This window comes from Mastigoproctus giganteus, chromosome 12 (assembly GCF_048544385.1).
Source record: "Mastigoproctus giganteus isolate SK-2022 chromosome 12, ASM4854438v1, whole genome shotgun sequence".
Taxonomy (NCBI): domain Eukaryota; kingdom Metazoa; phylum Arthropoda; class Arachnida; order Uropygi; family Thelyphonidae; genus Mastigoproctus; species Mastigoproctus giganteus.
The window spans coordinates 22,679,245-22,751,333 of NC_143586.1; the positions used below are offsets into that span (position 1 = coordinate 22,679,245).

At 35.6% G+C, this 72,089-nt stretch overlaps 1 protein-coding gene across 1 annotated transcript; it reads left to right on the forward strand.

Annotated features, from left to right (window-relative positions):
- Positions 1-681: 681 nt before the first annotated feature.
- Positions 682-58,177, forward strand: LOC150076775 (kelch-like protein 24). The gene is made up of 12 exons (XM_090386116.1): positions 682-921; positions 1,126-1,248; positions 6,374-6,675; positions 20,011-20,182; positions 22,013-22,199; positions 23,346-23,492; positions 25,162-25,293; positions 29,391-29,567; positions 38,988-39,134; positions 49,347-49,512; positions 55,525-55,627; positions 57,879-58,177. Exons 1-12 carry the CDS (start codon positions 736-738, stop codon positions 57,912-57,914), a joined length of 1,878 nt encoding a protein of 625 aa, XP_090242242.1. The 5' UTR covers positions 682-735; the 3' UTR covers positions 57,915-58,177.
- Positions 58,178-72,089: the final 13,912 nt, after the last annotated feature.

The window sequence follows — 72,089 nt, forward strand, 5'->3', positions numbered from 1 at the left end:
ATAACATAGTTCATTACTTAGTCAACACTTGATAGCTAATTTAATTTATTAATTAATTAAGCTCTACCTCACAGTTCATAAAAGCCTTGCATATTTGGATTGACAAGAATGTCTAGAGAGCATTCTAGAAAGTCTTGAGCAACAGATACAAGGCTTTCTTGCTACCTATAAGTCATTTCCTGGATGGTGTCCATCATCCTTACACAGTAATTACAGAATCCCATTACTTTATACTTTGCAGTAATTCAGATTATATCACATGTACTCAGCTTAATTACCTTTCTTCTTCTGGAATGAAAGAGAAAAGGAAAGGTTAGCATCTGTCTAAATGCACATTCAGTGATGGCTCTGTCTTTCATACCAATCAAGTAACAAGTATAAAAATAGGAAATGACTTTACAATCACGTTGTTCATAATATATCAGCTGTCAGAACTTTATTCAATTATAATGAAGCTTTTAAAATGTTAAAAAATTCTTATTTATTTGGGTTAATTTTAAAATTCTGTTTATTTTTAGCTGTACTTTGCCGGTGTTGATGCAGTTTGCAACCAAATAGTATAAAAACTGCTTGCTCATTTCTAAAGATGGAGAAGAGAGAAGGAAAGCTACTATGGATAACAGTTAAATATAATTTAAATATTAATGTAAGGATAAAATAAAACACAAAACCACATTTCATCTGGGATAATATCTTCCTTTAAACAGGAAAAAAAAAGCCAAAACTGGATTCAGTATGTATGCCATACCTCTAAATCTTACAGGATCACAACTTAATACAGAAGAAACAAATCAACAGGAAATGCCATCAGACAAAACATCACAACAAAGAAGAGGAAGCCAGGAGTCATATTCGGGATCAAGCTTTAGTACACTGGAACAAGATGAATATCACTTTTTAGAACATTCTCATCCATTAGAGGTTAGAATTTCATTAGTATTATTTTGTCATATTTTTTCATAAATAATTTTTCTGTTAATTTAATTTAAAACTGAAAATTATAGATTAAAAATGATTATTCTATTTCTGTAATTTTTTAGCACTGCAAATTGCATGTCAAAACAGCATATAAAATTGATTTGTTATTGAACTTTTTTTTTTTTTGCTTTGCTTTGCTTTTTTAAGGTTCTGACAAAATTAAATGCACTCCGGCTGGCTTGTACATTTTGTGATGTCACACTATGTGTGGAAGCCGAGGAGTTTCCTTGCCATAAGGTGGTTCTTGCATCATTTAGTCCTTATTTTAGGGTAAGTTAAACTTTTGAAGTATGCTTTACTTACTGGGTTATGATTTTAATAATACAGTAAGCTCCTGAGTATCATGGGTTGTTTGGAAATAAATTTTCTTGGATAATCAAAACTCAAGTGAGCCACAAAATGAAAGAAAAATTTGTAAATATAGCAAAAACATAAATTAATTTACATGCATAGTCATACTTATAAAGGTATTACAGCTTAGGAAGATTTGGCATAAAATTTAACATAAACACAATTTTTTTTGAAAAAGATAAACAGTGAAGTTTACTTTTTTCCCTTGGTTTGCTTTCCAGCAAATGGTACTGCCTATATTTCAAAGTATCATCTTGTTAGCGAAAGCAGTCACTCAAATTTAAAAAATATTAAATAAAAAACCTGAGAAGAATATTAAAACTGAAATATTGCTAAAGTATGATTAGCTAGACTGAGCTAGTAGGGAGAAAGCAAAAGTGGAGATAAGGTTTCTGAAAGATTCCTTGTTATACATTGCAAAATGTAAATAAACAATACCTCTAACAGATTCCACATTTTACTTTATGTATCCAACTTCTTTTGGTCGTGGTTAATCCCAACTCAGATAATCAAGTGCTGTATCTGAATTATCATTGTTTATTGGAAAGCAATTACTTTTAAAACGTGGTTAAAGCATTTCTCACGAAAAAACAAAATTATTTACCGATTTTAATTATGTTATATAATATTAATTATGATTTTTAAGAGTGATTTTAAACTGAACACTGCTTCTAAAATCAGTGTTCAGTTTAAAGGCAGAGGGAAGGTTCACTTGAGGAAGTATGCAGTACAAATTCACCACATTGAATCCAATATCCCCATTGCTTTCTTGGTGTTCACTAAAATACATGCACACATGCACGCTCACCTGCACGCTCACCTGCACGCACATACCCCATCTGTAATGGACTATGCCACATAGCTCACAGTATAAAAAGCTGAAAAGCTTTGTACACTAGAGCATTTGTACTTTATCACTGACTTGCACAGTCGTGTAAGTCAGTGATAAAGTAGCAGTTAAGATATCACAGAGTTTCAAAAGGGCATGATTGTGGGAGCTTGTGTGTTTGGGTGTTTCCTTATCAGAAATGGCACATGTTGTCAGTTGCTCACAGCTCATTATGGTTAAGGTGTATAAAGAATGGTGTCAAATGGGTTAAACCACCAACAGAACTGTAAAGGATTATGCAAGGTGGATGTTTGAGGTGAGTAAAGGGTGCAGTGCATTATATGGGCTCAACAGCAAGTCCCTAAGCAACAGGGACTTGCTGGGATACTATTCTTGCATTTCCCATATTGTATTGATATTGCAATACAATATGGGGAATGCAAGAATAGTATCCCAAATGATGGTGCATTGCACACTCAATCATATGGGGTTTGGCAGCAGAAAACCCAAGAGACTCTCTCTCCTCACCACTGATCATCGCATGCTGTTGTGTCAACGGCATGCTGGTTGAACTGGAAACAAGTGTGCTGGTTATGTGAGTCCAAATACCTGGTGCAACATGCCAACAGATGCCTTCATGTGTGGCACAAGCAACACAGGTCCATGGACTCATTGTGCATGGTGCACACTATCCAGGCAAATGGTGGTTGCTTAATATGGGGCATGTTTTGCTGGCATGCACTAGAACCCCTGCATGTGGAACAACTCACTGATGAGGTCTGCCGGTAGCTCTTAAGAGACTATGTGCACCTTGCCGTGTTGTATTTTTTCCCTGACAGAAATGGGATCTTCCAAGATGATATTGCTCTGTATCATTGGGCCTGCATTGTGCATGAGTGGTTCAAGGAACATAGTGAAGATATCACCATTCTTGATTGGCCTGCAAATTTGTCTGACTTCAATCCAGTTGAACATCTGTGGGATGTTTTTTTTAGCATTAGCAATGGCAGAGGCATGTGATGCAAAAAAGCAAGCTTGTATAGCATCAGCCAAAAAAAAAAAAAAAAACCCTTCCCGTTTCACCCATCCATTCATCTCTTCAGTCTTGAATTTATTTAAGCTCTTAACTTCCACAACAGATGGAAGTTTGTTCCAGCAATCAGCCACCTGCTGGCTAAAGGCAAATTTCTGCACATCTGTTCTACAACTGTCTTTCCTCAGTTTGAATTTATGCCCCCTCAGGCATGGAATCTGAGCAAGAGGAAGTATCCCATCAGCATTGAGCTTGTCAAACCAACTAATACAGAAAACAACGATCAGATCACATTGCAGGTGCTTAGTCTCCAGATGCTGCAATTTACAGAACTTAGCCTTTCTTGGTAACATCAACACTTTGTTCCCTCACTTCTTGCCCCTCTCTGTACTCATTCCAGCAGCTCTACATCTTTCCTAAAATGAGGCCTCCGGACCTATATGCAATATTCAAGGTGTGGCCTGACCATTGCCTTATACAAGGGGATAATCACCTCCTTATCCCTGCTAGCAAAATTCCTATATATCATTGACAAGACCCCCATGACTAGACCTCTTGCCACCTGTATGCACTGCTCAGTATCGTATCCGACTGCACGATTACCCCAGGTCTTTTTCATTCTCCACTTCCCTGAGTGTAATACCACATTGGTATGTTACTCTAGGTTTACTGCTACCCATATGCAATACTTTGCATTTGTCAATGTTAAACTTCAGTTGCCACCTCTCAACCCATCTGGCTCAAGTTCTCAATTTTACTAGATCCTGTTGCAGTAGGGTACCATCCCTACTGTCATTAACAACCCTACCAACCTTCATATCGTCTGCAAACTTGGACAGTGCCTCCATAGCCAGGTGGGAAGGAGAAGCATGTGCGTAGCACACGCTTCTTGATTAGACCGAAGTTCGAGCCCGTAACCACCAAATACAGAGGATGCGGAAAGGTCAGGGAATGACCACCGCATATCCCTGGAGCAATATGGCCATAGTTGCTAATGCTCCTAAAAACCAAACAACAACAACAAACTTGGACATTAAGCCTGATATACCTTCATCAATATCATTGATAAATACAGACAACAATGGGCCCAACACCAAACCCTGGGGGACTCCACTGATAATATTAGTCCACGAAGAGCGGTGTCCATTGACACTGCTCTTCTCCCACTCAGCCATCCCTTTATCCACAGCAGCAACCTGCCTTTAATGCCATACTGCTCCAACAACTTGTACAGTAGTCTTCCTTGTGCAACAGTTTTATAACAGGAAGTGAGGCATATGAACAAGCAGCCATTAACTATTCCAACACTGTTGAAAGACTTGCAGGCAGTGTGGCAGTAGATCTCTATGGATGCCTTGACATCTAGTGGAGTCAGTGCCTAGGCAAATAGCTGTTATCGGTGCAAACAGTGGCCTCAACGTGATATTAAGCAGGTGGTCCTAATTCAATGATCACTCAGTGTATATATGCACATTTTATATATGCCAGGAAATGTCATGTGTTTGTGTTTTCTTAAGTATGTAATTTGTCTCACTTGTAAATGCATGCAAAGAAGATTACTCCAAATTTAAGCAAAATAATTATCTTTATTGTTTCTTCCTGTCTTGCAGCACTTACTTTTTTACACTAGGATGAACTTTAAGAATGCTAGTGTAAGAAATTAATCCATGTAGTTATAAAGTTTGATAAGCAGTTAAGAAATATCAATAATGTACACATGCAAGATAAAGCAAAAACAGTAGGTATAGTAACGCAACAGATAGATTAATAGATTTTGCTCACACTAGGCACAAATAGTATTGTACCAGTCTGTTACAATACCATCATATAATTCTTGTTATTGTCATAAAACCAACTGAAATTACACAGCCAGTAATTTACATATATACAGGATTTCCATAAAAGAATGCCAGTATTTGAAATTTAAATATTTATGTTACCCTATGACATATATTTATCTAAACAAGAAATTTTCTCCGTTCAGTTTTATGTGCCTGTGCACAAATTTTATGGCTATGTGTTGTGTTGAAGTTAGTTTCAATATGGAAACAGTTCAACATAAAGCACAGTTTGTTTTATGATGAGCTAAATTAAATTATGATTCAAGTATGCACAACTTTAGATATACATATCAGGCTAATAAACTGGATGATAATAAGGTAATAAGGTGCATCAGAAAAAATTGCTATGCAAGTCCCATCATCTGTTAATGGTATACATCATATCAAAGACAATCTTGCTTTCAATTTTTTACATTGGTGTATGAAGATAGATCTATCTATCTGATCAAAGTTGTATTTTATGATGAGGCAGTATTGCATGTCATTGAGCACAAATAGGTATAATTGTTAGATTTGGGTTCTAGTCCACCCAGAAAATACCTAAAACATTAAAAAGACGTGGTGTACACTCATAAGCACTGAAGAGATAGTCATTTTTTTTTCACAGAATGAACAGTGAACATTGATGTGTATTTTTTTACATGATAGAAAATTATGCTTACAATAAATATTCCTTTTGACAACAAGCACATAGCAAATTAGTAGAATTTTTTTTAAAATTAGCAAAATAAAGTCTGTTCGTGTAGAAAAGAGGAAGAGAAGAAAAAATTCCAAAAAGCCATGAAATGGTATGTTTCTTTGCAGGTTTAGGGTTTCCAGAAAAGAAAAACTAGAGTGAATGGAAGAAAATTTTTCAGAAGTCAAAACTCTGTAATGTCTGTGAGACAATGTCTTCCCGACTGGCTGAAGCTGTCTCAAACTAAAATAAAATTTGTAGAGAGTAATTGAATAAAATAGTTGCCTATTTTATGAATAAATGAAATATCCTGAAAAAGAGTAGAAGAGGAATTTGGCTACCAGTGACCCATCTTTTCGAGCGGAAGCTACAAGGCACCCTAGTGGGTGAAGGACAGTGTTTCGATAACCTTTCAACCCAGAAGAACCTGAATTGAATGGCACTAGCCCTGATATTACATAACCAAAACACTACATTCATCCATTCATATTCTTAGAAATAGGTATATTTCTAAAGGATAGTTTTTAATTTCTCAAATATCCCTGATTGGATGAATATGGATGAGTGGAATAAGTTATGTTGCAGATCAAATTGAATTTTATTAATTTCATATTAAATTAAATTTCAAATTAAAATATATATGTATATACTTTTTGTCTTTTTAGGCTATGTTTGCAGGGGAGATGGCAGAAAGCCAGCAGAATAAGGTAGTTCTGAATGGAGTAGAAGCACCAACATTAAAACTGCTAGTTGATTATGCATATACTGCACAGGTTTCTATCACAAAAACAAACGTTCAGGCCTTATTGTCTGCATCTAACTTATTAGAAGTTCTTCCTGTTCGAGATGCTTGTTGCCAATATCTTGAAAAGCATATGGATGAATCAAATTGCTTAGGCATTCACTGCTTTGCAGAAACTCATGCATGTAGTAGTCTTCAACAGAAAGCAAAGGAATTCACTCTGAAGTAAGATCTATTGTTTACTTTATGCTTCTGATGAAACTAACATTTTAAGTTAGAAATAACAAAAAAAGGTGGTTTTATACTGTTTCAAAATTTATGCCAAATTTATATGATTACACATAAATTTATTAAATTTAATTTAATTTTGCCATTTTAATTTCTTTTAAACATTGTATTTTTATGATTCCCCCACTGTAACACAAAAATTCACTGACAAATGTTTCTAGAAATTTTTTATTTTTTTCATTGTAGATGCTAATTAAATAAACAGAAAAGACATTCTGAAAGCAAAATGACAAGCAATGCTCATATTGCTTTGTGGCATCACAATAGTTGTCCAATAAATGACAATCTCACTGGTTGTCACAGCCAGTGAGATAAATGACAATAGCAGAACAGTTCTGTCATTGTAATCCAGAAACTTAAAAGGCAATCTTTCAAAATGTAGTCAGACTGTTCACTAGTTTAAAACTACATTCATAGTTCTTGACGAAGTGGTTTGACTGAAATGAGTTACATATGAACAGTGTACAGTTAATTTTTTTGTCATAATGGTAGCTAGCCCTACAAGGTGTGTGTGCTCATGATGATATCCCTGTATTTGTTATCTACTGAAAATTTGAATCAAATGAATGTTATTTGCTTTCAGAACTTTCAAATTACTGTAGACTTCTAAATAGTATTAGTATTTGCCATATAGTACAAGGAGGTCCTAGGGCTTCTGCTGCACCAGCTCAATAAAATAAAATTAAAAAAAAAAAAAAAAATATATATATATATATATATACATAAAATCCTTTTTAAAATATTCCACTCATCATGTAGGTACTGATCCTGCTCAACTTTAACTTAAATTTTCCGAAACTGTCAGCCTCGACTACTACCTCACCTAATTCCAGTGATTTACAACTTGTCTTTAAAAACTTCTTAAAATCTAGTTTTTATCATTTTCCTATAAATTGAATTTGCCCCATTTCCTATTTATGATTATAAATGATGCTAGTTATGACATCATTTATAATCATAAATAGTTATAGTTTTTATAACCATAAAAATTTCATCTTGATTCATTTTCATATCCTCTCTGAGCCTAACTGTTGGTAACTCATAATATATGAAAGAAACAGATAAATTAATAATAAACAGCAGTTAACATTTAGCTGATGGACTGATTCTACTGCTATTTGAAATTGTTAGCTATTGTGGGAAATTTTGGTTCAAGAGTACTTACGTATATTTGAAGAAATTCGAGTTCCTGGGAATGGGTAAGTTTTTGAAAAATTTTGCCATATTATTGCTGTAATTAGTATATGTCATATTCTATAAATAACTTTATAAAACTGTTGGTAACTCATAATATATGAAAGAACCCCCCACTTATCAGTGATTTTGTGTGAATATTGTACAGTAGACTGTAGAAATAACGATACCCCAAATAACAGCACATTCGAAATAACGGCACATTGAGATCGGTGCCAAAAAAAGAAAACAGCAAGTCACTTGATTACTGTATTTGTTTAAGTTCGCCATTTTGAAAGTGAATTCTGTACTGATATCACAATTTATACTCTGTTTTACATTTATTTTAAACTAAAAACTCCTCACAATGGCTCACAATGTTAATAAACCTCATGCAGAGAAGAAAAGAAGAATAATTAAGAATGTTAAAGCTTAGTGACAAACTTGATATAAAAATAGAAAATAGAATGGGCGTAAGTAGGAGTGTATTAATAGCAGAGTATAATATTGGATTGTCAACATGTTTATGTTTTTTATGTGCAGTTAATAAAATTGCATTCTTAACCTCTCTATTTCTTTTTTAGCCTCATTATTTTTGCATTAAATATATTTAAAATAAAACTTTCTAGATAATGGAAAAATCGAAATAATAGCATCTTGAATCCCTGAAGGTGCCGTTGTTCTGAAAGTCTACTGTATCTTGTAACTTTGTACTGTCTTAATTGTGGTAAATAGGTATCTCAATAGTTTGAATCATGTAAATTGGTGTTAATGTATAATTTTATTAGCTATTATAATTTACTTATAACTTTACAAGCATAGCAGTATAACGTAAACTCAATATTATTTAGTAATGTTAACTTTATAGCATAATTCTTATTATTGCTGCATAACCAGTGCACAGTGTTATTATTGCATTTAAGTATGCTACTTTAGTGTAGTATTCTCAATTAAATTGAATTTGAACAGAAATCATGCCTCAGACCAGAGCAGGTAGGAATGCTGTGGCTCAGGGAAGAACTGAGGGTGGCAGTTAGCCTCCAAATCACATTTTCACAAAATGTACCACTTGTTTTATGTTTGTGGAAATATCTGGAACAGGATATGTACAGCTAAGGGAGATATCTTTGTGTGTGTTTGTTGTAGAGAGTGTGAGGATGTCAGACATCAACTCAGCATTCTGATGCACGTTTATGAGAGCTTGAAGAACAGGGTGGATGCAGATGCCCTGAAGGAATTAAGTTGGGGGGCGATCAAGCTCTCAACTGCCCACCTCAATGCACTTGTGCATCAGGGAACACAGCAGCAACCCCCAAGGCAGCATGCACTGGCCCCACAGAAGGTAGCTATTTTTGGTGACTCTATTGTCAGGGCAATGGGAAATGTATTGTGCAAAAAGGATAGGTGGGAATAGGATCAGTGTGTGTCTGCCAGGGGCAAAAATACAAATGGACACATTGTCGTACTGTTAAATACAAATGGACACAAACGGTGATACTGTTGTACATATTGGCATTAATGACATTAAGAGTAGGAAATCTGAGTACTTACTTAACAAGTATAGGGCAATGTTGAGAAAAAGTCGTAAGTTAGGGTTAAATTTGAAAGTGTCTGCAATTTTGCCCAAACAATGAGAGGAGAGAGTACATGAGTGCCTTGCTAATCAACTTTGCCCTGGGGAGATTGTGCAGGGCTCATGTGACAGAATTTTTCTCAGTATGGTCTGTGCATTTTAACAGGAAAAACCTCGTCTACAGGGATGGGATACACTTAAATAGAAAGGTTGCAAAGATATTTACTAACTATCAAGGCAGCGTTAGGTGAGTCGGAAAACTGTTAGCCTGGGGGATGCATAGATTAATAGATTTAATAGATTAATAATAGCTGCAGGCAGAAGTGAAAGTGATTCTTAAATTGCTTCTATTGGAAATGCAGGAAACCCACAAAGCAAGGTACTTGGGATTTCAAGGTCTACTATGGTTCATCATGTAATAAGGAAGTACTTGGGGTGTTGTACTTCCTTATTAAACTTAACTAAATTAACTAAACTTAAGGTGTATGTACACCAGTACTAAGAGCATGGGAGATAAATTTGAAGTTCTGGGCAAGCCATCAATTGCAGACAGTCCATCAAATGGTCCTTGAGGTTGTCACAGACATTCTCTCAGATATGCCAGACAAGCTGTACTTGCTACCTGGGAGTCTAAAATGCTGATGAAACTGATATTCGGGCGACACTCAAATCAAATGGACTCAATTTTGGTGAAGTCCAGATGGTCTGTGACAGCCAGATCCTCTGCTTGCACCTTCACAATGGTGGGACTGTTAGTAATCCTGGGTATAACCTTCATGCACAAGTACATGGTGGGTGACCACCCAGGTGTGAACCAACGTAAGCAGGGGTCGAGATGTGGTGCCCACACAACATGGAGGAATGCCGCCCCCCCTATGTTACCAGGCAGTACTAGGTGGTTGATGACTCTCATCAAATGGTGCAATACCACCACTTTGCTTATTGCAGGCTTGAAGTGATGGAAGCCATGTTTAGTCTCCAGAGCTAAGTTCCGGGCAACCCTTCCCATCTCTTTTATCATGCAGTACGACTGATGACTTTTGAGGTCATGATGAACATAGTGGTGAGATCCAATATTCCTTACATTTCAAGGGTACAGCTCTAAAACAGTGTTCGCAGGACAGCCGCTAGTTAGTACACCGGACCGAACCTATTGGTAAATCTCTAGGAGGCTTCCGGATCAGCTAGTGTATAATCTTGCTACCTGTACTCTACCAGATAGTGACTGGAGGGAGTCTGAGTAGTGTGTATGCGGGGAGCATTGTCGAGGCCCCATTATCTCAAGGATCTGGGTATATTCTTACCATGTGTACGCCATATCCAAAAATTTCATTACTTCATTATGCCATGTCCCACCCACTTTTTCTTACTCTTGAATACACCATAAATTGTCAAACTAATAGAGCAAGCTTATCTGAGAAAAGATCTAAACCTCCCAAGCACTTCCTAATTCATTTCACAAATATACCTGGTCTCAATTCTAATCTCAACGATGTCCATTTCCACTTGCAGTCTGCCAAACCTCATATACTTTTTCTGACGGAATCTCAGTTATCGGTTGATTCAACTACTGCTCATCTCAGATGCCCAAATTATTCTCTGTATGATTCCTTTCACCTGAAAGGTGGTACTTGTGCATATGTCCGTTCTGATATTCCCTGTCAGAGACTTGGCAATTTGGAATCTCCTCTCTTTGATCTTCTCTGGCTTAAAATCTCTCTACCTCATTGTATCAAATTCATCTGTTGTCTCTACTGTTCTGCCAACTCCACTAATCACTTGGAGCTCTTTGACTTCCTCTCTTTGCAACTTGACTTTCTCCAGTCCAACTTTCCTAACAGTGAGGTAATTTTCCTTGGTGATTTTAATGTTCACAACTCCAGCTGGCTTCCGTTTTCTAATCACACTGACCCAGCTGGTTGCGATGCTGAGGCTTTTGCAATTACTAATGACCTTGCACAGATTGTTCATTTACCTACAAGAATACCAGATAATCCTAATCATACAGCCAACATGCTTGATATTTTTCTCACAAACAACCCTTCTAAGTACACGGTCGAAGTGAGAGGTTCTTTAGGCACTTCAGATCACAACTTAGTAATTGTCTCTTCTCCAATGAAGCTTTTATATCATGGCTATTCCCAACCTCGTGTTGTTTGGCATTACAAGAAGGCAAAATAGGATGACCTGCGGGATTTCTTTTCTTCTTTTCCTTGGTCGGATTACTGTTTCAAAACTTCTGATGTCAACGTTTGCTCAGATCGTGTCATTGAAATTATTCTTGCAGGAATGGAATCCTTTATCCCACACTCCACTTTAAAATCTCTTCCTTTATCTAAACCTTAGTTTTCCAATAAATGTGCTATGGCTGTTCAAGGGAAGAATGTTGCATATTGTAATTGGCTTGTTTCTAATTCTTCAGTTTCATTTTCTGCTTACACCAAAGCTCGCAACAATTGTAAAGCAATTATTAATCAGTCCAAACTAGAGTTTGAACAGGATAACAGTAGAAAACTTGCTTCCTGCCCTAATGTTAGCCAAGCATTCTGGTCTCTTGCCAAAGCTATTGGCCTCAACTTTTGCCCATTTCTGCTCTCACCTCTGTCCAAACCAGATGGTTCTGTTGTCACTTCTGCCAAGGATAAAGCTGACCTGCTAGCATCCCATTTTTCATCCAACTCGTATATTAATTATCTTGGTAAAACACTTCCCACCATTCCCAACACGCTCCATTCAATGACTCCTGTGGTCTTCCATCAAAAGGATGTCAGAAGGATTTTGACGAATCTTATCTCCAGGTCCCTATGGTATTTCTCCACTTGTTCTCAAAACCTGTGCTCCAGAACTTACTCCTATTCTTTGCCGCCTTTTTTCACTTTCCTATTCCAAAGGTGTTTTTCCTTCTGCTTGGAAATTTGCTCATATCCAGCCAGTTCCTAAAAAGGGTGACAATTCCCTCCCATCCAATTATTGTCCCCTTGCAATTACTTCTACTCTTTCTAAAGTAACGGAGAATCAATTAACCGTCAACTCTTAAACTACTTAGAAACCTTCCGTCTGATCAACGATTACCAGTATGGATTCAGTCAGTGTCGATCCACTGGTGATATTCTGGCTTATGTTACCCATTTATGGACTAATTCAATGGAAAGGTTCGGTGAAACACAAGTAGTTGCTCTTGACACCTCAAAGGCTTTCAATCATGTTTAGCATAAAGGCCTTCTAAACAAGCTTCCATCTTATGGTTTACCAACTGTTTTTTGTAATTGGTTATCCAGGTTTCTCTCTGATCGCTTACTGAGGGTGATGGTAGGTGGCTCTCTATTTTCTAGCTTCTCCACTAATGCCGGTGTCCTCCAAGGCTCAGTTCTTTCCCCCACTCTTTTCCTCTTGTATATTAATGACTTTCTTCCATTGACTGGAAATCCTATCCATAGTTTTGCTGATGATAGCACATTGCATTCCACTTTCCATTTTGAGAAACCTTGCCCTGCTCAATCAGCTTCAACTTCTCGAAAATCTGCTACCAATTCCTTAAATGCCGATCTTCAGGTAATTCTTGAATGGGGCAAAGGCAACTTAGTTGATTTCAACCTTTCTAAAACTCAGTCTCACAAAAAGGATTCTTTTGCTCCTATGCTTATCTTTGGTGATGCTCTGATTTCTAGGCAAAATGATATATCTCTTTTGGGGATTACCCTGACTTCTAATCTCTCGTGGTACAAGCACATTACAAATATTGTTTCCTCTGCATCTAAAAAACTTGGTTTTCTCTTTCGCTCTCGGCGTTACTTTTCTTCCAAACCACTGCTCACTCTGTAGAAATCACAAATTTGCCCTACCATGGAATATTGTTCCCGCATCTGGAGTGGGGCAAGGTTTGTTCAGCATAACATAAATGAAGATCCGTGGGGATTACCCTACAAACTTGTTACTAACAAGGTTCATCCCGGCGATATTCTTTCTTCTATTATTGTAAATGGTAATGAAACCCTGGACTGGAGTTTGTCCATAAATGCTATCTTGGATGGCTTGCTTCATGAGGACACTGCCTCCTGTGAAAACACCATCCAAACTACAGTGAGATTAGATCATTTATCTTACCAAGGGCTCCGAACTGAAGCTCCTTTTATGGATACCGAGTTGGAATCTGCTATCTCAACCTTAAGGGATGGTAAATGTTCTGGACAGGATCTCCTTGAGGTTTCTGTACTTAAAAGATTTTGGAAAAATTGCCCATTAATTATATTAAATCTTTTGAATGCTTGTCTGTCTTCAGGATTATTCCCACTGGCTTGGAAACAGGCTAGACTTAAACTTCTGCTTAAGTCCTTTGACAAACCCTCCAATGATCCGGCCTCTTACAGGCCCATTGTACTGCTGCCCATCCTTGGCAAAGTCTTGGAAAAATTAATTGTTTCTCGTCTTCTAAATTACTATTTAGACAGAAACCTAAGTTCCCCACTTCAATTTGGCTTTACACATGGAAGGTCTTCTGTTGATGCTATTTGTCAGGTTTTGAGTTCTGTTCAAAATTCCAATTCTGAATATGTCCTCGGTCTCTTTGTTGATTTCTAAGGGGCATTCGACACTGTTTGGTGGCCGAGTGTCCTGGCGAGGTCCAGAGAGGCCGGGGTCTCTGCTCCTATTTACCGTCTCCTTTCGAATTACTTTGATTCTCGCAGCATCAGTTTCCTCAGGATTCTGCTCTGTCTCCAGATCTGTTTCTAGGGGCTGCCCTCAGGGCTCTGTTCTTGGCCCTGTGTGCTGGAACATGGTCCTTGATGGGTGGCTTTCGGTTGATCGAGACAACATCTTTCAGATAGCTTATGAAGACGACCTTGCTATTCTGATTTTTGGTAATTCCCGCTGGGAGCTAGAGTGCAGAGGAAATGAAGTTCTAGGGGACTTGGATATCTGGTGTCAAACACATAGACTTCCAATCTCGACTAATAAAACAAAACAAATGTTGCTAAAAGGCTCTCTTTACGTGAATAAACCACCTGTTATTAAATTGAATGGAGAAATGATTAGGAGTACTCAGCAGCATAAATACTTAGGAATTTATTTTGTTGACCGTCTTAATTTTAATTACCATGCAAAATATGTACTTCAGAAAATAAAAGCTATGACCTATAAAATTATTAAGATTACCAGGAGTACTTTTGGTGTAAAGAAATCTTCCATTAAATTATACTACAGTTGTATATTTATACCAATTGTGTGTTATGCGGCTGGGGCCTGGGGATACAGAATCGGTAACTCCCTTGTTCAAAAATATCTTACCCAAGCACAAAGATTCTTTCTTCTCGCTGTAAGTAGAGCTTGTCAAACTGTCTCTACAGCTGCTCTCCAGGTCCTCAGTCATCGACTGTCAATCCAATATGAAGTAATGTTACATTATCTTTTATATTTTAGAAGAAAAAATGTTCCTGCGATTGTAAATGGTATAACATATAATACTGACTTGCAAGAAAAGGTAGACATTAAAAGAATGAGAAATGAATGTTGTAGAGCGTGGCAAAATACCTGGTCTACCTCTACCTTGGGTAGGGAGACCTTTTAAGTTTTTTCCCGAGGTTGTTGATTATGACAAGAAAAGGGACTGATTCAATCCTGGTTTATACGTTACGTTTTTATATACCGGTCATGGAAGTCTTAACTTTAAATTGTTCTCACTAGGATTAAGTAACACTCCTCTCTGTAGTTGCGGTGCTCAAGAAACTGTTGAGCACCTCGTCTTTCATTGTCCCCTGTATGATGATTTAAGACTGGACTTTCAACTTCTCACAAATGTATTTGACTGCTCCGAACTGCCAAGATTGGTTAACTGTTTGGAATATTATACTGCCTTCTCCACCTATGCAGAGAAATTGTTTAAACGGAGGAAAAGAAATCTTGCTCCTGAGGTTCAGTAAAATGCTAGACTGTTTCTTTGGATTACTCTTACCTGATGTATTGATCAGTCCGCTGAACTCCGAAGCCCAGTATTTATTTATGTATCATCATTGTATATAGTCTTTTTATGTACCATCATTGTAAATAGTCTTTTTATGTATAATTAATCATATACATAAGCCCGCCAAAAATAATAAAATACTTTGACTTGACTTGCTCCCAAAACCTCTCCCAGGCTTCTTGATTCCATTCAGAAGAGGGCAGCTGGGTTAATTAATGATTCATCTCTAACAGAGTCTCTCCACTCGCTGTCTCATAGATGTACTGTTTCTACTGCATGCCTCTTCTACAGGTACTTCCATGGGCACTGTTCTTCTGAATTGGCTTCTATAATTCCTGCTCTTTCTTTAAAAACAGTCCGAACATGTGCAGCCACCTGCCAACATCCATTTACTGTCCAACTTCAAACTCACGGAACCAACTTTTCATCTTCCTCGTTTATTCATTCAACTGCCGTTTTCTGGAACAACCTTCCTTCATACGTATTTCCTGAAAATTACAGTCTACAGAAGTTCAAGTCGAATGTCAACAAATATCTTCTTTCGTCTTCTCAACCTCCAGCCCAAGCACGGTACTAAGTACTATAGATTCTAATACCTCTCCTGTTTGGGGTTTACATAAAAAAAAAAAAGACATTGTGGGGATATCAGAGGTGGAGTGTCACTCAGATATAAGGGAAGCAGCATATGAGTACGAGGAATACAATGTATACAGAAAGGACAGAGCACAGCAGGAGGAAGGGAAGGGTTATACTCTTACTTAAGAAGCACATAAAATCTAAAGCATCCAGTTGACATGGATGGCCAGTGCATTGTTGAGTTTGACATAACTCACCAGGTTTACCGCCACTGTCAACCCAGAAGACCAGCCCTCACTACCAACATCTGACACCAGTTTTGACCCATTGACAACCATAATAATGAGACAAGAATTAATTACTGCCAGCAACTTCTACTACTGGACCTGACAGGATCCTGCAATTTATGCTTAAAAGCCTGAGTCCTTACATCTTACAACCTCTATTACATATCTTTAACTCAGTGCTCTCAAACCACTGTTTTCCATGCCAGTGGAAGGAATACCTAGTCAAACCAAGGGCAAAAATTTGAGTTCCATCACTTGTGAAACACTACAGACCAATCTCAAACTCATTCTGCGTATTGAAACTGCTAGAAAAAATACTGCTGCCAATCCTCACTAAGCAGATCCTGCCAGAAACCCCCCACAAATCCTCTATGCACTCCCACACAGATCAGCTCTGTCCAACCTTCTAGCAACAACTAACAGAATCCTCACAGCCTTTGAGAACAGAGAAGAGCTGGCAGCCACCTATGTAGACATTGAATCTTCATTTGATGCCGTGCTCATCCCATCTCTCCTACAGCTACTAGAGAATCACTATCAGATAGGAGATGACATCTTAGCTTTCCTCACATCTCTGCTGAATAACCACTTAGTCAAATTGTCTGTAGATAACTCCCAATACTGCAAAGTAATCTCGGTTGAAGTCCCGCAAGGGGCAGTACTATCTGGCCACTTCTTCACTGCCCTTATTGCTCCACTGGTAATTCAAAAGTTAAATATCCTGATATATGCTGATGATCTAAAGGTACTCATGCCAATTAAGGCAAAGCAAGTCCCTCACCAAATCTCAGAAGAGTTAACCTCCACTCTCTCCTCAATATGTATCTACCTCAAACAATTTGGTCTTCATATCAATCCTGAGAAGTCAGAAATCATGGTCTTCTCATTAAAGCAACAGCCAACAAAAATCTATCCAGCCCTCAATGGGGCCTCCATCCCGCTTGTCCAACATCACGTTAATCTAGGAATCAGATTTTATCCAAAGCTTCTTTTCGGCCAGCATGTTAACATACTCCTCACAAAAGCCGCCAGACTGAGATGGATATGCAAGCAACATCTACACCATGTAACAGAAAAATTAACCATGGTGAGATACATTTCAACAATAGTGTATCCACCACTTCTCTATGCTGCAGAGATTTGGGCATCTTCATCTCCCTCTACCACCAAACAAATTTTCTCATCCAAGTATTGGCTTCTCAAGTGGGCATGCCACAAACTTAACCTGAACCACCGCTTTGGCCAACGCACTTAACATCCCAAGGCTCATGTTGCTTATTAATGAAAGCAGGCTCATCACAGCAGTCAAACTCATGACCGGTCTCATCTCCTCCCCCCTCCTTCTGGGACAACTGTGCATGGAGAATCCCAGTGGCACATCTACAAGCAACTCCCCAGCTATGCCCCCTGCAAAGAAGCCTTCATATGTCGGACCAGTTTATTCCTCAGCAGATGCTATCTCGAGTCCAGGACTTAGATATCGACTTCAACGAGTTGTCGAGATCGATAATATAGGAAAAGAATATTCAGTGGGGTGGCCAAGGCTACTACTACTATTATAATATGAGTTTTAAGCAATGTATATTCTTAACTCAACCAACTATCTACGTATTCATGGACTTCAAAGTATATCCTTATAGTATATATTTTGAAACAAATGGTTGTATACTCACTTAATGTTCTATATATGTAGTATACAAATTTTGTATATGTCATCTCTTCATTTTCCTGTCCTTTATTTCACTTATTTATTATTTTATTATTTATTTATGTATTTTTGGCTTTTTGAGGCAATAATGTCTCTGTAGTACATTGTTAACCCCTGGCCACTGTGCCGTGATGGGCCATTGCAACTACTATTATATAAATTATCATTCTAACCGTTGCAATAAAGATTCTTCTTAACTCGGAAAACAAAAATGAAAATAGGAGTGTGTTATAGAGTGAGTGACTTATGAACAACCATACAGAAAAATAGTGGGGGCCAGAAAATCAGAATGTCTTATATATGAGAGATTTTAAATTTCCAGATATTCACTGGAACTTGTGTTTGGTCACTCACAGACTAGCAAGACTTTTGTGGATTTTATTAGATGACTGTTTCCTTTAGCAGCTTGTTAGAGAGGCAACAAGAGAGAGCAATACTCATTAATGTCTGATTATCAGCAGTGATTCTTTGTGGATTAGGAATCTGCAAATAAAAGAACCACTATATGGAAGTGATCACAGTGTATTGATGGGGGTGCACTTAACCAGGGCTGAATTGATTGACAAGGCTCTCATCATATACTCCCTTCTATCGTGTCTGGGCAGAGTTGCAAACACTTTCAAATTAAACTCTAGCACACAACTTTTTTTCAACATTGACCTGTATTTGTTAATTAAAACTGCAGATCTCTTACTCTTAAGGTCATTAGTGCCAACATGTACAACAGTATCACCTTTTGTGCCCTTAAAAGATGATATCTGCTCTACAATGTCATCAGCTTTTGCCCCTGGCAGACACACCGTGGTCCTGTTCCACCTATCCATTTTGCATAATATATTCTCTGTCTCTCTCCCTGACAATAGAGTCTGGTGCCTCCGTAGCCAGGTGGGAAGGAGCAGCAGTACGTAGCACGCGCTTCTTGATTAGACAGGGGTTCGAGCCCGTGACCACCAAATACAGAGGATGCGGAAAGGTCAGGGAATGACCACCACATATTCCCGGAGCAATGTAGCCTTAGTTGCTAATGCTCCTAAAAAAAACACCAAATAACAAATAACAATAGAGTCACCAACAATATCTAGTTCCTGTGGGAGAGTTGTTAATGATATACAAGAATTTCGCTAGTAGAGTTGAGGAGGTGATTATCCCATTATATAAAGCAATGGTCAGACCACATCTTGAGTCACAGGTCTGGAAACCTTATTTTAGGAAGGTTGTAGAGCTGCTGAAACGGGTATGCAGAAGGGCAGTGAGATTGGTGAGGGAACAAAGGGGTGTTCTTACCAAGCAAGGGTTCAGTTCTACAGATTGCAGCATATGGAGACTAGGCACTTGCAAGATGATCTGATTGAGGTGTTTCAGACTTTGAATGGCTTGAGCAAACACAATGCTGATGGGATTCTTCCTGTTGATCACTATGCGTATGGGAGGGCATAAATTCAAATTGAGGATGGATGGTTGCAGAAGATATTTGTCTTCAGCTAATAGTTGATTATTGGAACAAGCTTCCATCCATTCTTGTGGAAGAGGATAGTTTAAATATATTTAAGGAAGAACTAGACAAACTATTGGAGGGGATGGATAGGTGAAATGGGATTTTTTTTTTTTTTTTTAAAGCTTACTTGCATTATTTACCACTGTTAATACCAGTATGATTAATACAGAAGATAGCATCAGATGTAAAGCTAACATTTTGTTTGTGTGGGTTGCCTATTTTTTTCCCTACTATTTGTTGTTGTTTGTTTTTTTTTTTAGGAGCATTAGCAGCTAAGGCCATATTGCTCCGGGGATATGCAGTGGTCATTCTCTGACCTTTCCGCATCCTCCGTATTTGGCTCAAACCCTGGTCTAATCAAGAAGCGTGTGCTATGCACTGCTGCTCCTGCCCACCTCTGTTTGTTGTATTTTTAACTTCCTTTGGCAGTATGATCTGAAAAGTAATGATAAATGATACTTTGATTAGCTATTAATGAGTGTATAAATATATTACCTACAGATATTTCATGGAAGTAATGCTCCAGGAAGAATTCCTTACTCTCAACCAGAACAAGTTAATAGAATTTATATCAAGTGATGACCTGGATATTGAAAAAGAAGAAGATGTTTTTGAAGGTGTCTTATTATGGCTAAATCATCATCCAGAAGAGAGAAAGGAAGATTTTGAGAAGGTACCTTTTGTGTAATATTATTTCTTTTAACTAAATAATTAGCAAATGCTTCTGGTAGTTTTTTCTGGCACTCATCTCTGAATTCTATTTGGTTTAATTAATTTGAAACATCAAATCAAAGTGAAAAGTAATTAAAATATTACAATTAAACTGGGAAGATCACCTTTGGGGATAGTGTATGCTTTCTTCATAAATCCATTAACATTAACAAAATTGGAAAAACAGAATGTTAAAGACAGAAAGCCTGAAAAGTAGGCTTTCACACTGAGGATGAAAGTCAACAGCCCAAACAGAAGGCTTTCTGTTTGGGCTGTTAACTAAATGGAATTTAGAGGTGAGTTTGAACTACAAAAAGCATTTGCTAATTTCTAGTTAATTATTATTATGACGCTTGAAGCAAAGATTATATGTACTATAATTTAAACTTTTAAGTAATTATAGTGTTTTCCTAAATTAAATCAGCTTTATAATTCAAAGAAGTGGAAATAGTAATGATATACAGAATAATAGAAATATAGGCACATATCGTCATTATTAAGTTCCTGAAAATGTTGGTATGTGGGAAACAATCTTTGCAGTATATTCTGTGGTAAATAATGGAATATGTTCTAGAAACAGTCAAATGAGCAAGTGTACTTTCTGGATAACTGGAAATATGGGATAATATATATACAGTAGATCGTTGTTATTATTATTATTATTTTTTTTTTTTATGCTGGTGCCATAAAATAATTACAGTAAGCACTGGTTATTGTGATCGTGTTTGCGAATTTAATTTTGATTCTATTAAACGGCAATTCTAATAAGTGAAAATTGGAGAAATATTATCCACAGGCTATAAAAATTAAGATAAAAAGCACCAATTTACATTACCTTACCAATTAACAAAATTAAATGATACGTGAAAATTGACAAAAAAAACTGAATGATGAATCGATAAATGATCAACAAACTGAAGGCTGTCCAACTCAAAATTGAAAAAAAGTTAAGAGATATGGCAATAATGAAACAAAGTTTGAAATGGTGGGGCAAAAAATAAGTGATTATTTTCATTAAAGCCCTATACATATGTGCTATTGTGACTGAAAGTTCAATTTGTTTTGTTACCTATGAATAAAAATGCATAAGTACAACTTAGTGTTTTTATTTCTAAACTTACTAAACTTTTTTTTTTCAGTCTCCAGAACAGTATTTTTGATAAGTTTGAAAATCCGAACAAATTTGAAGTCTGAACTACCCCCCCAGTCCCAATTAGTTCAGATTATCGACATTCTTCTGTACAGTTTTATATATGTATAAATAATGAACTGAAAATAATAGAAATATAAACAAAATTATTAAAATTTGAATCGTCTTTTTTATATTTGCACTAAGTTTAATATTTCTTTGCAAAATTTATTTTTAAGTTAATTACATAAACACTTTTTAGTTTTGCTATGTCTGTCTGTATGCATGTTATACCACTAGTTTAGCTGAACTGATTTTGATGAAATATAATATTGGAAGTTCTGAGAGCCTTGTAATAGAGCTTCTAGTTATGAATTTTGCAGATATGCTTAAATGTTTTAGCAAAAGTTGTTTTTAGTAACTTACCCTATATTTTCTGATTTAATGTAGTTTGTAGAAGGGGGATAAAAATAAATAAATAAATGAAAAATAAAATGAAATAAAACATCATTTTCTAAGTCATGCATGACTTATAAGGATCGATCAGACCAAACCATAAACAGTTTAAATGGACTTAAAAAAAATGTCCTGTTTTGAATGCATTCTCCACTTTTCCAACCTCATTAAATTACAGTCTGGCTTTTTGTTGTTTTTTTTTTATAGGTGTTACAACATGTAAGATTACCTTTGATGAGTCCATATTATTTGCATGATCGTGTATCACCTGTGCCTGCAATTGCCCATTCGGCAGGCTGTCAGAGGCTCTTAGAAGAAGCTAAAACCTATCATTTGCTACCAGACAGGCGAAATCAACTCAATACTCCCAGGAAAAAGCCACGAAAATCAATGGGTAAAATATTTGTATAAATACTAACTGTGAACATGAAATTAAGTAACCTGATTAAAATTACAGTTTTTGGAAACTCTTCATGTTTATTGCTTGCACTTTTAATTTCAAAATGGGCATCATTATTGCTATTAATATTAGCTTATTTCTGAAGTTATACAATCCCTTTACAGCTATCTAGCTAGGAGGATGCAGGTTATGTTATACAGTATAGGGGCCAAAATACAATATTTATATACCGTATACAATTTATATAAAAGGATAATCATTAAAAATAATGAAAAAAAAAAAAAAGCAATATCATTTCAATATACAAATACACAAGATCATCTGACTTAAAATTTACATGCTTACTGTAAGTGTTAAATCTACACATAACTATTTACTTCATGAATATAGTTCAGTACAGCAGAGACTGCTGTGCCTAAAAGGTTTTGTCCAGTGTAGATCTGATCCTGAACCAATAACTATATTCCATGCAATGTTTAGAAGGCAAATCTGAGCTTGATAAGGATGCAAGTCCACAAAAGTGGCAGATCTGAAGGTTTTGTCATTGCTCAGCTTAATGTTATTAAGCCCGTTATTTGTATTAAGTACAAAGCTACCAAGTAATGATTGTTGATATAATTGTGTGAGGGCACTAGTAGAGGTAGTAGAGGTGTGTAGTTTGAACAAATTTAAGAAAGATATGGACAAATTATTTCAAGGAATGGGAAAATTAAGTTTTTTTTTTTTTTTTTTTTTTTGCTGGTGCTGTATTAAGCTTTGCTTCCTCGCAGCATGGTGCAAGGAAACAAAGCTATTTCAGTTGCTCGCTTGGTATATATGTATTTCATTTGAACCACATTATGAATATTTTCTCACGCCCCATATTTGTATTTATTGTAATGCAAGAGAAATTAATACCATTATTATTGAACACTGAAATAACATCTTTTTTTTTCAACAATACTCAATCTTTAAAATTGCAAAATTCAGATTTATGATTTAAGACTTGAGTTTAATAATGAAATATTAATCGATTTAATTTAAATATTGTGAAATCCTAATTCCTTAAATAAATCCTTAAAGAAAAAGAACATTAAATTGTGTTTGTATATATGTAAAATAAAATAAATATATAATATAATTACCATAATGATTTCGTAGGGTTAGTGGATGTAATTGTAGCTGTTGGTGGCGAAGATGATAAGGTGGTTTTGCGAAGTGTGGAATGCTTTGATCCTCTGAGGGGAAAATGGCTGAGTTTAGCATGCTTGCCATTTGCTGTTAGTAAGCATGGACTAGTTGTTACAGGTAAGAAAGGACTTTTTAATATGCAAATTAAAGAGATGTATAGATTAATTTGAATTTCTTTACAGTGCTATAGGATTGCATTTTATTAGTTGAACATAAGTCAAAGCCTTCAGGTCGACAATGTGTCCTTGATGTTGGTCTTCAGTGGGAGCAGAAAGATCTCTGCGATCAAAGTTGAATGTTTAAAGTTTAAAGTTTCTTTATACTTTAAAGAAATCAGTTCAAACAAACTTTAAGAAAGTAGATTTTAAAGAACTGCTTTCTTTAAAATCTTTTGACATTTTTAAAAATCTTAATGAGATCTACCCCCCTGGATGGGGGGGAGACCTCATTATACAATATTTATAAAGTATTATGTAAGAACAGTAGGTATGGATAACTTAAAGAAGATTTAGCTAATAATTAGAGGGCTCATGCAATAAAACTGTCACAATTTTATTTTAATTATTAATAATACAGGTGTATGTCTGAAATACGAAATACGATCTTCTGTTTTCCTGAATTGTTGCACAGCATTACTGCATAGGATGGCTACTGCCAACAGTATATAAAACAAGAAAAATAAAGTTAAAAATAAACACATCAAGAAAAATCTTTGCAAAATCATAATCTCGAATTGCGCTTCTTCTCTGATCTGCTAGTGTTGGAAAAATAAAAGTAAAGTGAGAAATTCAATTGAAATGGGGGAAGAGGTGGGGCAGTTGTACCTAGTGTTTCCACAAAGTTACCCTTCTGAGTACCAGCCATATCTAATTCTTCTTAAATTTGTTGATTAATTGAGAAGAGATAATAAAATAATAGCGTAATAATCTTAAGAATTTTAAAACAATTTCTGAGAAAATAATCATCTTAAAATATTCAAGTCTGTTGGTCAAACTAAAAATGCTAGTTGGATTAACAGCTTGCAAAATTCAAAACTTCATTTTGATTCCTGTGGCTTGTATGGCAAAAGAAAATTACATAATAAGCAGGTGATGAAATAACACATCTGAAGTTGTTCAAATTCTTTATTAGGCTCTCTCTTAATTGGTACAAAGTAATATTTTATCTTTGCAGGTGGGTATAGCAGTTATAACTTCAGAAGGAATAAATCAGTCCATGTTTACATATTCAACTAATAACTATAATTATCTTAATTAGAATGATGAAGCTGTCTTGTACCCAAATTCTTAATGACCTGAAAAATTTGAAATCTTAAGTTTAGTTTGTGTGAATTAAAAAAAAAGTTGTTTAACATTTTATGTGTTATCTATGTGGGATCATCTATATAGAAATTAAACTTATAAATGCTGCTATACCATGATAAATACCAGGAGATTTATTTATCAGCATAATGTTACAATTTTCCTGGCACCTTGGTAACATGCAATTACAAACAGGATTTGTAACCTTTCTTTGGTTTTTTTTTAATATAAATTTTGCTAATAAAACTAATAGTCCTTTCAGTCTGTTATTTTATACTGCTGCAGCACCATGCTATGAAAAAACTATTCATATTTTGGTGATATACAAAACAAATTATTGTGAAAATTTACTTGTACAATATCCAATTACATAGGATAAAAAATATCAAACAAGAAGTAATAATATATGTAAATATAGTATATGTAGTGTGTGTGTATGTGTGTGTTATATTTCTGAAGAGCTAAAACCTTTACATGTATTATAGGTCAGAATATGTTGTATATGGCTGGAGGAGAGTTTCCTGATGGTTCAGCTAGCAGATCTATGTGGAGATATGATCCTATTTTTGATACCTGGCAGGAAATGGCTGCTATGAATGTTGCACGATCAGAATTAGGTTTGCTGGAGTTTCCTGATAATATTTTTAAGTCTCCATTATCAGAGCTCACATAAAATAAGATGAATTTGCATTTGTTGAAATTAATCATGCTTATATGAGCCCTGATTGACTATCATATTTAATTACTTTTTTTTTTACTATATTTTTATCATTAGCATAAAACTTTAACATATATGAAACTATATATATATATATATTTTTTTTTTTATGTGAACCCCAAACACGAGAGGTATTAGAACCTATAGTACTTAGTACCGTGCTTGGGTTGGATGTTGAGAAGACGAAAGAAGATATTTGTTGACATTGGACTTGAACTTCTGTAGATTGTAATTTTCAGGAAATACGTATGAAGGAAGGTTGTTCCAGAAAACGGCAGTTGAATGAATAAATGAGGAAGATGAAAAGTTGGTTCTGTGGGTTTGAAGTTGGACAGTAAATGGATGTTGGCTGGTGGCGGCACGTGTTTGGACTGTTTTGAAAGAGAGAGCGGGAATTATAGAAGCCAATTCAGAAGAACAGTGCCCATGGAAGTATCTGTAGAAGAGGCATGCAGCAGAAACAGTACGTCTATGAGAAAGCGAGTGGAGAGACTCTGTTAGAGATGAATCATTAATTAACCTAACTGCCCTCTTCTGAATGGAATCAAGAAGCCTGAGAGAGGTTTTGGGGGCACAATCCCAGATGTGGGAACAATATTCCATGGCAGGGCGGATTGGCGATTTATACAGAGTGAGCAGCTGTTTGGAAGAAAAGTAACGCCGAGAGCGAAAGAGAAAACCAAGTTTTTTAGATGCAGAGGAAGCAATATTTGTAATGTGCTTGCGCCAAGAGAGATCAGAAGTCAGGGTAATCCCCAAAAGAGATATATCGTTTTGCCTAGAAATCGGAGTGTCCCTAAAGATAAGCATAGGAGCAGACGAATCCTTTTTGCGAGATATAAGACAAGACTGAGTTTTAGAAGGGTTGAAATCAACTAAGTTGTCTTTGCCCCACTGGAGAATTACCTGAAGATCGGCATTTAAGGAATTGGTAGCAGATTTTCGAGAAGTTGAAGCTGATTGAGCAGGACAATGTTTCTCAAAATGGAAAGTGGAATGCAATGTACTATCATCGGCAAAACTATGGATAGGATTTCCAGTCAATGGAAGAAGGTCATTAATATACAGAGGAAAAGAGGAAAAGAGTGGGGGACACCGGCATTAATGGAGAAGTTAGAAGACAGAGAGCCATCTACCATCACCCTCAGTGAGCAATCAGAGAGAAAACTGGATAACCAATTACTAAAAACAGTTGGCAAACCATAAGATCGAAGCTTGTTTAGAAGACCTTTATGCCAAAAATATTATTATTATAAATATTATAAATATTTATTAATATTATAAAATATAAAAAAATATTATAAATATTATTATAATATTAAATATATATTATTAAATAAAGCAGTATTTTAAAACAGTTTGCATGTGTTTAGGGATGGATTGATAGACATCCCAAAAAAAAATTTTCTAATCTTAAGTTGGTCATTCCTTATCACAAGTTTGAGCATTTGCAACTAATCATGGCATGTTGAATGTCAGAACCAATGAGAACTGCCATATACTGTTTGTATATGTTGGATCAATTTTGACAGAAATCATATTAATCTTATTTCGTTACCAGATACTGGTAACGATACTGGTGTTCCAATTGAGAGTGATGTGACTCATTGATGCCTTGCTGTTGAATAAATGAGATGTCAAGAGCAACTACTTGTATTTCACCGAACTTTTCCATTGAATTAGTCCATAAATGGGTAACGTAAGCCAGAATATCACCAGTAGATCGACAATGACGAAATCCATACTGGCGATCATTGATCAGACAGAAGGTTTCTAGGTAGTTTAAGAGTTGGCGGTTAATTGATTTCTCCATTACTTTAGAAAGAGTAGAAGTAATTGCAATGGGACGATAATTGGATGGGAGGGATTTGTCACCCTTTTTAGGAACTGGCTGGATATGAGCAAATTTCCAAGCAGAAGGAAAAACACCTTTGGAATAAGAAAGTGAAAAAAGGCAGCAAAGAATAGGAGTAAGTTCAGGAGCACAGGTTTTGAGAACAAGTGGAGAAATACCATCAGGACCTGGAGCTTTCTTAGCATCAAGAGTCATCAAAATCCTTCTGATATCCTTTTGACAGAAGACCACAGGTGGCATTGAATGGAGCGTGTTGGGAATGGTTGGAGGTGTTTTACCAAGATCATTAATACATGAGCTGGAAGAAAAATGGGATGCTAGCAGGTCAGCTTTATCCTTGGCTGAAGTGACAACAGAACCATCTGGTTTGGACAGAGGTGGGAGCAGAGATGGGCAAAAGTTGTGGCCAATAGCTTTGGCAAGAGACCAGAATGCTCGGCTACCATTAGGGCAAGAAGCAAGTTTTCTACTCTTAGCCTGTTCAAACTCTAGTTTGGACTGATTAATAACTGCTTTACAATTGTTGCGAGCTTTGGTGTAGGCAGAAAATGAAACTGGAGAATTAGAAACAAGCCATTTACGATATGCAACATTCTTCTCTTGAACAGCCTTAGCACATTTATTGGAAAACCAAGGTTTAGATAAAGGACGAGATTTTAAAGTGGAGTGTGGGATAAAGGATTCCATTCCTGCAAGAATAATTTCACTGACACGATCTGAGCAAACGTTGACATCAGAAGTTTTGAAACAGTAATCTGATCAAGGAAAAGAAGAAAAGAAGTCTCGCAGGTCATCCCATTTTGCATTCTTGTAATGCCAAACAACACGAGGTTGGGAATAGCCATGAGATAAAGGTTGCATTGGAGAAGAGACAATCACCAAGTTGTGATCTGAAGTGCCTAAAGGACCTCTCACTTCGACCATGTACTTAGAAGGGTTGTTTGTGAGAAAAAGATCAAGCGTATTGGCTGTATGATTAGGATTGTCCGGTATTCTTGTAGGTAAATGAACTATCTGTGCCAAGTCATTAGTAATTGCAAAAGCAGTTTATTAAATTAGCAGTATATTATTAAATATTAAATATTATTATAATATTAAATATATATTATTAAATAAAGCAGTATATTAAAACAGTTTGCATGTGTTTAGGGATGGATTGATAGACATCCCAAAAAAAAGTTTTCTAGTCTTAAGTTGGTCATTCCTTATCACAAGTTTGAGCATTTGCAACTAATCATGGCATGTTGAATGTCAGAGCCAATGAGAACTGCCATATACTGTTTGTATATGTTGGATCAATTTTGACAGAAATCATATTAATCTTATTTTGTTACCAGATACTGGTGTTCCGATTGAGAGTGATGTGACTCATTGATGCCTTGCTGTTGAATAAATGATTCTGAGATCACACTATTGACTGATATAAAAACTTTTGCTTCTGGAGTAGTTGCATTCTTTTAGCTTCTAGCATTCTTTATTCTTATTATTATTTATTTTTTGGCTTTGGCCAGCTGGCTCAGTGAACAGAACTCTTGGATAATATTGGCTTGAATGATCAAGGCCCTGCTGATAAACAGTATCCATAATGGTAAAATGCCAGAAGTTCAAAGATTTATCTCTTTCTTAGAACTCTTATCAAGATTTTGGTTTCATGAAATTAAGTGTATGTGTGAACGTACACACACACACACACGTACACACACACACGTACACACACGTACACACACACACACACGTACACACACACACACACGTACACACACACACGCACGCACACACACACACGCACGCACACACACACACACACACACAGCCAGCCAGCCAGCCAGCCAGCTGACCAGGCCTACAGCTAAAAGCTGTAGGTTTGGTCAGCTGTCTTGACATCTCACAGATTCAGCTGACTATGTTGTTTGTATAAATGTTAAACCTGGTTTTTTATTTGTGTAGAATTTATTTAGTGTAATCAGCAGTAACAAGAATTTACATTATATTTCTCTAATAGAATATATTACAGATATACTTAATTGTAGATTTTCTCTTGACAGTATATTTTTAAGTTAGTTGTATTTTTTTATTTTCTGTTTTTTTTTTAAATAGTTGATTAAAGTTTTGCACTCAAAAGTAAAAAAAATATTGTTTAGGTTTAGCAACATTGGATGGGTATATCTATGCTGTTGGTGGCTGGGAAGGAGTGTCAAGGCTATCTAGTGTTGAGCGATTTGATCCAGCAACTAATAAATGGCAGTTTGTTGCTCCAATGAAAATTTCTCTTACTAGTCCAGCTATTGTTGCTCATCAAGGGCTTCTCTATGTAACAGGTAATTTTTTCATTGAAATAAATTTGCTCTGTAAATATTTTTAATTATGCATTTGCACTCTCTCTCTCTCTCTCTCTCTCTCTCTCTCTCTCTCTCTCTCTCTCTCTCTCTCTCTCTCTCTCTCTCTCTCTCTCTCTCTCTCTCTCTCTCTCACACACACACACACACACACACACACACACACACACACACACACACACAACCAGTAATGGCAGTTGTACTTTCAAAAAATACTTTATTTATAATTTAATGCAAGCAAGAACAAATACATTTCTTAAAATTATCAAAATGCTACATTTGCTGTTCATCTTATTTTTATTGAAACCTGGATATATTATTAATGTATCAGGTATTCATTATGTTAATGATTTTATTATTCAAGGAAAAATGTACTCTTGGGAATCAACAAAATGGAACTTAATAAAAGCTTTTTTGCTTAGTTACATAAAAAAGTATTATAAATAAGAGAATTCTGGGATATCCATTTTTTTATGCACTAAACCAGTGGTTTTCAACCGGGGTGCCGCAACAACATTCCAGGGGTGCCACGTAATTTGGGTTTAAGTTACTTAAACTTATTATTATTTTTTAATTTATATATTTATTTCAAAAGGTGTACAGTATCTTTTTAATTTTGTGGTGATCTATAATTGACATTTACTTAGTACCTCTATATAAAGAATAAAATTATATACTGTATATATATAATTTGTATTATGAATTGTACTTTTTATAATTATATTATTATAGTAAATATCATATAACATATGTATTTTTTAATATTATATATATATACACACACACACACACACACACACACACACACACACACACACACACACACACACACACACACACACACACGGAGAATCGGATCTAACATGCAGAAAATTGAGTAGGGGTGCCGCAAAATAAAATAAATTACTTAGTGGTGGGGTGCCGTTATTAAAAGGTTGAAAACCACTGCACTAAACTACGAAAAGAAAAGAAATCAGTGCCTTTTCATTTTGAAAAGGCATTGATTTCTCATTTCATGAGCTATTATAACAAGGCTTTTTTAATTTACTAAATTAGATTTCTTCACATAATTTGGCATGTCTTGTTATCACTGATTTGTCAAGTGCAGCACTGATGGGAGATGCTTAGTTTGCCAGTGATCAGAGGAATATAAATAACATTATATCCCTCTTAAAAGAAGTACTGTTTATTTATTTATAATGCAATAGTGAAGTTGCATTATATATATATATATATAATAAAATTCTCATATATATATATATATATATATAATAAAATTCTCATTTTAATTAAAAATGTTTAGTAAATATTCTGCTGCTCAAGAAAACAAGTCTCCTTGTGTGTTTTTTTTTTTTTTTTTCATATATTGGTTGGACTCAGGACTGGCTTAAGAGGCAAGCCAATGTGGCACTGGCTCAGGCAAAGTTCAGGGAGGGGGACAAAAATTGCAAAAGCAACAGAAAAAAAAAAGTATTTCTAATTAACAAGAAACGAGTTTAAAAATGGAATTTTATATAGAAAATTAGGGTACAAATTTATGCAAAAAAACTATTAGTAAGTTTATCTGCTGCTTGATTGTTTGGTACAATATTTTGAGCCAAATAAACATCAAGCGTTATGCAATTTGAATATGTCATAAGTTGTCTCCCTGCTTTCAAAATCAGTGATAGATTTAAATTCTCTGTAGACAATGCAAAATAAGTCAATTGAATTGGAAATTGAACCTGAATTTGAGCAAACAGAAATTTGCCACTGAAAAATAATGTTTGATAATTACACACAAAGGTGATGTTGGGACAATGGAGAAGGAAATTTTTAGGCTCCACTTTGTCAACATTTTAGACAAGTAGTCCAGTGATTGAAAGATTGGTTTGAGTTAATTGTAAAGCATAATCACTTCTAATTTCTGTATAATTTGAATTATGTACATTGCCACAGAAATGAGTGACAATTGTATGGATTTAGAAATTCAGAAATTCTTCTTGCAGATAGTTATCAGAGAGTCATCTCCAGTGTCAAAGAATTAAAATATTTGCAAAACAATTTTGAAAATCTTGTAATTCTTCATTTCTTCATTGAAAATCTTGTAATTCTTGTTCTCAAACAGTTGGACAGCATCGTTGGCAAAGTGCTGAGAATTCTTGCATCATTGCTAGTGTCATTGGCCACCACAGAATGGATCCTTTTCAAGATGAAGTTAATCAAACTTAGCCCACTTCCACAATGACACAAGATATCAGTATATGGGTTGGCAACTTTATTAATTGAATATGCCATCATTAACAATCATTTCATCCATGAAATGATCCAAAGATTTGCAGTTGTTAAGGTTGCAAATCTGTGGATCACTACAAAAGCTATGGGGGCTGTAGAATAAAGAAATCATAATTTTTTTTTCACAACATATCTTTATTAGCCCCTTCATGGATTATCCTGGGATATCTTGTTTTTAGTTTTAAAAGTTATTTGGAACTACACGAAATATCTCGGGATACAATAATACCCGAAGCAAACAATAATACGTCCAAATTTAGGACTGAAATGTATTCTCTCTGTCATTTATATGGCTAATTTTGCATTAGGCAGGTAAATCCCGAGTTTTCTCAGGATTTTCTTACATCTGGCAGCAAAGGACTGGCTTTAGTTTTACTTATATCGCACAGCAATGTCAGAACAGTAGCACGCATTCCTGTGCGGCCAGTAAGCAAAACATAATTTGCCGTCCTAAATGCAGAATACTGAACCCATGAAAATAATTCACAAAAACAATATTGAAAATTATTTCGGCGCCCTCTTGAACTACTGCCCGTAAGTGATGCTTACCTTGCCTGTCCACTTGTGGTGGCTGTGTGTCAGAATATAGTTAGTTCGTGATTACTGCTTGTGGCGGGAGGTTACTGCTTGTGCGTTCCACTTGCTTTTTTAAATTTATTTATATAATGAGTAATGAAGACTTTTTCTGTGCCTTTCTTTTAGCTCAACTGCTAATTTATTAAAAAAATCTGTATAATTTGCACACTTTTTGGCGTACATGAGATAACTCGGGATAGCCCAAATGGGTGTCCAAATGGAGTAATTATCCCATGTATTTTCTTTGAAAAAATTAATAAAAAATACAAAAAACTATACAATGAGTATCCGCATGATGTATACTTTTAATCTGTAAAATAAAAAAAGTCAATCTATTACGGCACATTTTCTGGAAAAAAATGTTCCAGGAAGGGATTAATCATCCACATTTTGATGGTCCTTTTCAAAGTAGTCCCCATTTGAAAAAATGCACTTATTCCAACATTTCTGCCATTCTTCAAAAACACGGTGGAAACCATTTTTTGACATGCATTTCAGAACCGTCTATGATGTCTTTATGACTCCTTGTGACAACTAGAAACATTTTCCATACAACACCTTCTTTAACTTTGGAAATAAAAAAAAAATTACATATTGCAACGTCAGGGCTTTAGGGTGGATGAGGAACACATTTGACATTAATGCTGACTACTTTTACAGTATGAGCAATGTGAGGTTTCACATTGTCATGATGCAGCACCCACCTGCATGCAGTTGTTGTTCGCAATGAATCTGATCCCGCAAAGTGTGCAGTACAGTTTTATAGTAGGGTCCCGTAACAGTTGTATGATATAGCACAACATGCTGGTAATACAATGGGGAATACAATGTGTATAGAAAGGATAGACAGGACAGGAGGGGAGGAGGGGTTATGCTATTAGTTAAGAAACACAAAGTCCAAGGAAGTGAAGCCAGTCGACATCGATGGACAGGGCAGTGTCGAGTCAGTTTGGTGTGACATAAGCATAGGGAAATCAAAATTGAGAGTAGGAGTGTGCTATAGGCCTAATGACTCTGATGAGTATAATAAGATATTGTACAGGGAAATAGAGTGGGCCAGTAAATCAGAGAGTCTTATAATGGGGGATTTTAATTTCCCAGATATTGACTGGAATTTGTGGGTTGGTCACTCGCACACTAGCAAGGCTTTTGTGGATTTATTGGATGATTGTTTTCTACATCAGCATGTTCGTGAGGCAACAAGAGGGAGCAATACTCTTGATCTGATTATCAGTAGTGATTCTTCATGCATTAAGAATCTGCAGATAAATGAACCACTAGGTGGCAGTGATCACAGTGTGTTGAAGTGGGATTTACTCAAGGAAGTAACTACCATCAGAGGTAAAGGGAAGGGTTTTTGTTTTCGTAAAGGCGACTATGATGGTCTGAGACAGTATTTAAATTCTATACAGTGGGACCGGGACCAACTGATGATATTACCAACAGCAAACTCAAAATGAGAAGCATTCAAGGAACTAATCTTGGAGGCTACCAGGCTTTACATACCAACTAAGAAATATTGTTCAAGGTTTAGGCCTAAAGGGTTGTCAGATGAACTAATGAGACATGTGGCAGAGAAGAAAAATGCATGGGATACATACAAATTAATGGGTGACATGGAAGCCTATGATAGATATAAGTTGGTCTGTTACCAAGTCACAAAGGAGATTAGGCAGGCAAAGGCAGACTACGAAAAATCCTTTGCAAAGGATGCAAAGAAAAACAGAAAAGAGTTCTTTACATATTTAAACTCAAGAAGGAAAGGGATGAATCAGATTGGTCCACTGGATATTGATGGTTCAACAGTTGAGGATCCTGCTCAGGTGGCTAACAATCTAAACGAGTATTTTGCATCTACATTCACGCATGAGGAGTTATTCAGGAAGGAGAATGATGTAGGTAAAGTAAACATTGGCAGTGAGCTGGATGATTTTGTAATAACTGAGAGGAAAGTGGAGGAGAGATTGTTGAGGATAAACATAAAAAAGGCACCTGGGGTGGATGGGATCTATCCAGTTATATTAAAGGAGGCAGCAAAGAAAGTAAGCAAACCCCTAGCCATAATTATGAGAGCTTCTTTGGACTCAGGGGAGGTACTCATAGACTGGAGATGTGCAAATGTAACCCCAATTCACAAAGGAGGATCAAAGGCTGACACAAGTAATTATAGACCTGTTAGTTTAACTTCTGTTCCAGGTAAATTAATGGAGGCACTGGTTAAAGAAGCACTGCAGGATCATCTAGACAAGAATTCAGTTATAGCTCAGACACAGCATGGTTTTGTTAAGGGCAGGTCTTGCCTGACCAATTTGATTGGATACTATGATGTAGTCACAAAAGAACTGAATGCAGGGAATAACTTTGATATTATATATTTGGATCTTAGAAAGGCTTTTGATAATGTTGCACATGGAAGACTGCTGCACAAATTGGAGCAGTGTGGCATTGGAGGCAAATTGCTGCTATGGATAAGGGGATGGTTGAGTGGCAGAAGACAGAGAGTGGTAATCAATGGACACTGCTCAACGTGGACTAATGTTATTAGTGGATTTCCTCAGGGTTCAGTGTTGGGTCCGTTGTTGTTTTCGTGTTATGAATGATATTGATGATGGGATATCAAGTTTAATGTCCAAGTTTGCAGATGATACAAAGGTTGGCAGGGTTGTTAAGGACACTACTGCTATGCTGCTGCAACAGGATCTGGAAAGGTTGAACAGATGGGCTGAGAGGTGGCAATGAAGTTTAGCATTGACAAATGTAAAGTACTACATATGGGAAACAGTAACCCCAGAGCAACGTATCAACTCTGCAGTACTACACTGACAGTGGTGGAGAATGAAAAGGACCTGGGGGTAATTGTGCAGGCAGATATGAAGTTCTCTGAGCAGTGCAGACGAGCTGCAAGAGTAGCTCATGGTGTCTTGTCAATGATATACAGTAATTTTTCTAGCAGGGATAAGGAGGTGATTATTCCCTTGTATAAGGCAATAGTTAGGCCACATCTTGAGTACTGTCTACAGGTTCGGAGGCCTCATTTCAAGAAGGATGTAGAGCTGCTGGAACGGGTACAGAGAAGGGCAACAAGATTAGTGAATGGAACAAAGGGTTGCTCTTACGAAGAAAGGCTTAAGTTTTGCAAATTACAGAGTCTGGAGACTAGGCACCGGTGAGGTGATCTGATAGAGGTGTATAAGGCTTTGAATGGTTTGAGCATGCTCAATGCCAATGGGATTCTTCATCTTGCTCAGAATAATCACCTGAGAGGGCATAAATTCAAATTGAGGAAGGACGGATGTCGGATAGATGTGCGGAAATTTGCCTTTGGCCAGCGGGTGGTTGGTTGGTGGAACCGACTTCCATCGCTTGTTGTTGAATGCAGACGAGCTGCAAGAGTAGCTCATGGTGTCTTGTCAATGATATACAGGAATTTTTCTAAAAGGGACAGGGATGTGATTATTCCCTTGTATAAGGCATTGGTCAGGCTACACCTTGAGTACTGTATACAGGTCTGGAGGCCTCATTTCAAGAAGGATGTAGAGCTGCTGGAACGAGTACAGAGAAGGGCAACAAGATTAGTGAATGGAACAAAGGGTTGCTCTTACGAAGAAAGGCTTAAGTTTTGCAAATTACAGAGGCTGGAGACTAGACATTGGCGAGGTGATCTGATAGAGGTGTATAAGGCTTTGAATGGCTTGAGCATGCTCAATGCCGATGGGATTCTTCCTCTTGCTCAGAATAATCACCTGAGAGGGCATAAATTCAAATTGAGGAAGGACGGATGTCGGATAGATGTGCGGAAATTTGCCTTTAGCCAGCGGGCAGTTGGTTTGTGGAATAGACTCCCATCGCTTGTTGTTGAAGTTGATAGCCTAAACAAATTTAAGGCTCAGCTGGACAGGTATTTCGAACGAATGGAGGGGTGAAATGGGAGTAGTGGTTGTTTTTTTTTTTTTTTTTTGGCTGATGCTGAATAAGCTTGCTTTCTTGCATCATATGCCTCTACTAATGCTAATGCTAAACCATTCCTTGAATGTAAAAAAAAAGGGATGACCATAATCTTTCTTCAACTTTTGCTTTTTCCGGGTGTTGATGATGACATAGACTTCTAGCAGAGCTTTGTTGCTATTCCCTGGGTTGAAATGATAAAGCCATGTCTCATCCGCCATTATCACCTTGTGCAAAATCTTACCATTTTCAGTAACCATCCATTGCAGCTTCTGACAAACCTCCATTGCAAACTTGCTGTTGCTCAGGTGTGAGTAGTCTTGGAACCCAGTGTGCACATATGTGTTATATGAAAATGGTCATGGAGAATACCGTACATGCTTCCTACTGATATTCTCAACATCTCTGCCTTACTGTTATATGACAATCCCCATGACACTTATTCTATCAATTATTTCATATGCTGATGACCTAATGATATATTACATCTTACTAGACTTTAAAATGGTTTTAATTAATAGCTGTATTTTTCCTTTACTCTAATAAGAATTATTTTTCCCATTTTTTTGATCTCAAAATCAATGCACAAATGTAAACAATGTAGGTAATCTCTAGGTGTAGCTATAACTGGTAGATAATAATCACAATCTGTTTCTGATTGTTATGGTTTCATTTTCATGTACAGTTCAATATATTCTATTAGTCATTGGCTTGTGTGCATATACAATATTTTTATTATTTAATTAACTTTCCTGTGCATGGCTTTTACACATTATTTTGGCTCATGGCACATATACCTGACTGCTCATATATTTATACTAAGTTTCTTCTCTATTTGCTTCATTTATCCTATACTTGTTATTAGGTTTAACTGTTTTCTACTTATTTGTCATATGTCTTTTTATAATTGTGCTAATATCTAAGTCTTTACTAATTAGATTAATGTGGTCTGTGATTTAATTCCACAAAAAGGCAGTATGTGATTTTTATATAAGCCTGTCTGGCCTTGAGTCATTCAACGTAACACATGAGAATGGATGGATGTGCATTGTATAGCATTCTCATGTAATAAACTGATATTTATTTATTTATTGTTAAAATATAAAATAATAATAATGACATTTAATATTACTATATAAAGCTCCACCTCGAGCAAAAACTTCTTTGCAGCTATAAATAGGCCAGTATAGCAGGTTAGAAACTTTTTCTGGTTATACAAAAGCATATATGAAATGTAAACAAAAAAGTTTAGAGACTGACTGTGTATCTTGACATTGTGACATTGTTACTATGTATAGATGAGTCATCTAGACATAGTAACACCCCTACACACTCTATCACTGTGGAGTGCTTTGCCATAATCACTCGATTTAGCTCCTATGATTTTTTTTTTTCCATTCAGACTGATGATTCACACAGGCATCAGTCTGAAGTTGTACACGTTGAATAGATATTTTATGTATTTTGTTTCTTTTTAAAATGAGTGATTTTTACTGATCAGAGAGTTTGCACAAATTTTGTTTAAATTAGGAAAAAGTACAAGAAAATCCTGTGAAATGTTAAAAACAACTTTTGGATAAAGATTCTATATGTTGTTTGAAGTCTTTTCATTGGTTGTTTGCAAAGTTTAACAAAGGCTCTTTTGTCAAAGATGGACAAACAGCCTTTGTTGTAAATTATTTTTAACACAAGATTTGAGAATACAATACAATTCAGCATTTGCCTTGCATGCTCACTGATTATCACAGAGAGTGGCAAGTTCTTGCATATTGGGATATTGCATCTTGCATATTGTCAACATGCTGCTGCTGACTCACACTTTGTTTCTTTCATCATCAATGAGATATTTTTGGAGTATGGCTATGACCTAGAAACAACAGCCTGTTCCTTTCAATGGAAAAGTCTGTCTTCTCCAAGACTCAAAAAAAAAAAAAAAAAAAACCCAAATCAATCTTAATCAAATGTGAAGTTCATGCTTATTATATTTTTTGACTTACAGGATTTTGTTCATTATGATTTGTCCTATATGGTAAAACAGTGGACTAGGAATACTAAAAAACAGTTGTAGTGGTTTTATGACACTGTCCAAAGAAGATGGCCAGAAAATTGGATTTCAAGGGAACTGGTCCTTGCATCATGACAACACCCCTGCACACCCAGCATTTTTTATTGAAGAATTTCTGGTGAAGTACTCAGTTGTTGTGGAGTCCTTTGTCATACTCACTAGATTTAGTTCCCTGTGATTTTTTTTATTTTATTTTATTTTTTTATTTTTTTTTTGTTTCCTAAGCTTGAAACACCTTTTAAAAGGTTGAAGATTTGTCATGATTGAGGAAATTATTCAAAACATAACTTAAATTCTCCTTGAAAATGTATACACAGATTCTGAAATTTCTTTGCAACTTTTGAAAAACCTGAATGACTTATTTTGTAATTGTTAACAGTTCCTACTAAGGAGATCCATCCAAATAGTTGGTAAGCTTCATCCTTCCCAAAATGTTAGTTGTCCCCCGACTTTTTTGATCGCACCTCATATGTTGCATTAGCCTATATATTATTAAAATGCTTTTAATATCTCCTGTGATATGCCATAATTGCATATTTAAGGTGGTGCAGTACTTGAAGATGGAGATGGAATTGATTTAGTGCAATGTTATAACCCCAGACTTAATATATGGATGGAAATGGCTCCAATGCTAATTGCTCGTTCTGGATCTGCAGCATGTGTAGTAAAGGATTTCATTTATGTTATTGGTAAGTACTTGTTTTTAATGGTGTTTTAATGAAATTGTGTTAGACCTTCTTGTCTAGAGACCAAGCATGTGCTGAGTTGTATTTTTTGGATTTTGTGTCCTAAGATTAGCCTGTACTTAAAATACAGGGTAATAATCAATAGGACTAGTAGCTCTCCTAGAGACATATTAAAAAAAAAAGCAAATAAGAATATTAATCACCATGTAATTTTATTACAATATGACAATACATTATATAAATTATGCTAAGAATGCTCTCCACCTCCATTAACACTAGAACCACTGGCTAGCAAAAAATACCCGAAACTGCTGTTACCAGTCATTTTGAACTAGAACTGTAAAAATTGCTGAAATACCTTTCCATGTATAAAGTTTCACGCAGACTAAATTAAAATGGCATTGTGCATTAATATATGTACATGCTGAGACCTGAGTGGCATGCACAGATGTGCAGACATAGGCACCTGAGCATGTACTTGCACAAACCATTGGGTGATTTGAATCAGAAATGTTTGTCACAAGGTAAATAAATTCAAAAACTTGATTAACTATATAAAAATTAGCTAATTTTATCGAAATGAAATTTTGCAAATCAAATTGACTGCTTTGGCAGTTTTAGGTATACAGCTAAAATAAAATTTTAAAGAAAAATGTGTGCAAAGTTATTTGCAATTGTTCATGCTGTAAGTTAATGGAAAGTTAAGAAATTACATGGACTCACACCTATGTAGTTAAAAGGGCTGCAAAACTGCAACGGTTTAAAGTAGGCAAATGGACAAATTGACCATTGCAGCAATTCTAGCGTCAAAATTATCAAAGCAGTGTGAAAAAAAAATGAAAATCAACAAACACTTTTTCCAGGCTAGAGATAAATTATGAGCATGTAAATTATAAGAAACTGCTGTAGATGTGATTTGTATTTCAGAAACAACTGTGGATCAGAGAATCATGGCACTTAGTATACCAAAGTTTCCTAGGAATTTAGTTGACACCTTTGAATATAGCCAAGTGTTTTTGGTTCTATCTAATTTGAGTCACCAAATTAGGGATCTGGTACTGAATTTGTATGCAGTGATTGGTAATCAAAAAGGACTGAAGTAGCTATTATTATTCTTGATAACTTCTCATCTTTTGCTCACCTGCAGTAAATTACTCTTCTCCTGGTGGTAAAATAGTCTAATTTCCTAACTTTTAGATCCACCTTATGCGGAATAAGCCAAAAAATCATTATTATGTTTATTTGTTATTTTCTGTATGAGCTAAATTTTTTTTTTTTTTTTTTTTTTTTTTATGAAAATCCCAAACACGAGAGATATTAGAACCTATAATATTTAGTACCATGTGTAGGCTAAAGGTTGAGAAGATGAAAGAAGATATTTGTTGACATTACACTTGAATTTCTGTAAATTGTAATTTTCAGGAAATATGTATAAGGAAGGTTGTTCCAGAAAACAAAAGTTGAATAAATGAGGAAAAAGAAAAGTTGGTTCTGTGACTTTAAAGTTGGACAATAAAAGTATGTTGACTGGTTGTAGCAAGCATTTGGACTAGTTTGGAAGAAAGAGTGGAATTCTAAAAGCAAATTCAGAAAAACAGTGCCCATGGAAGTATCTATAGAAAAAGCATACAGTAGAAACACAATATCTGTGAGACATAGTGGAGAGACTGTTACAGATGAGTCATTGCTCATTCTGGATCTGCAGCATGTGTAGCAAATTATTAACCTAACTTTTTTGAGTGGATACTAGAAGCCTGAGAGAGATTTGGGTCCCACAGATGTGGGAACAATATTCCATGCTAGAGCAGATTTGCAATTTGTACAGAATGAACAGCTGTTTGGAAGAAATGTAACACGGAGAGCAAAAGAGAAAATCCAGTTTTTTAGATGCAGAGGAAGCAATATTTGTAATGTGCTTATACCAAGGGAGATTAGAAGTCGGTAATCCCCAATAGAGATATATAATCTTGCCTAGAAATCAGAGTGTCATCGAAGATAAGCATAGGAGCAGAAGGTTCTTTTTGTGAGATATAAGACATGACTTTAGAATGATTGAAATCAACTAAGTTGTCTTTGCCCCACCGGAGAATTACCTGGAGATCAGCATTTAAGGAATTGCTGATTCCCTTCTAGATTTAACAGCTTTAACATCTGATTATTCCAGATGTTAAAGCTGTTTGTTCAGAGCAAGCTTCCTCAAACTGGAAGGTGAAATACAATGTGCTATCATCAGCAAAACTATGGACAGGATTTCTGGTCACTGGAATGTCATTAATATATAAGAGGAAAAGAGTGTGAGAAAGAACTGAACTTTGGGAAACACCAGCATTAGTGGAGAAGTTAGAAGACAGAGAGTCATCTACCACACCCGCAGTGAGCAGTCAGAGAGAAAACTGGATACCCAATTTTAAAAAATAGTTGTAAACCATAAGATGGAAGCTTATTTAGAAGACCTTTATAATAAACATGAACAAAACCCTTGAAATGTCAAGAGAAACTGCTTGAGTTTCACAAAACTTTTCTATTGAATTTGTCCATAGATGGGTAACATCTATGGACAATCTTTGCCTTTGGCCAGCGGGTGGTTGGTTGGTGGAACCGACTTCCATCACTTGTTGTTGAAGTTGATAGCCTAAACAGATTTAAAGCTCAACTGGACAGGTATTTCGAACGAACGGAGGGGTGAAATGGGAGTGGTGTGTGGTTTTTTTTTTTTTTTTTTTTTTTGGCTGATGCTGAATAAGCTTGCTTTCTTGCATCATATGCCTCTACTAATGCTAATGCTAACATAAGTCAAAATATCACCGGTGGATGATCACAAATGGAATCCATTCTGGTGATCATTGATCAGTTGAAGGTTTCTAGATAGTTTGAGCTGGTGGTTAATTGATTTCTCCCTTACTTTAGAAAGAGTATAAGTAAGTGCCATGATAATTGGATGGAAGGGATATGTCACCCTTTTTCGGAACTGGTGTGATATGAGCAAATTTCCAAGCAGAAGGGTTTTAAAATACCTTTGGAATAAGAAACTGAAAAAAAAAAAAAAAAAAAAAAGGTGACACAGAACAGGAGTAAGTCCAGGAGCACAGGTTTTGAGAACAGGTGAAGAAATACCATCAGAACCTGGTGCTTTAGCATTTTAGCATTAGCATTAGTAGAGGCATATGATGCAAGAAAGCAAGCTTATGCAGCATTAGCCAAAAAAAAAAAAAAACGCTCCCATTTCACCCCTCTGTTCATTCCAAATACCTGTCCAGCTCAGCCTTAAATTTATTTAGGCTATCAACTTCCATGACAAAGGATGGAAGTCTGTTCCACCAACCTACTACCCACTGGCTAAAGGCAAACTTCTGCACATTTATCCTAAATCTGTCTTTCCTCAATTTGAATTTATGCCCTCTCAGTTGATTATTCTGAGCAAGAGGAAGAATCCCATCAGCATTGCGCATGCTCAAACCATTCAAGGCTTTATACACCTCAATCAGATGACCTCGCAGGTGCCTAGTCTCCAGACACTATAATTTGCAAAACTTAAGCCTTTCTTCATAAAAGCAACCCTTTGTTCCATTCACTAATCTTGTTGCCCTTCTCTGTACTTGTTCCAACAGCTCTACATCCCTCTTAAGATGAGGCTTCCAGACCTGTATACAGTACTCAAGGTGTGGCCTGACCATTGCCTTAGAAAAAGACCATTGCCTTTCTAAGCATCAAGATTGTTCAAAATCCTTCTGACATCCTTTTGATGGAAGACCACAGGAGTTATTTATTGGAGTGTACTGGGAATGGTAGGAGGTGATTTACTAAGATCATCAATACATTAGTTGGAAGAAACATAGGATGCTAGCAGGTCAACTTTATTTTTGGCTGAAGTGGCAATAGAATTATCTGGTTTTGACAGATGTGGGAATAGACAGAGGTAGCAGAACAAAACTTGTATCCAATTGCTTTGGCAAGAGACCAGAATTCTCGACAACCATTTGGACAAGAAGCAAGTTTTCTACTTTTAGTCTGTTCAAAATTAGTGTGTTCAAAATCTAGTTTGGACTGATTAATAACTGTTTTACAACTGTTGCAAGTATAGTCCGAAAATGAATCCGGAGATTTGGATACAAGCCAGTTGCAATATGCAACATTCTTAACTTGAACAGCCTTAGCACATTGATTGGAAAACCAAGGTTTAGAAAAAGGACAAGATTTTTAAGGTTTTAAGGTGGAGTGGGGAATAAAGGATTTCATCCCTACAAGAATAATTTCACTGACAGGATCTGAGCAAAATTTGGCATCAGAAGGTTTGAAACAGTAATCCAACCGAAATTATGAGAAATCTTTCATAAAGGATGCAAAAGAAAAACAGCAAAGAGTTCTTTACTTATGTAAACTCTAGAAGGAATGGGATGAATCAGATTGGTTCACTTAATATCAATGGTTCAGCTGTTGATGATCCTACTCAGGTAGCTAACAAACTAAATGAGTATTTTGCATCTATATTCACTCATGAGGAGGTATTCAGGAAGGGGAATGCCAGAGGTGAATTAAACTCTGGCAGTGAGCTAGATGATTATGTAATAACTGAGAGCAAAGTGGAGAGAAAAATTGTTGAAGATAAACATAAGAAAGGCACCTGGGGTGGATGGGATCTATCCAGTTATGTTAAAGGAGGCAGCAAAGGAAGTAAGCAAACCCTTAGCCATAATTATGAGAGCTTCCTTGGACTCAGGAGGTATCGATGGACTGGAGATGTGCAAATGTGACCCCAATTCACAAAGGAGGATCAAAGGGTGACACAAATAATTACAGACCTGTTAGTTTAACTTCTGTTCCAGGAAAATTAATGGAGGCACTGGTTAAAGAAGCAATGCAGGATCATCTAGACAAGACTTCAATTATAGCTCGGACACAGCATGGGTTTGTTAAGGGGAAGTCTTGTCTGACCAATTTGATTGGATACTATGATGTGGTCAAAAAGGAACTGGATGCAAAACATAATTTTGATATCATATATTTGGATCTTAGAAAGGCTTTTGATACTGTTGCACTTGGAAGACTGCTGCACAACTTGGAGCAGCGTGACATTGGAGGCAAATTGCTGTTATGGATAAAGGGATGGTTGGGTGGGAGAAGATAGAGAGTGATAATCAATGAACACTGCTCCTCATGGACTAATGTTATTAGTGGAGTCCCTCAGGGTTCAGTGTTGGGTCCATTGTTGTTTTCTGTATTTATTAATGATATTGATGGTGGTATATCAGGCTCATGGTCCAAGTTTGCAGACGATATGAAGATCATCAGGGTTATTAATGACACTAATGACAGTACGCTACTGCTGCAACAAGATCTAAAAACGTTGGGCAGATGGGCTGAGAAATGGCAACTGAAGTTTAACATTGACAAATGTAAAGACTGCATATGGGAAGCAGTAATCCCAGAGTAATGTATCAACTGTGTGGTACTACACTGACAGTGGTAGAGAATGAAAAGGACCTGGAGGTAATTGTGCAGACAGTTATGAAGTTTTCTGAGCGATGCAGATGGTCTGCAAGAGTAGCTCATGGTGTCTTGTCAATGATATACAGGAATTTGTCTAGTAGGAAAGAGGAGGTGATTATCCTCTTGTATAAGGCAATGGTCAAGCCACACCTAGAGTACTGTATACAAGTCTTGAGTCCTCATTTTAAGAAGAATGTAGAACTGCTGGAATGAGTACAGAGAAGGGCAACAAGATTAGTGAATGGAACAAAGGGTTGCTCTTACGAAGAAAGGCTTAAGTTTTGCTAATTACAGTGTCTGGAGACTGGGCACCTGCGAGGTGATCTGATTGAGGTGTATAAAGCTTTGAATTGTTTGAGCATGCTCAGCTGATGGGAGTTTTCCTTATAGGATAGATGTGTTTGCCTTTAGCCAGCGTCTAAAGTCAGAGAAGATCAAAAAGAGGAGGTTCCAAATTACTTATCTCTAATAGGAGATATTGAGAATGGATTTATGCACAGGTACAACCTTTGAAGGTTTTTTTTTTTTTTTTTTTGTGAAAACCGCAAACACGAGCAGTATTAGAACCGATAGTACTTAATACCGCTTGGATACTAATTACTAAGAAGATATTTATTGACATTAGACTGTAATTTTCGGGAAATATGTATGTATTAGTTTGACAATTGATGGTGTATTCAATAGTAAAAAAAAGTTGGGGGGACATGCTGTATGAAGTAATGAAATTTGGATATGGCGTACACACGGTAAGAATATACCCAGATCCTTGACATAACATGGTCTCGACAATCCCCCCCCCCATTGCACGCTACTCAGACTCCCTCCAGTTACTATCTGGCAGAGTATAGGTAACAAGATTATACACTAGCTGATCCAGAAACCTCCCAGAGAATTACCAATAGGTTTGGTCCGGTGTACTAACTAGCGGCTGGCCTGCAAACACTGTTTTAGAGCTGTACCATTGAAATGTAAAGAAGATTGGATCTCGCCATGATGTCCATCATAACCTCAAAAGTCATCAGTCGTACTGCATGATAAAAGAGATGGGAAGGGTTGCCCGGAACTTAGCTCTGGAGACTAAACATGGCTTCCACCACTTCAAGCTTGCAATAAGCAAAGTGGTGGTATTGCACCGTTTGATGAGAGTCATCTACCACTCAGTATTGCGGTAACACAGAGGGGTGGCAGACCTCCATGTAGTGTGAGCGCGACACCTGGGTGGTCACCCACAGTGTGCTTGTGCATGAGGGTTATACCCAGTATTGTTAATAGTCCTACTGTCGTAAAGGTGCAAGCAGAGGATTTTGCTCTCACAGACCGTCCAGACTTCGCCAAAATTGGGTCCACTTGATTTGAGTGTCACCCGAATATCAGTTCCGTCAGCATTTTAGACTCCCAGGTAGCAAGTACAGCTTGTCTGGCATATCTGAAAGAATGTCTGTGACAACCTCAAGGACCAGTGAAAGGAATCATACAGCAAATAATTTGGACAACTGAGATGAGCAGTGGTTGAATCCACTGATAACTGGGATTCTGTCTGAAAAAGTTCATGGGGTTTGGCAGACTAAGTGGAAATGGAGATCTGTGAGTTTAGAACTGTGACCATGTATATTTGTGAAATGTACGAGGAAGTGTTTGGGAAGGTTTAGGTCTTTTTGCAGATAAGTTTGTTATATTAGTTTGACAATTCATGATGTATTCAGTAGTGAAAAAAGGTGGGACATGCTGTATGAAGTAATGAAATTTTTGGCTATTGCTTACACACAGCAAGAATATTCCGAGCTCCTTTACATAACATGCCCTCAACAATGCCTCCCGCATACACAATACTTTGACTCCGTTCAGTCACCATCTGGAGTAGAGGCAGCGAGATTATAATACACTAGCTGATCTGGTAACCTCCTAGTGAGTTACCAATAGGTTCAGTCCAATGGACTGTATAGTGGCTGACCTGCAAATAAATTTTTAGATGGCACATTTTGGCCACAGCTGCCCTTGTGACCTTAAACACCAATACCAGTACCTTTTTAGAGTGGTACCCTCGAAATGTAATGAAGATTGGATCCCACCTGATGTCTATCATTTACTCAAAAGACATCAATCATGCTACACGATAGAAGAGATGGGGGAATTGCCTTTGCCAGAGCTTTGCTCTGGAGACTAAAAATTGGTCCCTTCAAGCCTCCAATAAGCAAAGTGGTGGTAATGCACTGGTTGATGAGTGTCATCTACCACCTAGTATTGACTGGTAACACAGATGGCAGCATTCCTGTTGTGTGGGCACCACCCCTCGACACCCCTGCTTACATTGATTTGCACCTGGGTAGTCACCTCCAGTATGCTAGGCACCTTATTTCAGGACTTGCACATGGGAGTTATACCCAGGATTACTAATAGTCCCACCATCATGAAGGTGCAAGCAGAGGATTTGGCTGTCACAGACCAACCAGACTTCACCAAAATTAGGTCCACTTGACTTGAGTGTCATGTGAATATCAGTGGCATTAGTGTTTTAGACTCCCAGATAGCAAGCCCAATTTGGCATACCTGAGAGTGTAGTTATTTAATTTCAAAATTTACCGAGCTTTAATTACATTATTTTTATTTTATTGATATTCTTTTTAATGTAACTAATATTAATTATTACACTTAATGTGACAACAATGGTGCCTCCATTGTAGAAAAAATGGTGGTGGGACACCTAACAGGTGTGCCCATTTTATTTTTCATTTTTGGAAAATGTTTTGAGACTGTTTTGAATTCTGCTTAAACAGTGCCAATATTTCTTCTTTTCTTAATGAATTACAATACTTATTTATGTAACTTTTAAGTTTCAAAAAATTTTAAATTTTTAAAACATGCAGTATGTTTTACATGTTTCATTTACGTAACATGCTCTTAAGGGTTTTAAAAATTGTATTAAACATAACATAGAAACATCCTTCTCTTAGTTTTTTCCATTTTCCAATTTAAATGACCATTAAGTGTGTGAAATTTCAAAATGTGCATATATTTTTGCTTATTATCTATATAAATATTATTAAAAACATTAAAAAAACATGTATATTCAACACTATTTTTTACTTCCATTTTTAGGTTTATTTCAAATTTGGTGCCCTTCACAGTATGTGCTATTTGAAACTATGTATGTTGCTTCCTGAAGAAGAATATCTAGAACAGCTGGAATGTTTGCTGGAACAAACTTCCATCTGTTGTTATGGAAGTTGATAGCTTAAATAAAATCAAGGCAGAACTAAACAAACATTTAGAATGAATGGATCAGTGAAATGGGAAGGGGTTTTTTTTTTTTTTTTGTGCCTCTGATGATTGCATCATGTGCCTCTACTAATGCTAATGTTCTGTAATTAATCTTTCCTTTTTTTTTTTCAGCTTGTATAATATATGCTGCCCTACCAAAATACTACAGATCATAATTGCACTGGCCAAAAATTTTCATACCTCATCAGCAAAAGGTGCAGGTTCTAAAGGAAATTGATCTGCTGATTCCAAAAATGTATCTGTATCACACCTCCATTGAAAGATATGCTGAAATTTTAGTAGCCTAATGAATTACTGATTTCAAATATCATATAATAATACATATTCTATCTTAAAAATGAGTCTTTTTCCTTTTAAAATACAATCAAGCATATAATGTACCACATACATTTTCTTTCCTTAGAAATGTTTGCCACCTAGAGAGATGCTTTCTGTCTTCCCTGATATTTTTGTCATGATGGAAGATTACTGCTGCTTTCTATCTTAATAAACCAGCAGTAATCTCCTATCAGGGCAGTAGCCCATTGACCTTGGTACTGCCTTTCCATCATGGAATGCCCTGGTGAAAGTGCTCCCCTTGCTCATCATTTACATCTTCCAAATTCTGAAGGGGAAAACCAAGATAGGAATAAAGAAAATTAATTTTCAAAGGTATTCAGCAACCCATATTTTTATAACATTGTAGAAAAGCTGACAACACAGATTCATAACTGTCTTTTTCCTTCTCATCATAAACTTCCATAGTTACCTTCCTCTGCCATGGTATTTGGACAAATTACTATATCTTCAGACTTCTGTGTCATGTTGCATAGCTTATTTTATGACAGTGGGCTGTGTCTTTCACTCTTTTTCATTATCTGTTTTCACATCTATTTCCATTTTCCAATTTAAATTATCAATTAAGTGTGTGAAATTTCAAACTGCACGTGTGCATATGTTTCTGCTTACGAATATAAATATTATTAAAAAAAAAAAAAAAAAAATGTTTATTCAACATTATTTTTTACTTCTATTTTTGGGTTTATTTCGAATTTGGTGCCCTTCACAGCATGTGCTATTTGAAACTGTGTGTGTGTTACTTCCCGAAGAAGAATATGTAGAACAGCTAGAATGTGAATTTCTTTTATTTTAGTAATAGAGTTCACTCAAAAAAAAAAAAATGCATAGTACTTCAACACATCATGATTCATGATAAATTTTGGTCCTTTATTTTGTCACATATTCTTATAGCTCTTCTACAGACATGTTATCAGAGTATAATTTGTATAATTCTTCTGTACAGCACTTTTCTGGTGGCATTTTGTTTTTTTTTTTTTTTTTTTTTTGTATTATTCCTTGCTACATTGCCTAACTATTACCTTCTAAATTTCAGCTGTGTGATTCAGCCATAAATTAATTAATTAAACTCCTGCGTATTAAATAATTATTATATTTTTTTATTATTATTAGGAGGATGGCATGCTTCAACAGAAAATACAAATAAAGTAGAATTTTATGACCCTGTTAGTAATGAGTGGCGTTCCAGAAAACCTATGAGGGAGAGGCGCTATCAACCTGGTGTCGCAGTGGTAAATGAAAGAATTTATGTGTGTGGAGGTGAAGAGGGATGGGATAGGTATGTAAAATAAAGTGAACTCCTTTCCCTTTGTTATGCTGCTATGCAATAGATGTTTATTAAACTATGTAACTACCTTAAAATTCACAATGGCATTTAAAGGCATTGAAAGTTCCATTTTTGTTGTAATACTTAATTTCCGTAGTATGTATTTCATAGATAAAAGTATGCACTGTCTACATGTTGCCCTAATCACATTAAAAATTAAAATAATCAGTACTTCATATTAACATTGCATTAACAATAAAATATTAATATTCTAACAAAATAATAATAAAGGATTATAACAATATACTACACGTGGCATATATGTACTACTGGATATGGGTAGCAGTAACCCGAGAGTAACTTAACAACTGTATGGTACTACATGCAGGGCAGCGGATAATGGAAAAGACCTGGGAGTAATAGTGCAGTGTAACATGAAATTCTCTGAGCAGTGCAGACATGCTGCCAGGACAGCTCACAGGGTCTTGTCAGTGATATACAGAAACTTTGCTAGCAGGGATATGGAGGTAATTATCCCTTTGTACAAAGACATGATTAGGCTACATCTTGAGTATTGTATACAGGTCTGGAGGCCTCACTTTAGGAAGGATATAGATATGCTAGAATGGGTGCAGAGAAGGGCAACCAGACTGGTGAAGGGAACAAAAGGGTGCTCTTACCTAGAAAGGCTTCAGTTCTGCAAATTGCAGAATCTCGAGACTAGGCAGCTGCGAGGAAATCTGATTGAGGTGTTCAAAGCCTTGAATGGATTGAGTAAGCTGAATGTTAATGGCATTCTTCCACTTACTGGATAGATGTGTGGATGTTTGTCTTCAGCCAGCAGTGGTTGGTTATTGGAATAGGCCTCTATCTGTTGTTGTGGAAGTGGATGGGTGAACTGTGTATGTTTTTTTTTTTTTTTATTAATAAGCTTGCTTTCTTGCATCATTGCTACTACTACTACTACAGTTCCTAAAAAGGGTGACAAATCCCTCCCATCCAATTATCGTCCCATTGCACTTCTACTCTTTCTAAAGTAATGGAGAAACCAATTAACCGCCAACTCTTAAACTATCTAGAAACCTTCCATCTGATCAATCATTGCCAGTATGGATTCCATCATTGTTGATCCATTGGTGATATTCTGGCTTATATTACCCATTTGTGGGCAAATTCAGTGGAAACGTTTGATGAAACTCAAGCAGTTGCTTTTGACATTTCAAAGAATTTTGATTATGTCTGGTATAAAGGTCTAAATACGCTTCCATCTTATGGTTTGCCACCTATTTTTTGTAATTAGGTATCCAGTTTCCTCTCTGACTGCTCATTGCAGGTAATGGTAGATGTCTCTGTCTTCTGACTTCACTAATGCTGATGTTCCCCAAGATTTGGTTCTTTCTCTCACTCTTTTCCTCTTGTATATTAATGACATTCTTCTATTGACCAGAAATACTGTCCATAGTTTTGCTGATGATAGCACATTGCATTCCACCTTCCATGCACAAACAGCTTCAACTTCTCAAATATCCACTACCAATTCCTTAAATACTGATCTACAGGTAATTCTCCATTGGGGCAAAGATAACTTAGTTGATTTCAGTCCTTCAAAAATTAAGTTGTGTCTTATGTCACAAAAAGGATTCTTCCGCTCCTATTATTAATGATCAGTGCCACACAGTGCTCCTTCAGGACCACTTGAACAGACTTCAAAGATGGTCTGAGAAGTGGCAGCTATGTTTTAATGCTGCTAAATGCAGTGTAGGGGCAACCCATAAATAAATTATGCACTTCATGGGGTTGAATTAAAAACAGTGGAGGAGGAAAAGGATCTGGAATTTACAATACAGGCAGATATGAAGTTTCCTAAACAGTGTGAACAGGCAGCCAGGAAAGCCCATAGTGTCCTATTGAAGATTTATCGAACATTATCCTGTAGAGATAGGGAGGTCATAATCCCACTGTATAAGGCAATTGTAAGACCATATTTGGAATACTCTGTCCAAGTATGGAGATCACATCTACAAAAAGGCATTGATCTTCTTGAAAGAGTTCAAAGATGGGCAACTCGAATGGTGAGATCGACAGAAGGACGACTGTATGAGGAAAGACTCCAATTATGTGGGCTACAGAGCTTGGCAACCAGGTACCTCAGAGATAACCTGATTGACGATTACAAGGCTCTGAGAGCGATTAGTAAAATGAACGAAAGTCGAATTCTCGTTGTTATAAAGAATTCCACAACTAGGGGTCATAAATTTCAATTACAGGGCTTGAGTTTTAGATTAGATTGTAGGAAGTTTTCTTTTAGTCAGCAAGTTGTTAATTGCTGGAATAGTTGCTCTTGCAGGTAGTTGAGACAGACAATTTGAATAAGTTGAAAGGTCAACTGGAAAGTTACCTGTGGGAGGATGGAAGCATATACAGTAGACTCTTGATTTTCCAGGATAGATAGATGGTAAAAACAAATCCCGGATAATCGATTTCCCGGTTAATTCAAAAATACAAAAGTCCTCGACATACGTTCCAGGACTTCTTACTTTGTCGAGTTTTACGTAACTCGGGAATGCCTAATAACATATTACTACTATATTATTATTGACAAATCTGAATTCTGCACGATACTTGTTAATGTTTGGCCCATTTTCATACATCCTTATTAGTTTAATTTTCTGATCCAAATCGATCGCTTTCCTTTTGTTGGTAGATTCTCTTAGTTGGCACCATTATCATGGTGAAAATGAAGTTCTTTTCAGAAAATGAAATTTTCTGAAAAGAACTTCACAGTGTTAAGGGGGAAACACTATTATCACCTCACGTGAACTCACATTTTAATAAAGCACATTTCTGGAGGTCAGTGCCATTAAACAATTTGCACCTTCCAGGTTACTGGGCTTTTCTGTTCGTGCATCTAATTATAAACGGGTAGTAAACTCAATCTTATTGCATTTGCGATAATACCGATAGCTGGAATTGTGTGGGTTTTTACATTATTGTGGTGAAATGTGTCCCCTTCACTGAAATCTTCAGTCATATAAAAAAAAAAAAACATAAATAAATTGTAAGAATCTTCTCTTTCCTATTTTTTTTCTTGTTACTCTGTATCTCACTTGTGCAACTTGTGCGTTCAGTGATCATCATTATTGATTGCTTATTTTATTTATTTATTATTTTTGTTTGTTTTAAATTTTACAATCCTAAAATTAAAAAAAAAATTTACGGAAATCCATAATTGTGTAAGTCGGGGACTTACTGTATTGAAAAATGTTCAGCAACTTATGTAAAAAATATGGCGATAGATAAAAATCGAAAAAACTTACCACACACTACTCGCCTGTCCAATACGATGTTTTCCTATATTTTTTTACGATGTCGGTTTTAAATCTAATAGCTTCCCTTTATTTTTTAAGATGTTGCATATGGTTTGGTCACCAACATTATAATGGTTCCTTAGAGATTTAACAGATGCACCGTTTTCAAACTTTTGAATAATTTGAAGTCTTTCTTTAACTGAAAACGCAACTCTTTTGTGTTTGCCCATCATTTTCGCGATTTCTAAACAAAAAAAAAAAAAAAAATTACTATAAAAAAAATTCTGACGTCCCTGACATAAATAACGAAACCAAATTTGTCCTTTTGCACTGCAACAGAACACAACAAAATCGACGCAATGCACTAAAACAAACTAAACATTTGGTCTCTTTTTTTTTTTTTTTTTTTTTGAGCGGCAGGTGTGAAGACAGTGGGGGTTGCAAGATAATAGGTACACTAATCTCCCAGTGACGAATTATAATACAGCTTGTCGCTTATTTACGACTTGCAAACTATCTGTTTATACCTATTCTAGTTATTACTTGAATTTTTTGATTTCTGGTTGATTTTTTTTTTTTTTTTTTTTTTTAATTTGGAGTCTTGAAGTGTCCCAGTTAATCCGATACCGGTTAATCGAGAGTCTGCTGTAATTTGTGTTTTCTTATCTTTTTTTTTTTTTTTTTTTTTTTTTTTATCAGTGCAGCAAAAGCCTGTGGCTTCTTTGCTTCCTATATGGCAAATACTTCTGTGGCCTATATGGCAAATACTTCTGTGGCCTATATGGCAAATACTATTACTATGCTTATCTTCGACGATACTTTGATTTCTAGGCAAAATCATTTATCTCTATTGGGGATTACACTGACTTATAACCTCTCTTGGCACATTAGCACATTACAAATATTGCTTCCTCTGTATCTAAAAACCTGAGATTTCTCTTTCGCTCTCAGTATTACTTTTCTTCCAAACAGCTGTTCACTCTGTACAAATTGCAAATCCACCCTACCATGGAATATTGTTCCCACACCTGGGGTGGTATCCCTAGATCTCTCTCTCTCAGGCTTCTAGATTCCATTCAAAAGAGGGCAGTTAGGTTCACTAACAAACTCATCTCTAACAAAATCTCTTTACTCTGTCTCATTGATGTTTTGTTTCTGCTGCATGCCTTCTCTTTAGATACTTTTTAGGCATTGTTCTTCTGAATTGGCTTCTGTAATTCCTGCTCTCTTCCAGACCAGTCTGAACATGTGCCACAACCAAACTTCCTTTTTCCTGGAACAACCTCCATTCATACGTATTTCCTAAAAATTACAGTCTACAGAAATTCAAGTCTAATGTCAACAAGTATCTTCTTTCATCTTCTCAACCTTCAACCCATGTATAGTACTAAGTACTATAGGTTCTAATACCTCTTGTGCTGGCGCCTCCATAGCCAGGTGGGCAGGAGTAGCAGTGCGTAGCACATGCTTCTTGATTAGACCGGGGTTCGAGCCCATGAGCCACCAAATACGGAGGATGCGGAAAGGTCAGGGAATGACCACCGCATATCCCCGGAGCAATATGGCCTTAGTTGCTAATGCTCCTAAAAACCAAACAACAACAACAACCTCTTGTGCTTGGGGATACTCATAAAAAAAAAAAAAAATGTTTAAACTTCTAGTACTTGGCTACTGTGTGATGTGTAAAGAGATGTGAAGCCAGAAAAAAACTTGACCTTGGATTTGAATATACCTGGGTTGTAAGTTTGTATGTAGTATTAATAATATTAATACTATTAACTTACAACCTAATACTAATACATATACACACAGTGTTTGTGATAGTATTAGCAATATGGTGGAAGGAAGCCTTGCACAATATGGTAAATTCTCAAGAATAACTCATGTATGTGGAGGAAGATTATTTCAGAGAACAGAAGCAGAAGGAATAAAGGAAGAGGAAGAAAAGTTTGAATTAAGGATGAAACCATGAATGAATGCCACTTTTTATTATACAGGGTGATCTGTGAAATGCCAATGCATTTAAATGTTTCCTAAGATACTCATTGTCAGTTAACAGTTTTGTTGAGGAAAAGGGTCCACTTGAACCATGTCTTGAAAAGACTACTGACCTTTTTTTCCAAAATGGCTACTTTTCTCATAAAGCTGGCAGGGAGGTTCTATTACCCAAAACCATATGTTCTGCTTGTTTACCATCCTATCCAAATGAAAATAAGCTTAAAGCTTCATCTGAAAACCAGGTTGTGTAACAGTACATTTCTCTGCCCTGCCAATCTGGCAAATTGAAATGTTCTCTGCTTATCATTTTTGGGAAATTTACTCATCACTGTAATTTTGTATGAAAACATTTTCAAATTTAATTAAAAAATTCTGTTAAACAGAATGCTGAGATATTCCAAGTTTGTAAGCTACTTTTATTGTTGAATTTTCTGGGCTATGCTGCACCAACTTGGAGTGCTTGGAGAACTAACCATTTGGTCATCTTCATAAAATTCTAGTCTAGTTAACTTATCAGACTACTTGTATGAAACCAGGGTATGAATGTGGACCAGTGTTGAAACTGCAAATGTAAATTTTTAGTACCATATATTTATGTATGTGTTATATATTTCTCACATTCTTTTTTTATTAAAGTCATTCTGTGTGATCTTGTTTGTATTTTTTTTTCTTGAATTTTTATAAATATATACAACTGGTTTTTTTTTCTTTTTTTTAGATATCATGATACAATAGAGTGTTATGATCCTGAAAAAGATCAGTGGAATATAGTTGGTGTTATGCAAACCTCACGGAGTTGGTTGTGTTGTGCACCTTTACAGGTGAGTATATGTCTGCAGAAATAGAATTTATTACTCTGTTAGTATAGTAGACTACTTAGTATTTTTTTCATCCTTTTGATCTGAATCATTACTATAAAAGAGTAACAATGGCAAATCATGTGTAGGCCAAGGAGAGTGTAGTGTGCTGTCATCCTCAAAACTATGGATGGGATTTCTAGTCAGTGGAAAGAATTGGAGAAACAACTAATCTTGTGGGACACTAGCATTAATGGAGAAGTTAGAAGACAGAGTGCCATCACCTGTAGCAAGTGATCAGATAGAAAACTGGCAACCCAATTGCAAAAAACAGTTAGCAGTCTATAAGGTTGGAGCTTGTTTATAAGACCTTTATACCAACTGCTTGAGTCTCACTATGCTTTTTTTCTCTCCCCCCCCTTTTTTTTTGATTTATCCAAAGATGATTAACGTAAGCCAGTATATCTCCAGTGGATCAACACCGACAGAAAATCCATTCTGGTGATCTTTGATCAGATGAAAGGTTTCAAGATCATTTAAGATTTGGTAGTTGCTGAATTTCTCCATTTGGAAAAGAGTAGAGTAGGTGCAGTGGAATGATAATTGGAAGAAAGGGATTTGTCACCCTATTTTTTAGGATGTGAGCAAATTTCTATGCTGAAGAAAAAATCACCAGTGTGATAAGAAAGTTTAAAAAGGTGGCACAAAACAGGTGCAAGTTCAGGAGCACAGATTTTAAAAACAAGTGGAGAAATTCCATCAGGACTTGGAGCTTTCTTGGTATCAAGATTGTTCAGAATTTGGTAAAACTCCAGATTTTGGGTACTAGTCCATATTTTGACAAATGTACAGGAACAAAGCAGTGATTGGCAGGTGCCACTCACTGCTTCCCTGCCCACTGTCCTCCTAGGTTGGTATGCCTAGGGAGTTTATCCCTCCACTTGCCATTGTTTTTAAATTGGGAACTCGTTTTCCGATTTTAAAACAGCAGGATGGGAGATAAACACCCTACCTAAGCTAAGCACCCACCCACCTCGACAATACAAAACAATCAGAAAGAAAATGCCTTCACAATAATCACCCAATCACAGAACTCAACCATACAATCACTCTGTTCTACAACCACGCCCACTGTGCATAGACAAGTGGTACCCGAATAATGGATTTTAGCCCAGAATTCATCTAGCAACTTCCTTCTGGAAAGCCATGAGAGGTATTGAGCGGAATGTGGTTAGTAGAGTAGAAGGTAATTTTGTCAGAATCATCTATACAAAAGTTAGAAATAAATAGGATGCTAATAATTGAGCTTTATCTTTAGCTGAGGATGAAATAGAACCATCAGGTTGTAACAGAGATAGAAAGATAGAAGGACAGAAGTTGTGGCCAATATCTTTGGCAAGTGACCATAAGGCTTGACTACCACTTGGACAAGAATCTAGTTTCTTCTCTTGCAGCTAAAATCAACAGTTATCAAATTGCAGTTATTACATTGATCACAGTTGTTACAATGAACAGTGAACACAAATCAAATAAACTTAATGGTGTCAATTCTTGGATGAGCCAAACAAACTGGTACATCATGGATAACAAAAAATTTCATAAGTGTCATCACACTTTATTCTCAATCTTTCAGTGGGCTGACAATAAAGGCTAATCTTAGATCAGCCATAGGCGCCTCTGTAGCCAGGTGGGCAGGAGCAGCAGTGTGTGTAGCACACACTTCTTGATTAGACCGGGGTTCGAGCCCGTGACTACCAAATACGGAGGATGCAGAAAGGTCAGGGAATGACCACCGCATATCCCTGGAGCAATATGGCCTTAGTTGCTAATGCTCCTAAAAACCAAATAACAAACAAACAGATTAGCCATTATTGATTCTTGCTAATCTTTAGATCAACTAAGGATACTCTCTGAAATTCCACATTATGACTCCAGGTCTTTAAAGCCCTCAACAGTTTTAATTTCATCAAATTTGCCAAACTACTGCCAAAAATGTGCACTTTTCTCAAAAGGAGTTGTTACCATTTAAAATTTTTATCCACAGTTATCACTGTTTAACTTTGCTTCTTTGCACTCCAAACCATACAGATGAGGTGAGTCTTAATATAATAAGATTTGTTTTTAATTGACTCATTTAAAAACTGGTATATTACTGTTGCTACAGATTATCTCTCTCTGTCTCTCTCTCTGTCTCTCTCTCTCTCTCTCTGTTACAAATAACTTCATAATTTGTAGATCTCCCAAGAGATTGCTTTTTCTTTCTTTGTATCCCCAGTTGCCTCGTGACTCCCCTGCAAGAGAGCGTTCCTGACAGTTGGGGCTGGCCAGCATGGCAACTTCCGACCGTTGCTGTCAGCTGGCAGACCGAATTTCCCATATGCTAGTCATTGTAGAGCATCATCTTGATCATGTGGAAAGATTTCTTGAACTGTTTGCTACTCTTCGAGCTGTCTGGAATTCGAGAATCTGGCAAAGTGCCCTCATTGAAGGATAACAGTCTTGTACGGGAGTGTGTGTTTGGTCCTATAACAATAATATCATTGACAGGTTTTGCAGGATATAAATTAATATATAGTGCACTTAATTTGATATAGCATTTTATTTTGTATATCAGTATCATATTTCCATATATATGTACAGGGTGTGGCAGATAATACAATAATGTTTAAATTCTATCTTTTCGTTAAGGATTGCACATTACTAGATTTCATTAAATTTTAAGAAAAAATCTTTTGCAGTAGTAAACCTTACTATTGCTTATTGCACAATTTCTACATTGCACGTTGTTTTAATGTTTCAATTGCTAATTTAATAGTGAATTATAAGGAAAAAGTTGTAAATGATTGTTGTTCAGTATTGATTACATCTTTTTTGATAGTCTAAGTGGCTTAATGACTTCTATGTTTATCACTGTCTAAGTTGAATAAGTCTTGCATTTAAGATAGTTTCTCTTATATATTGCACTTTTAGGTTATTTTTCCTTTTATATCTTATAGGGATATTAAACATCTCTAAAACACTAATAATGTTGGTATTATAATAAATTTTCAGTGTGTACTTCAGAATAGCCATGTATGGTCAGAGGTATTAATATTTTGATATTTCTGAACTGGTCCCACAAAACTATTTCTGATGGGATACAGATTTGAACATATAAAATGTAGTCTTTTACCTGCATGCTAATTTCTGGCTTGACCAATCCTTTATATGAGACTGCATCCCACATAAGGATGCAGTAGTTGTGATTTATATTAAGATAATTTGTATTTTAAAAGTAATCTTTATTTTGATACCCTCCCTGTATATATATATTTCTCATCTATGCATTTTTAAATTGTTGGATATCACTACCCACCAATTTTGTTTTCCCTTTTCTAAAGATTACGTTTGAGATTTAAAAAATGAAATGAGAAATGCTCAAAAAATACTTGTTTTGTTTCAAATTTTATTAGGCAATTTTTATTTATAATTTATTTGGTTAATTTTTATTGTTATATGGAAATACTTGTTAGGGTGTCAACTATTCGTGCCAATAAATAAACATGATAAACTGCTGATAAATTAGTTAAATTAGATAAATTAGATAAATCACTTGAAAAGAGGACACCTCACTATGTTATTTGCAGAATGCAAGATTTAATATTTTTGAATGTGATATTTTGTGTTAACTTTAAGCAACCAACATAATTAGAAAATACATAAAATGCAAAAGTTCATCACACAAATGTCATACTAAAACCATATTAAACTTAAAAATTGGTTACTACATCTTCAAGTTGTGATAATCATGCTATACTACATCTGTTCTACATGTGGTTAGAAATAGTAAGTTAAATTATTAAGTTAAGTTTAAACTCAATATGTATTTAACCCTTTATCTCTTAAATTAACTATGCATAAATGTATATCTGTAAAGATACTACACGTACCAGTTTGTTGCTCTTCTCCCTTGCTAATGAGTTAGACATCAGAGAGAGAATAAGTTCTATGTTGGTCATTGTTGGTCACATTTATAGAAGATGATTAGCAACAGAACATCCATTAAACTTTAACAAATGCAGTTAACAGTGCAATTGAAATACTGTTAGCTCCAAGCTCCATTTGTCAGATATTGCTAATATTTGGTAATAGAAGGGCCATTCAAATAAAACTTATCTTCAGTGGGGCCAAAGGGTGACAGGTCAAGACTTTAATTACAGGTAGGAAGTGCTAGGCATTGAAGCACTTTCTACCTGTACAGGCTATCAGTAGTGGTTCCATCCACTAGGAATGAAGTGTACCTGGATGTAGCCATGTTCACATCACAAAAATTACAACCACAGTTCTGCCACATGTTGAGTATCCAGTTTCTTCTTTAGTAACACGCTATATGCATTAGATACTCAGTGGACAGTCTTAGAGGACATTGTATGCTCTAAGACTAAGAGTGTTAAGACATGCTGCCTAAGACCAAGTACCCCTCCACCCAATATTCCTCAAGCCTCTATTTATTTTCAGATTTTTTGCTTATGATTTAATAACACTAAGATATGGTAGTCTCTATGTTATCTAGTCTGTACTTTATTTCAAATATGAAAGGTGATAAAAAATAAAAGAATTGTTTTTTGAAAATTCTGTAATGGGTAGTGCAAGTTTTAGATTATTTTAATATGCAATAGTGGAAATGTACAGTAAAACTGTACCACTGATTTCTGTTTTCTTGAATTACAGTGTGGTGCAGTTTCAATGCATGGTCCACCAGTATCGTAAAAATCAAAACTGTGGTGAGAAATTGAATTGAAATGAGAAAACAAAAAGAAGAAAAAAATCTGCTTATACTAAGTGTTCTGGAAATATCTCTGGATGGGCAAACATATGAGATGTGATCAAAAAGTTTGGCATTGTTGAAGGTTGAGACGGTTGCAATTTTGATGGCTCATTTAGACATAGTAACACACGAATCGCTTAATTTATCTGTAGTCACTCTGAATTAGCACATATTGAATAGGTGTTATATGAAAGTTTTATTGCATTTTAAAATGAGCAATATTACTGAACAGTAAATTTTTATCAAATTGTTTCAATTTAGGGAAAAATATAACAGAAAGAAACCTATAAATTGTTAAAAACTTCTTTCAGAAAAGATTCTATTTGTTGTTCAAAGACTTTTCAGTGGTTCACAAAGTTTAAAGAGAGGTACTTTTGTATGTTTATTGAAGATGACCCTCACTTTGTTTCTTCCATTATTACTGATGAAAATTCATGGGTATGTAGCTATGTGTATGAAGCATTCCATCAGTGTGGTCCCCCATCTGCCTACTCCAGAAACAAATTCCCAGTCCTTTCTATGGAAAACTACCTTCTCCAAAGTCTTAAAAAGCAAGAAATCTTGACCAAAAGTGACGATCATGCATAACATATTTTTTTATGCACAGGGTTCATTATGCATTTTTCCCATCTCACATGTACAGACAGCAAATTTTGTTTGTATAAAACAGGAATACTGAAAAATTACTCAGTGGTTTTATAGTGATTTTGTGACCTTCTCAGGAAAAAACAGCCGTAAAAGTGGGCTTCAAGGAATTGGTGCTTACATTGTGACAATGCTCTTGCACACTCTGCACTTTCCATTCAGGAATTTCTTGTGAAGCATTCCATCAGTGTGCTCCCCCATCTGCCTACTCACTGAATATAGCTTACTATGATTCATCCCCCCCAGCTTAAATTTCCCTTTAAAGATCACAGAATTGTAACCACTGAGGAAATTACTCAGAATGCAACACAAGAAAGACCTATTAACAGTTGCAAACAAGTGTTGGAATTCGTCCATACAGCGTCAGGGAGACTATGTTATAGGAGATCCAGCTCACTAGTCAATGAGCTTCATGATTTATAAAATATTAATTCAGTTCCCCAAACTATTTGGCTGCACCTCATACATGGAGGACAGCAAGAAATCAATAATTTTAATATGCAGATAATTTCCTTTATTAAATAAGTTTTACTATTTTTCTAATATTATAATATTAATATTAATGTCAGGAACTAGTCCATTTTGCAGTTCAGATTCCAAGATGCTGTCAAAGAATGCAATTTTTTATAACAAAAAAAAAAATGGTACCCTTGATTTGAAAATTGGAAAACAAAAATCACACAGGGCTAACTTGGCTGTGGAGAGGATGGATTATCTATGTGGGCTCTATTTCCAATCTGTTGCCATCATGGCTGTGTACTCACACTTATTTTGATGCAAAACCCATCCTAAACATTCCATTTTAATCTTTTATTGATGTTTAAATTATTTCAGCAAATTTACAGTGAAGTTTTTTTTTAAAACTTCCAATAAAAAGTTTTTTTTGAATTTTATGGCAGTTATTTCTCTAGCTTCAAGAATAGTTGCAATACCTCTCATTTCCAATGTCTATGCTGGTGAATGGTTCCTTATACATTGGTTGTATTCAATGCCAAATTTTAATATGCAAATTTGCATCTACATTAGGAAAATGTAAATATAGTTGAGCAGATTCTTTATATAATTTTCGTAAAGGCTTATACATTTGATTCTTAACTTATTAATATACCGGTAAGTAAAACAACAGAAAAATTTATAAATTAGGTTATATGGAAAAATGTATATTTTTATCACCACCTATTGCTTAATTTTTTTAAAATTATTGTTTTTTTTTTTTTTTTTTTTTTTTGTTTTGTTTTGTTTTTTTTTAACTAACAGTGAATCATATATAAAATCAGAATTTATTTATTTATTTTTTTGTTTCAGTAGTATGGTGTTACTTTTTCCCTTACTGCTGCATTGCTAATGATTAATTTGAAATGATTTTTATGCACTTCAGTAATGGAAGAAGAAGATTATAAGAATGCCAGAAAACTCACTTGTCTGTTTCAACAGTTGGTTTCTCTCTCTCTCTCTCTCTCTCTCTCTCTCTCTCTCTCTCTCTCTCTCTCTCTCTCTCTCTCTCTCTCTCTCTCTCTCTCAGGTCATTCATTTATAAACAAAGTGCCTAGATATCTATTCTAATAAGGTTTTATTTTTTATAATTAGATTAAGATATAAAAACAAAAAAATATATTTCAGTTAGTTGACACAAATCAAATAAAATTATGATTATTCATGATGCACATAGCACAAATAATTACTATTATATGGTAAAATCTGACAACAGGAAATATTTATATATGATTTTTAATCGTTAAAATTGGAAAACATTTAAAATTTTGGAGCAGCATCATAAGTTGGTGAACAGAAAGATGTTTGCAATAGTCTGTCACCCTGAGATTGTTCAATAAATTAATTAAATCATACAACTTTTTTTTAAATCATATAAATTATATTCTACTGTTTGTAGTTTTTCAGGTTTGTTTCTAATTCTTCAGATTGCATTGTAAGCCATGGTCTGTAGCCTACAAAGTTAATTCATGAGGTGTCCTTCTGGATCAGAAACTGATACATAGTGTGAACATGAAAAAAATTCCTGTTTTACAGATGGAATAGTAATAGTTTATGGTTATTCCATGTTTCAATGGTTTCTTATTATCAGGAAGTTATATACTTATTCAGTTGCTTTTATTGTAAAGGTAAGCACATATTTCTATATCTCTTAAATCTTTAACATCTCTGATATTTTCTAAATACAGTAGACCCTTGCCAGTCACAGGCTGGCCATTCACAGATTTGAATATTTAAAGAAAAATTCCAGCTCGTCCCTGTTCTTTCCTGGCAATGTGCTTAATCATTCATGGTCTGTCCTGAAATCAAGCTCTTACAACTTACACAGTGGCTGTGGTCACTGTACTTCACCACTATGTTAAATGCCCAAGTTTGAATCCCATCTTAACAGGATTCAAACCAAAAAGTTTCTTCCATATAAGGAACTTTTATGTGCTTTTGCTCACTGTGACTGAGTTAGTTGGTGTCAGGCAAGGGTATAGATTTTTCACCCCACAAGCAGATAAAATGAGCGTATGTTTATAATGAGGTGCACATGTGAGAGTGTAATATGCATGAAAATCATCGTAAAAGAATATGGATGTCCCTCATTGCTTAAATATGTTTTCATGTTTATCATAAATTTTGTTCCTTCTATGCTGTGATGTGTAAATATATTTTACATATTTATTAAACACATCCTAATGGGCAACTGCTTTCCTATTAATTTTACACTCATACTACCTGCCCTTGTGGCTATCAGAGTGATCATAATCACTGTCCTTCCACACATTGTGAAAAAAGCCTAATTTCAATTCCCAACTTAATAAGGGTATGGTTTTTTTTGCTTCCACAACATGATAAAAGTGTCAGGGTGGGGCTGCAGAGTGGTTTTTTTTCCCCTTCCTGGAAACCCTAAGTTTCCAGCAGTCAAAAAAAACAAACAATTATGCTTCATGACCTTGGTACATATTCAAAACAGTCCAACCCAGACCAAAGACATGAATAATAAACAGATTTTAAACAGTACTTATTTGATAGTTGTATAATCAATGTAAATATATTAAACAAAATAAGCACAAGGAGTCATCTAATAAGACTGCTTGTATTTATTTTGCATTATGGATTGTATCTCTGGATAGAGTCCATATTTTAACAGTACATAACATATATCAGTTTTAAAAAATCTGTTAAAATCATTAAAATGGATGGGAATCTTACGAACCTCAGTTTGGAATTAAAAAAAAAAAAAAAAAAACTAATAAATATCTTAAACTATACAGTCAGAAGGAAACTCTTCCCCCCATCAAAGATCTGAACATAGTTTTTTATACCAGTTTTGCATGCTGATATCATATACGTTTTTGTTTTTTTCTAGCATTTGTAGTTTTCATAATACAGCTGCTGGTAATATTAGTACAAGTACAAGTTAATTAAGATGATTTAATATAAAATACATTAGACTGGTTACAATTACATTTTTTACCATCTACAGTTTAAACTCAATACACTTTATATGTAACTTAGTTAAAATAATAGGATATACTATTGTAAAAATGATATGTACAATTTAAAAATGTTGTGAAGGTGATTTCCTTTACGCTTTGTCTGGTATGTCACAGTACAACATCCAGCATTAGTCGGACAACATACATTTGTTCCATAAACCTTGGTAACAATTTTCCATTGACTTGGTGGAATCATTCTCCTTACTCATCACTTTACCATACCACAGTTTTTGAGAAAAAAGTTCTAAATGTGAATTCAAGAAATGAAGTTTAAGTGACAAACGACATCCCATTTCTTTATATGCATCAAAAAAAAAAAGTTTCCAAACTCCATATGTAGGAGAAAATACTTTTTTACCCAAAAATTTCTAAAAGCAGTTTGAAGCATGTCATGCATTTAGTTCTAATACGTTAAGGCATTTTTCAAAGCTTTCATCGTGCAGAAACTCACTGATTTGTAAACCCACAAAGATTCCCTCTCTCACTTTCACAGCATTGATCTTGGAAATATCTCACTTAATGAAATCTCAAATTCATCTTATCCATTACTTTCACAAAACCTTTCATTAGACCAAGTTTAATTTTTAATGTGGAGAGGTGGAAGGCAAATCTTCATTAGAGTATGTTCTGCACACTACTTGTTCCTGCCTCATATGTGCTTCTTTGAGGCCAGTCACATCTGATGTAATGTTTTGCAGTAGAATGGCTATCCCATAGGCATAGGAAACAACATTTTGTGAAACCTCCTTCCATGCTGATTAACATACCAATGACATTGAGGTCACCACAGATGATGAGGACTGTATTGAATTGCATTGAGTAGTGTTTTCATATTATAGTATATCTGTTTTAGATGAAAAGAGTGAACAACGGAGATAGATGACTTTAACTTTCCATTATGCAAGAGAACAGCTTTCATACTTTGCTGCGAGGAGTTCACAGAGAGGCAACATTCAAGTGTAATGTGTACTTGTGAAAACTTCTTAAAAAAACTACGTTAATGTCATAGAAGCTGCAGAAAAGACTCTTTACCATAAAGAATGCCACCAAAACTTGATTTCTTTTTTCAGTAGTGAGGCACTTTGACACATTTCTTAACCACATGTTTCTGCTTTGTCTTGAGGTGAAAAATTTGATTTATCTTTGGATAGGACTAATCAGGCTGTTCATTTCATCTTGAATAAAAAGCTGCAGCTTTGATGCCCTTTTCTGAGTGTGTACTCAGGATCAGCTGGAGTTCTGGCAGTCACACTTCCTTCTCATTCCATTTCATCTTCTAGAAATACTAATACCCATATCATGAGTTAATGCCATATGCCATATTCACGATATATCCATATCATGAATATGGCAAATGGCATTAACTTTTTCCTTTAGTTAAGAAAGCACCACACATGTACCAGAATATACTGAGGTATTTTTACACTTTCAAAGCAGGCATGACTATGAATATGTTTTGGTAATTCACTGGATCTTACTTGGAACAAATTATAATCAAGTTTAATAAAATTTAGGGGTGAAAACTTTAAACCATAAAAAATTTAAACTGTGATATTGTTTATTGCAAATGCATTATTACTGCGTGATTGAATTTTAAGACAAACTGAATTTTGTACATGCATTTAGATGTCATTATTGTAACATCTCATATTGTGAAATCCTTCACAAGTTTCCTTCCTCTTATATTTTGAATAAGTAACACTTCTCCATTAAAAAAGTCTGCTGTTATTTATAGTCATATGACTGCCATCATCCAGACAGTGACATTTTGAATATGAGATGTTACAATAATGATGCCTAAATGTGCAAACTTCAGTTTGTCTTAAAATTCATCTATGTTAGATTTGCACTAAACAAAATAGCGAATTATATAATTGGTCTCATCACGAAAACTACAGATGCTAGAGGAAAGCTGAAAACAGTTTGAAATCAGTAGCCAAAGATCTATCTAATCCATATATATATGGATATATATATATAAATATATATATGCATGCACTTTTGATGAAAAATAATTGTTTACCTTTGTAATCTATTTATTTCTGCTCAAGGGTGCTATGCTCATAGAATTCAGTGGCTAGTCAGTTTCAATAAAATGCAGGAGGGCTATGCGGACTTTATCTGTTGTTAAAAAATAAACACTTTAAAACAGTCTCATAGAGAAAAAAAAAAAGTTTTTTCATAGTCAGGCATAAAATTTAATGGAGTTATTTTTTTTTTCTCAAAAAAAAAAAAAAAAAAAAAAAAATTTTTTTTTCACCACCAGAGGCCCAGGGTTTCAAAACACAGGTGCAGAAATTGTCATCATTATACAGTATGTCAGAGATGTTCTTTAGGTCAACTTCATTGAACTGTAACTTTAAGATCAGGAATGACATTCTACATTTTCCTGCACCAAGTCTATAGAGATAACTTAAATCTTGTTTCAATTCTGATTTTTTAAAGACTCTAAAGAAATAGCATTATTTATGTAAAAACATGGGCTTCAGTATGAAAAATATGCAATTCAGACATTGTGAAAATTCCTGCCTATTATTTTATATTTCACTCAGTAACAAATGTTTCACTTAGTAAAATAGAAACTGGTTAGGTGATATGTGGTGGTGCTTCTTCATGCATGAAGATTGTATCATGTAAACAATTGGCACTCATAAACTTGGTATAACCTTCTCTTCTAACAGAATTTCATAGCATTGTCTTATACTGGTTGTGGTGTCCATTCAATCAGAAGTGGACGTTTCGAAAAAAAAAAAACATCAAGTTTATGTTCTGTCATAGATTTTTATGTTTCTTTGAATCTTGTAATCATGTTAATGTTCATATAAATGAAAAATGGATATCACATTACATGTTTTGCGAGCTTGAAAATTGCAGAAAATCATAACAGTATGGTTATTTTATTAAAAAGAGACAAACTATTAAAGCTTTGTCTCTTGCGACTGAATTTTTTGTTCTTTTTAAACTTTATCCTTTTTCATGCTGTGCAACTCTCATGCAATATAGACTAAAGCTGCTTATATTCTTAAAACCAATAATAATAACAATGCAACACCATAAAATAAAAGGCTACTTTTCCCCTTTTTATATGTATATGTAAAGTCTTAATACAGTAGACTCGAAATAACAGCACCCCAAATAACGGAAACATTCAAGCTAATGGCAGATCGAGATCAGATGTCTACATACAGCATTTGTTTACGTTCCCCACTTTGAAAGTGAACTCTGTACTGATATCACGGATTATACCACACTGTTTTACATTTATTTTAAATTAACAAACCTTCGCTATGGCTCCTAAAGTTAATAAACCTCATACAGAGAAGAAAAGAACAACAACATTAAAGCTTAGTGACAAACTTTTCTCAACACTTTGCTCACATTAAGTCAAAAATATACACTGCATTGTGGGCTACTAGACAGGAACTTGTAGGAATTAGGGACCCTCATCTAGCGACTAAGCACATTTTAAAGTGCATCCTTCCTATTTCTCTCAAATTTGGTCCTCAGCTTCTGACTCACATTATAAGTCTGTCCTTGGGTTCAAGTACTGGCTTTTGAGATGGCTTAACAGAGTTGCTGGCCACCCTTTTACTATCTCAAGGTCCATCCTCTACTCAAACCTCAGCATCACACCCTGGATGAAGCGGACAATCGACAGGAATATACACACTGTCACACAAATTCTCACAGGCAGAATGGACACGCCAGCCCTTGATAGTATTCTAGCTAAACCGCACCACAAATAGACATTGCATAGGGGTAAATTTACCACTTTGTCCAATCCTCAACAATCTTAGTAGCCTACAAAGATTCTTCCCATCAAATACAGTAAAAATATTTAACTCTGCAGATAGATGCAGAAAAACTCTCTGAGGATTCAATGTACTGGAAAGAGATCTTCCAGAATTCTTATAGACTTACCAAAATATGAATCAGTTGTAATGTGACAACATACCAAAGAGTTGAGTAAAAGAAACTGTGTTTAATGCATCATAAGTGAAACTTTTTTTCTTTAAGAAAAATTGGTAACCTATTGACTGGAAACATGTCTCTTTACTAATTGTGTAAATATATAATTTATATATGGAATTACTGATTTGTAAATGTATATGCAGAATTATTTATGTTTAAATATATATTAAATACATATATAATATTTCGGGGGTGAGACCACATGCTCAGTGTACATAACCCATAGTATCTCATACCCTGCTATGTAATTAGCAACCTTCTGGCACTTTGCTGTCCCAGGGTGGTTTCTTTTTGTGAAAGGGCTCACATCTGGTGAGTATGGGCTTGGCACACCCAGGCTCCTGAGCTGGATATAATCATTCTTCTCTTTCTTGGTGATTCCTCTCTCTCTCTCTCTCAGAGCAATTCGGGAATTTTTTTTTGGCTGGTGCAGCATAAGCCTCAGGCTTTCTTGCACCATATGGCTAATAATAATAGAAGAAGAAAATGTGATACAATCGAAACTATTACATTAGGGTCACCCAGAAAGTTAATTCATATACCCATTGTATTGCATCTGTAAATTGCGTGTGTTCTCTGGTCGATTTGCCTGTTTTGCTGGACGAAAAAAACCCAGTTTCTGGAAGAAAAACCTTGCTATCTACACCTGAGATGACTAACTCAGCCATGGAGTAAAAAAAACCCATAAAAGTTCCTCGTGTCATCGATAGGATTCGAACCCAGGCCTTTTCCACCCGGCGTGGGGAGGGCGTTGACAATACCACTGTGCTACCCATGCAGACTAAACTTGATATAACAAAGAAAATAGAACGGGGCTAAGCAGGAGTATATTAATGGCTGAACATAACATTGAATCGTCAACATCTTTGTTTTTTATGTGCAGTTAATAAAATTTCATTCTTATTTAGCCTCATTATTTCTGCATTAAATATATTAAAAATAAAACTTTCTAGATAATGGAAAAATCGAAATAATGTCACCTTGAATCCCCGAAGTTTCCGTTATTCTGAAAGTGTACTGTAATTTACCTCCTTTGGAAGTAAATTGATATTGAAACTTTTTTTTTTTTTTTCTTTTGTTTCTCAAAAAAAAAAAACTCCATTAAACTTTTATGTCTGACTAGGTAAATTTTTTATATTTTTCTGTGATGTTGCAAATTTTTTCTATAACATTTTGCAGTTTTTATTTTTGACTTTATAAACCATCATACATATCCAAGTGTGGAGTATAAAGTTTCAATTAAGGAATATTTAACTATCATACAAATAGCAGGTAAATTCTGTCATGTCATTCTGTGCGTAGCTGTAATCATAAACCAAAGTTCACATGTAAAATCATCATACATCTCATGTAGAAGCTGATCAAAACAAGATGATTTCTTAAACTCTGAATAAATAGCACTTCCTCCTTATGCAAAGAATGATGTATTTGTCATACTTTAATATAAAATATATTAAAATGTATTTTATACAAAATATTTTATGAGTCATGAACCTAGCTATACAAAGGGTACTAGGAAAGTTTTGCAATACAGCTTTGTTTATTTAATTTTTTCAAAGTAATTTCCTCTACATTCAATACACCTCTCCATCCTCCGAAACCAATCTTTAAACCAGTTCTGCCAAGTTTCACGAGGGAGTAAAGCACACTCGTTGTCCCAAGCCTGTAGAAGGTCCTCATCACTGGAAAACCGCCTCCCTTTAGCTTCATTTTCACATGCGGGAACAGTGAAAAGTCGCAGGGAGCAAGGTCTGGACTGTAGGGAGGGTGCTCGAGAAGTTTCAGTCCTGTCGTGGTCAAATATTCGGTGCAGGCTTTGGCGCGGTAAGCTGGAGCATTATCGTGATGGAGGTACCAGGTGTCCATTCTTGACTTTGGCCGCAGGTTCTTCATAGATCCAATGACTTTAGGCAGGCATTGTTCAGTATACCACTTAGCTGTGACTGTCTTCTGCGTGTCCAAAACGACACGTTCCACAATTCCACTCGATTTGAAAAATACAGCTATCATTTTTTTCTTTACAGATCGGGATTTTCTGACAATTACGGGTGTGTCGTCATCATCAAAGACCCAAACTTTGTTTTGAGCCTTGGTCGGCAGATCGTAATAGTACAGCCAAGTCTCGTAACCTGTCACGATGTTGTTCACATACCGAGATTGTCCCTTATCAAACTTTTTTAACATCTCCCGGCACCAAGTCACACATCGTGTCATCTGCTCCTTCAGTCAGTTGATGCGGCACCCAGAGAGAACAAAGTTTCTTCACGTGCAAATGATCTTGCAGAATCGAGCAAATTGCTGGTGCATTTAGGCCCAAAGTATCCTCTATCTGTTGGTAGGTCACTCGCCTGTTTTCGTCAAGCATTTTCCTCACAGCAGTAACGTTTTCCTCCGTAACTGATGTTCGTAGCCTTCCCGGCCTCTCAGAATCCTCCACAGTGAAATTTCCCCTTTGGAATTCTCTATACCACCTGAATATCGTTGTACGATGTGGACAATCATCATCTAGTGCAAGAGTCATTTCTTCTAAGCACTGGTCTATGGTTAAACCACACACGAAATTATACCGCAAAACTGTCCTTATCTCATTTCGTGACCACGATGCCATCGCAAGCACTTTACACTCTCATTACTAATGAATAACTGAGCCCATCGACTTGGCGCAGCGGCTACTATGCACGTATAAACATGTCTCAACATGCAGCAACAAGCAGCTTCCTGTGATTCATTGTTGCGTCATATTGCAAAACTTTCCTAGTACCCTTTGTATTTCTTTTCATAATCATGCCAGTAGAGATTATAGAGATTTTCAGAAGTGCAATCTGCCTGTAATTGGCAAGGTACTCCTGTACAATGCTATTAATTTGTAAAGTAGCACAGTCTGAACTTCAATTCAGATGGTTTACTGAACCCCATTCTTGAAATTTTGGACTTTTAGATTTGAATTGCTGTCAGTTATTGGAAGATGTTTTTCAATTTTTTTATCCATAGTTAATCATTTTTTCTTACGCAGAAGTGGTAGAGATTTTAAATTTAATTTATTTGAGTAATAAATGTGGAATTTATTTCACTTTTTTATTACTAATAGAATATAATATCTTTTGAGTAAATTTTTTATTATTCTGTACATATGCCAGAGGCATATAACTGACACTTCTCTGCTATCACCGATCATAATCTTAATGATTTAAAAGTGATAACTAAATTTGATTTACAAAAGAAAAAAAGTTTTCTGAGAATAAAGTGGCAAGCTGATGCTGGGTAGTACAGATTTACAATTTTTAAATTGTAGATATTCCGATAACCTCCCCAGTTTCCAATTGATTTTCACAGCTTTCTCTGACACAGTTCAAATCATATTACAGAATCTTGTAAGTTACTTTGATAATGTATATACCAGCTATTATTTACTCTAGAACATTTGGATTTCAGTGGTGTAAGCCAAGAAACAGTACTACTAATCTCATTAAATGGCTATAATTTAATTGTAACTGTACCTGCCCTATTTTTGTACATAGAAATATAGTTGGCACTCTAGCAAAATTCTCGAACTTTACTGTTGGGGTAAGACTTTACCCTAAGA

Bases quoted from the DNA above. Each gene is read 5' to 3' on its own strand.
- LOC150076775 (XM_090386116.1), top strand. From the start codon at position 736: ATGTATGCCATACCTCTAAATCTTACAGGATCACAACTTAATACAGAA. The intron at 20,183-22,012 runs GTACCTTTTGTG...TTTTTTTTATAG, and splicing joins GAAAGGAAGATTTTGAGAAG to GTGTTACAACATGTAAGATT. The intron at 25,294-29,390 runs GTTTGCTGGAGT...AATATTGTTTAG, and splicing joins TGTTGCACGATCAGAATTAG to GTTTAGCAACATTGGATGGG.